Source organism: Chaetodon trifascialis, chromosome 12 (assembly GCF_039877785.1).
Source record: "Chaetodon trifascialis isolate fChaTrf1 chromosome 12, fChaTrf1.hap1, whole genome shotgun sequence".
NCBI classification, from domain to species: Eukaryota; Metazoa; Chordata; class Actinopteri; order Chaetodontiformes; family Chaetodontidae; genus Chaetodon; species Chaetodon trifascialis.
The window spans coordinates 6175384-6247472 of NC_092067.1; the positions used below are offsets into that span (position 1 = coordinate 6175384).

The 72089-nt window shown below is 41.9% G+C and overlaps 2 protein-coding genes across 2 annotated transcripts; one reads left to right on the forward strand and one right to left on the reverse strand.

The window, feature by feature from the left end:
* The first annotated feature begins 208 nt into the window (after window positions 1-208).
* cpap (centrosome assembly and centriole elongation protein) lies at window positions 209-10541 on the forward strand. The gene is made up of 18 exons (XM_070975946.1): window positions 209-592; window positions 1552-1678; window positions 1803-2021; window positions 2180-2324; window positions 2518-2611; window positions 2951-3760; window positions 4446-5304; window positions 5811-5937; window positions 6244-6409; window positions 6842-6973; window positions 7079-7213; window positions 7437-7536; window positions 7784-7947; window positions 8305-8394; window positions 8824-8964; window positions 9067-9151; window positions 9575-9695; window positions 10232-10541. The coding sequence occupies exons 1-18, from the start codon at window positions 209-211 to the stop codon at window positions 10422-10424; spliced, it is 4092 nt and encodes a 1363-aa protein (XP_070832047.1). The 3' UTR covers window positions 10425-10541.
* Window positions 10542-11756: 1215 nt separating this feature from the next.
* On the reverse strand, window positions 11757-35256 carry rnf17 (ring finger protein 17). The gene is made up of 37 exons (XM_070975509.1): window positions 35190-35256; window positions 31759-31871; window positions 30493-30590; window positions 29386-29473; window positions 27872-27961; window positions 27586-27689; window positions 27314-27482; window positions 27041-27117; window positions 26604-26678; window positions 26104-26363; window positions 25907-25993; window positions 25513-25671; window positions 24879-25050; window positions 24102-24243; window positions 23509-23696; window positions 23227-23356; window positions 22818-22980; window positions 21354-21469; window positions 20793-20910; window positions 20561-20678; window positions 19873-20133; window positions 19511-19658; window positions 19296-19408; window positions 18765-18855; window positions 18380-18501; window positions 17809-17995; window positions 17082-17193; window positions 16587-16750; window positions 16335-16454; window positions 15225-15305; window positions 14874-14996; window positions 14738-14791; window positions 14142-14252; window positions 13634-13757; window positions 13226-13361; window positions 12795-12981; window positions 11757-11852 (listed from the first exon to the last, which is right to left on the reverse strand). The coding sequence occupies exons 1-37, from the start codon at window positions 35254-35256 to the stop codon at window positions 11757-11759; spliced, it is 4764 nt and encodes a 1587-aa protein (XP_070831610.1).
* Window positions 35257-72089: the final 36833 nt, after the last annotated feature.

A 72089-nucleotide genomic window follows, 5' to 3' on the forward strand; every position in this document is an offset into this window, starting at 1 on the left:
TGCTGTGGTGTAACCGATGTCAGATAACAACTAGCTTACATATAAAAATAGCTAATGGTATTTCAACGCAAACCGGCTGCTATATATAGTTTTCTTGGATCTGGACATCGTCTATAGCGTGTTGGACGGTGTTTATTCACGGTGTGATTAACCTGTCACCGTAATCTGTTGTTCAAATCCCAGATTAGTGAGCCCTACCTGAGACATCATGTCATTTCCAGCCGGGCTTGAATACTCCCAAGTAGACTTTTTGGCCCGATGGATGCCAAGTAGTGCCAGAGCCGGTGTGATCCTCAACCCATGTCCGGACTTGGCTGGTTCTTTGCGGCACACATCTGTTGTCAGATCCCCGTCCCTGGAGCCAGACGACTCCTTTGCCTCCGACTTCGCCCCTCTGCCCGCCTCCGCAGACAGCAGCTGCCTCGGTGTGGATAGATTTGCCCGGTCACCTGGAGGAGAGAGGCCTGGGACTGACAGGCCAGTGAACGATCTGTCATCTGTACCTAAGAGAAATTCAGATGGAGAGCTGGACAGTGTGGATGAGATGGCAAACAAGTCACAGGATCTGTCGCTAATGATGAAGTTGGAACAGGTAAGGACATTATTGCATTTCACAATCTGGTTGTCAAAATGAACACTACGTCAAATGTCTCCCTGAATAATGTCTGAGATACCTGAGCATGGCATCTGAAATTGACAGCTATTCCCACTACTATGTAATATGATGGACATCTGCTTGACAGTTTAACTGCTGACACTTGGCAGTCTGTTAATGTGATATAGAAACAGTTAACATGATGTACAGTATTCTATGTATATTAGGAGAAGACCCTGTTGTTACAGTGGTCTTTAGTCGCAAGACTAAGGCAGAATGAGCACCTTAAGTATTTGGATGTACGTACACATTCAGCCGCTCAACACACCAAACCAAATGGAAATAGGCTTGCAACAACAAATTAATCACTAATGTTAGGACATCTGTTGATGTCCTGAAAATGTCAATTTGTGTAGACTTCACTGCTTATTACATCACTACTCCCTGTTTACTTAATACCCCTCACCTCAATTACACGCACTCCCACACACACTCTGTCTATTATTAGTATTTTTCCTCTAAGGCTATTTATTTCGATGAGGATTCAAATAGTGATTTTACAAACTCTTCCCGAGTCCATGTAGCGCTTGTGAACAACTGAGCCTTTCCAGGATGCCCCTTTCATACCCAATCATGATAGCATTACCTGTTACCAGTGAGCCTGTTTACCTGTGGAACGCTCCAAACAGGTGTTTTTGGGGCATTCCACATCATTCCCAGTCTTTAGCTGCTTCTGTCCCAACATGATGAAACGTGTTGCTGCATCAAATTCAGAATAAGCAGATATTTACAAAAATCAATGAAGCTGATGAGGTCAGACTTTATTTATATTGTCTTTGTACTGTTTTTAACTGATATCATGTCAAAAAGGATTGCCAAGCGATCACATTGTGTATGTTTTACACAGCGTATCAGCTTTTTTGGATTTGGGGTTATATAAAATTGTGTTTGTGTAGTTAAGAAAATGGCAGCAGCACATGCAGGAGCAGCTAAAGGCCCATCAGTTGGAGGAGCTGCTTCGCCTACAGGAGGAGCAGCAGAGGCTGTTGGGAATGATAACTGGGTCCCAGGACTGCACAGGAGGTAAAAAAAAGAGCTATATAAATTTTTTTTCACTGAAGATACAAAATATGCCGGTTGTTGTAGCTTCTTTATGTTTATATTTTCCTTCATACGCTGTGTGAAGTGACTGTAATGTACCTTACAGATCACACAGAGAGTTCAGGGCTGTCAGGAGCAGAGTTGGGGTCACTCCAGGGAGACTGTCATTACACAGAGACCCTACACAGCCCTGCCATTAAGGGCCATAGATTCACACAGGGCTCAACCTGTGGCCTCCGACAGGAGACGGGGCTCTCACCAGCAGGGAGACAGGAGCGGCTACAAAGAGGTCCAGACTGTGAGAGGGTGGATGATGAGGAAGAGGGTGAGGAAAATGTTTTTGAGCTCAAGGTGACAGAATTTGTACAGTGTATTTGATTGTAGAGTACCATAGCCAGCACAAGCCTCTGCTCACTTTCATCGTTTCATTGTTGACATGATTGTGGAGTCAAATCACTTAAGTATGAAATTGTTTTTTTACAGACATGTGGAATTCCACAGATGATGACCAGGAACAGATTGTCGATACTAGCCATTTTCATGAGCATGACAACAAGTTAATACCAAGAAATGGTGTGGCTTTGACTGAAGTTAACAGCAGAAGAGAAGATGACGTCTTCCATGACAGGTAATTACTATATTCCAGCATTGTACACAGTGTTAAAACAAGACTCTCATGAAGAGATAAACCAAGCAAGTATACAGCAGAAACCTGTCAGTGTGGCTCTTATGTTTGCTGTTTCGTATGAGTGTATTTCTCGACAATCTTGTCTGTATGCATACATTTGCCTCTGTGCGTCTGTGTGTGTGCCCCTTTACAGACCTATCGGGGGTCAGAAGAAGACGTTTGAGGAGTTGCTGGAGGAACAGCTGAGGCTGGAGGAGCAGAGGCTGAAGTCTGCCCAGCAACAGCAGGTCAGACAATATAACAAGGGCTTCCATACATATAGTAAAAGGTAAACTTGACTGCGTTCGAAGCAGAAGAGTTTTGTAAGCAAAGCTCTTAAGATTGCCAAGCATTTAATTATGAGCCATATACACATTTGATTTATTGTTTGATTTGCAGACTGTGGGTGACAGTCTCACTCCAGACTGACTGTTATTGCCTCATGGTAATGCAGTTGCAAAGAGAGTCTCTCCCTGCATTCAAGGAAGCTTTGTTATCATAGGCTTTAGAGTTTTGATAATACCAAATATTTTTTAATGCAACAAACATCCATGCTACATTCATGTTGTGTCCTCTCACCTTAATAGAGCCAAGATGGAGATGAAGTTGTACAAGCCCCTCCTAAGAGGGCCTTTCTGAAGCGAGGCGAGGGCCTCTCAAGATTCACCAATAATCGCAAAGCCTCGCTGCAAAAAATGGAGCTGAAGAAGGACCCCAAACCTCAACTCCAGGCTAGAGTAATCTGTCGCAGCAACTCAGAGCCTGCAGCTATCCAGAGAGGGAGCACGAATGGTGCCCAACGGCTTCCTGTCCAGCGTAAAACTGCCACACTCAACAAGGAAAACCAACTGAGGGGGTTCATTTCGCCACCCCAGGGCATCAGAGTTGAGAGTAAGACAGCACGGACGAAAGTGTTGGGTAGTCATCAAAGGCAGAACACACAAGGATCAGAGTCGATTCAAACTGACCCAGAGGGTAGACGAGCCAAACACCTGGGGCAAGTAAAGGAGCGGAATAATAGGAAAGTGGGTCTGTCAGCTCAGGCCTCAGGGAACCTGGGTCACAACACACAGCCAAACCCTGTAACCAAACAGGTGGGCACGGTAAGAGGGCCGGAGAGGGCTGAAAACGAGGCACCTGTGGAGAAAAGCTGTGGTTCAAGAGTGCAATTGGAAGAAGGAGGAACAGAAGAAGAAGAAGGAGGAGGAGGAGGAGGAGGAGGAGATGGAGGACGAGATGGGGTTCCACAGGATTCCTTTGAGTTGTCGTTCCAGGAGAAGCTCCAGCGCTGGGAGTGTGACCGGCAGTTGGAGAACATGGAGCTGGGAGAGTTTGAGCTGCTGGAGCAAGCAGCTGAGGAGCTGTCCTTCTCGTCCAACTCCTCCTTTGTCATGAAGGTGCTTTATTCAACTCACTATTGTTTTAAGTCAGGTAGATATTCGCTGTCGATCAATCCAAATGTAGCTTGATGTTTTTTCCTTGTGCCTGATTACATGACTTGTCTTGGATGTCTTGTCTAGTTGTTAAATTTTCTCTGCCCCAGTCTCTTTTAATTCAATCAGCATTCAATGTTCTTTTAAAGCGGCTATAATCAATCTGTTTATAATGACAAAGGGTCACATAAGTACTTGTAGGTGTTTTCTGGTAGACTGCAGAGCTGTATACATCTTTCAGCTCCTTGTTTTGTTTTCCAGTTTGCAGCTTTTCTTTGCTGAACCACTCCCACCGCTCTCATCAGCGTACTATATAGTACTATATACATAGTCACAGCTGCAGTTAACCAGCTCTGAAAACCCTCTCATGTCAATGTTGTTTGCAGCATGTTTCTGCTGCCCCCAAGTGGCCAAACATCCATTATTGTATTTTTCTATACAAGGATATTCTGTTAGTTGCAATATGGGGATTGCGGAAAACAACCGCTCGGGCTCGGATAAAGAGATCAGCAAAAATCAATTCAGCCAGCATTTAAAGTTTTGCAGTAGTTACACACTTGTGTGGATTTTTGTTCCCAGTATGCTCCCGTTATGTTTGACCTGTTGACTGTCCAACAGTGTGATTTTAGTCTCTGTTCTGTACTTGTAGGTTCTTCAGATGGACCAGCTGCAGGCTGCCAGGGGGCTTCACCCACGAAGACTCTCCTCCACCCCCATCAAGTCACCTCCCAGAGCTGCGCTTCGGAGGTGCAGTAGTGTTGGTAGTAGTAGTTGTGCATATGAAAACAGTTCCATGAACTCAGATGTTGAGGTGGTGAAGATAAGAGATGATACACTGAAGAACAAGGTCAGCATAGAGGATGAGGAGAAGCAGGACAGTGGGAGAGAAGAAGAGCACAACAACTCTGATGTTTCGTCCTGTAGCGGCTCTGAATCTGAAGACCAGGAAGTGGTGGTCAAACCGCCTTTGTTTCCCAGCGCTCTTTGCTTTCCTGCACAGTCTGACCCGCCTTATGACAAGCGGTCGTATCAGGACGAGGACAGTTTTAGGGATTCAGCCTCTGATGATCAACCTCCACAAGATGAAGATGGGCAGAGTGACAGCGTTCTCAGCAATGCTGATGAGTCCACTCTGATAGAGGACAAAGACGGGCAGCAGGGTAGAGTTGTGTTTGATGACAATGACACATGGAATGACTTGGAGGACACTGCATTTGGCACAACCAATGACAGTGGGGGGGTTTCCATGGCAACAGCCAAAGGAATCTCGCCTCCTGAGCAGTCTCTGTTGAGGAAAGTGGCAGTGAGCAAAGTTGTGGAGCTGGATAAGGGCACAGTCATTGGTTCAGCTAATCAGGAGCCAGAACCTCCTCCTCCTCCTCCTCCTGCCTCCCAGCTCATGACAAGGTTGTTTCCCTCATTGAAACCAAAGACCCAGAATGCACCTATCCCTCCTCCTCCTGCTGCTTCTGTTGCTCTTGAGTCCAAAACGGCCGACGTGGAGACAGGTGAGACAAACACTTGTAGTGTTTTAAATGTCTTCAGCTGTATCAGCATTTGTCCTCTCACTGTTCAGTGAGACAGGAAGCACATTTGTTCACTCATGAATTAGATTGCTATTGAAGGATGGAAATGTGTTGCAGCTTATCCTTATTTTCATTATCAATCAGTCTCATATTGAGGTATTGAATGGAACCTCAATACCACAAAAGTAAACTACCCCTATGTATGGACAGATGTTGACTGGCTGCCACTTTATTGTGCCATGTATGTACTTCTATTTAAGAAAAAAAAATAGCAGGAAACAACTATAGAGAGGTGTTTAGAGGCCTGAGGCCACATCTGTAAATCCTCAAAGGATTATGATAAGAGTCACTTTGCTGAATGGTGACTTTTGCCAAAGCAGAGAGGATGAAACAGACTTGAGGTTGTGTGTGTGTGTGTGTGTGTGTGTGTGTGTGTGTGTGTGTGTGTGTGTGTGTGTGTGTGTGTGTGTGTGTGTCCTCATTCACAGGTCAGCAGTCTAGACTGCTGAAGGAGAGACTGGTTGAGCTGGAGATTGAGATCGAGAGGTTTAAGAAGGAGAATGCTGCCCTCACCAAGCTTAGACAGGAGAACGAGAAAAACCAGGAAAAGCTCAGGTGAGAGATCGGACTGCTCTTAATGTTGTTTCAAAACACCTTCGCAAACAGCTCTCTCCTCTGAGTTAGTCTTTTTGATTTCCTGCATGATGCTGCTTTACAGTTGTTCTCTATTTTCCTTCATGCTGTTTTGTTAATCTTACTTGTGGCTGTATGATTGGGATTTCTGTGTTTATGGGAGGCGATTCTGTACAAACCAAAGTCAAAATGTTGATAAGTTCTGCAAGTTCTTCTTGTGGCAAATTCTATGACGTCTTGTCTCTCTTTGCCTGTGTGGTTTATGTCTACTTTGTGTTGTTTTTGAAGGAAAGAGCGTTTGGAGTTTGAGCAGATGAAAGCAGAGGAGCTGGCCAAGTTTGAAGAATACAAGAAAGAGGAGAACAGGAAGCTGCAGAAGGAGCGCAAACTGTTTGAGAAGCATGCGTCGGCTGCCAGAGCCATGCCTGACAAGAAGGAACGAGAGGAAATCCAGGTGACACACTGATGAGACTCGCACCATATCAGCACTTCACGTCAGTGGACAGATAAGTTGATTCTGCATGTGTCTTCTTTAAAAAAAATACTAATGTTGCTGCACATCAACACAGCTTTTTAAGAAAGAGATTTAAGTTTGAGATTGGAGACATTAAATCAGTGAGTTATTTAAAGTCAACATGTTACATCTCTGGGTTAAGGGTGAGTTCTACAGTATGCAGATCTAGGAAAGTGTGTGGCACATTTTTCCCTCTTCACATTTTTTTTCACTTTATTGTACTTGTGTAATTACATGCTGTTTCAAAATCAAAACTAATAATGGTCACAAAAAACGCGACTGACCTGTTCATCAACACAAGAACAAGATATTATGTGTGAAATCTGAAAATAGGTGAACTCCCCTCTCAGTGTGTGCTTTCCCTCCTGCCAGGCGATGAAGCAGCAGCTGAGCTCCGTGCAGGAGGAGCTGAGGAGGAGGGAGACTCGCTGGGCCTCCACACACAGCCGGCTGCGGCAACAGATCGACTCCCTCAGCCGGGAGAATGCCTGTCTCCATGACGAGGTACCTCCCTGACCTCTGACCCTTTGACCATACCATGCACATTTCTTTTTCTTTGCTGTTGTGTTTCTGAGTGTTTTTTTTTTTAACTTTCTCTTGTAATTCAAGATTCGTATGTTGGAAAAGCTCCGCCTCAGTTCCTGGAAGACAGACCTCAATACAGAGAAGAACAAAGAGAAGAAAGATGGACCCAAAATATTTGAAAACAATGTGTCATCTGTGACCAAAGGAGTGAAATTTGCTGTGAGCATGTTTATCCTATGTTTTATTGGTTATATGCATGTTGTCAGTCACACGTGATCACACATGACACTCTGTTCACGCCTTCATTTCTTGATTGGGCTGAACAAATCAGTGACCACGACATTGTGGGACAATTCCCATCAAATTGTATTTGTCTCATAGAAAGGCAGTGCCTTATGTAAAAAAGCCAAAAAAAAAAAAAGTCCTCTCTCTTGGTTTTCAGAGTCCTCTTGACTCCAGAGGAAGCAGCAGCAGCCCTCCACAGAGCAGCACTGCTACAGCCACTAGGAGGGGCTCCAGGGAGAGCGGGCAGGGGGCTCCAGGTATGGTTTCAACTCACAGAGACATTTCTACAGTTCTGTAAAGACCAGACGATTTCTGGCATGTGGCTCTGGGGTTGCAGCTGTTTACAGACCTGTAAAGGTGCTTTGTTTTGAGGATGAAATCAATCAAGTCTTGATGGAAATGTACAGTATTATGGATGTAATTCAAGCAGCAGATGGTTTTTAGAACTGATACATAGTAATCTGGATTAAATCCAACTGAGTGTTGTTTTGTGTCAATTGTCAGCAGGGATAAAGAGCAGCTTGAGGAAGCCAGCAGGGCCAGCCTCCTCTTCCTCAGCCTCCTCTTCCTCCTCATTGGCTGGCAAGAGGACAGAGGAGAGGTCAACACCTGCCAGCAACAGCCAGGACAAGCAGGCAAACCAAGAGCGCTCGCACAGCTGCTCTCCGGTGAGACGTTAACACTGGTCTCTCCTCTCCGGTATAACAAATCTGTATAACCACTGAAGCTGCTGCACATTAACTACAGATCCCAAAAGAAGATGACATACAACTGATTTTAAGCACTGACTGTCCATCAAATTTAGGATAGATTTTTAAAAATCTGCTCAAAGCTTATTCGTTTATACAATGGGGAAAAAGCAACATATTGTGCAGCTAGCTAGAGCTAATTTACAGCCCCTGATCCTGCTCAGAGACTGCTGACAGTGTGGTCAGTTCAGCCAGTCACAAGTCCATTGTTTCCAGAGCTCAGTCAATAGGCCTGTGTTTAATAAGTGTTGGTTTTTTGACATCTTCTCATTGTAGAAAAGAGATTCTCTGACAAAAGACCCAGACAGCAGTGAGGCTGAAGAGCCAGACTCAGCTCAGGAGGTTATCACACACCCTGATGGGAAGGTGAGACAGTGGAAAGGTGTGTCATTTTCACCACAATATGAAAACTCCACCAGGCAGGAGATGTTTTCCACACTCTGAGACTCCAATGACGAAAACTGCACAGCAGGAAGTGGCTGATTTTATCAGGTGACCTTCATTTGGATCTCAAAGGGAATGGCTGCCGATTTCAAAGACCAAAGACCACGTGTTAGTCCATCTGTCAGTAAGACCCCCCCCCCGTCGCTCTCATGTGTTCCTACTGAAGATGTGAATCTTTAAATATGGCTCACAAATGTAGAGCTCCTAACCAGCGTCAGCTCACCTGCCACAGTGAACAGATTTGACTACATTTTGTTGCTCCAGTATGGTTTATGATTTTCAGTTTGTTTGTTGTGTGTTATTGATGTTAAGTGTCAGCTGCTGATGTAGCTCTGCTTGTGATTCTTCCAGATAGAGAAGGTTCTGGCCAGTGGCGATCGCCTCATTGTCTTCCCCAACGGGACCAGAAAGGAGGTTTCAGCAGACGGACTGACAGTCAAAGTCACCTTTTTCAACGGAGACACCAAACAGATCACAGCGGACCAGAGAGTGGTGAGACGTTTAGGCTGAACATAAAAAGCCTGTTGGGCATGTCACCCACCCGTCCTTCTCTATGGGTGGCGCTCTTAACATCGCTCTGCTCTTTGTGCTCAGATCTACTACTACGCCGAAGCCCAGACGACACACATCACCTACCCAGACGGCATGGAAGTCCTGCATTTCCCCAACAACCAGACTGGTGAGAGCACATGATCACTCTATAGTGAGCCGTTAAGAGCATCATCACCCACAACTCCTGCGTAGTATACCTTTAATCTATGATAATGCAACAAGTATGCCACCACTGGATTTTTTTTTTTTTTTTTTGGATCAAGGTCTTTTTATTTAGGTTTTACAACCACCACTGGATTTTGACACAACTTCTATATGTTATCTTTTTTCATCCATTTGGCCGCTAATTGAAAAAATATTTTATATGCTTATTGGCTTCATTTCTAAGAGGGCTGCACTGAAAGTCAAGTTCAAAAAGCAAACAAAAATGCAATCGATGAGTTTTGGTAAAGTGAAAATTTGCCATGATCTCCACAAACTGCACCTCAGTGCCTGAAAGCAGCACGGTTATGATTACACTGTAATCCATCGCTTTGTATTTGTGCTGCAGAGAAGCATTTCCCAGATGGCCGAAAGGAAATCACCTTCCCAGACCAGACGGTCAAGAACCTGTTCCCCAGTGGCCGAGAGGAGAGCGTGCTGACAGACGGGACCATCATACAAGTCAACCCGTGAGTAAAGACCACAGCAGCGCAACCAGCAGTGATTACAGTAACCAAGAACATTTACTCAAATACTGTACTTAAGTACATTATTGAGGTACTTCCAACTTCTTTATACTGAAGATTTTACATAAAATCTGCTCAGCTTCTAAAAGACAGTGTTGTGTTAAACCACTGGGTTTGTCATGTTTCAGATGTCTGTGAGGTGTGAGCAGATATGTCACACATCAAAAGTAGAAGTGATGCTTCTGTATAATGGACACTGAAGTACATTTAGTTGATAATACTTTTGTACTTTTACTTCAGTTGGATTTTGAATGAAAGACTTGTAATGGAGTAGTTTTACCCTTATATTGGCACTAACAACTGTTTCCATTATCAGTTGACCTGGTGTGTATTTTCTCAGTCATTTTGTCTGGACAGTGTCAGAAAATAGAAGAAGAAAAACTGAAATTTCACAGGGATGAGCTGTTGTCTGCTTCAGCTGTTTGGTTCTGTTTTAAAGTCTCACATTACATGAAAACTAACAGTGCTGCCTGTCTCAGGGACGGCACCAAGGAGATCCATTTCAACACGGGCCAGAAGGAGATCCACACGGCCGACTACAAGAGGAGGGAGTATCCAGACGGTACCGTGAAGACCGTCTACACTGACGGCAGGCAGGAAACCCGCTACCCCACCGGACGGCTCAGGATCAAAGACAAAGAGGGCAATGTCATCGTGGACAATGGGGCGTAGAAGCACCATGTCTCAGACTTAGTGAGGCTAATCTCAGTACACCTCTGATTCCCAGAGACTTGCAAAAAGTCATCATGCTGCCAAAATCAGAGGCAAAGCTACAGCTGACAGTCCACAGTGTGAGTGTGAAGAAGTGAAAAGCCTTTTTAAGAGCTTTGTAATTCATAGTTAGAGCAACAAGTGATTTAGATATCCACAGGATACCTTTCAGACTCAGGTTTGTTTGAATGTTTCTACACGTGCGCACCTGTTCTGTCTGTTCTTGTGCACAAAGATGCACACAGGTTCTGATTACAGGTGGTGGTAATGCACCAAGAGATGCAGGGAAGAGTTCAAACACGGAAACATGGATGTAAACGATGCAGCTTCCAAACACTACAGAAAAACACCTCTGCTAATGTTTGATGAAGGAGGAAGGCAGTCAACATATTCAGTAGACTTCAAGGTCACACACACTAAGTTTTGCAAACAGGAACTTTGTAAGAAGACTCCACCTTTAATGTTTCGTATCAGAGGGTTTGCAGTGAAATCCCTTTAGTCTTAAAAAGTGTCTTTTTGGCTTCTGATCTCCCACCAGACTTCATTCACAGTCTGAATGTTTTAACAATGACTCCTTGTTTCCATTGTCAGTGAAGGACAGGGAGTGATGAATGGTGTGCAGCAGATCTGCATCAGTGTGGTGTGTGCAGTGTTTGTGCTTTTAAGTATTTGTTTACAACATTTTAATTTGTAAAAATGTTCAATACGTATTTATTTTCTTAGTTGACTGTATATTTTTTGTAAAATAAATTGTAACTTTTTTTTACACTTAAGAATCATTCACTTTGTTTTGATAACTGTTTAAACTTTAAGTGTTTATTTCCAAAGAAAACTGTGCAGAGAGGTTAGACAGCATTGGAACACTTCAGTGTGAACCTTCATACAGACGAGCCTGTCTCACATGAATCAAATGGGGAGAAAACAAAGCGCTCAGTCAACACAGCTTAAACACAAAACAGCCAAACTTCAAGCAAATCACTGGAAAGACTAAGACCTGCAGTCAAACAGCACAACACAATGAAATCAACAATTATTTTCATTATTTCTCAACAAGTATATTCGGTCCTGAGCCGTCCAGTCAACGCAAACTATGAGCAGAGACTGTTTTTCAAAGTGAGAAATCTGAGGACAAAGTAATATGTGACATTTAAACCTGACCTTCACAAATCAGTCAAATAACTGAAGTTCGGAGAGAGCCACATTTTAAAAAGCACTGTTGTTATGTTATTAGAAATAAAGCTGAAACCCTCCATGAACTGCACCTTCGGGTCGAGGAGGCTGTCGGTGTCTGCTTCACTCGAGCTCAGCCAGTCCTTGGCTCACCAGAGGCAGGTGGACCAACATGCCCTCCTCGTTGTACAGCAGCACTGTGAGCTCCGGTTCATGGGCCTGAACAGACGAAGAAGAAGAAGAGCAGTGAAAGACAAGAAGTCACGTATCATGCTCTGTCAAACATCTGTGAGACCAAACGGGCTCTCCAAAATTCAGACTAAAGTTGAGGTTTTTTTTTAAGTTGAGCCTTCTTTTAACTCCTGTTTATCAGGAGGCTTTGGGAAGATCGAGATCTCTTTTTCAAGAGACACCTTCAGAACACAAGACAGTCACAGTCAGACAACCATGCAACCGGCATGGAAAAACAACATAAATAATGGCAGACAACCGCAGCCATGAAACAAATTCAATGAACTACAGGCATTATAAAAATAAAGCTTCAAAATCTCCAAGTGGAACAAAGAGATCTGTCCTGAGGTCAGTTTATTCCTCTGGAGTACATGAGCTCAAACTAGTTCTGCCAAGATTAGTGTGGCATATCTGAGGACTGGCGGTTACTGGATTGTGTACTCTAGTTCCAAGATATAAATGAGACAAGATGTGAGAAAGTCTGAACAGTTTAGAGCTTTTTCTGTAAATATGAGAGGTCAGTGAGGGAGTCCATCCAAGGTTTTGCAACTGAGAGCTGCATCTGTACTTTCTACAGATCAACAGATGGTGATGATGTGCCAAGAAATGCAGCAATGTGCCAGCAAAGGCAGTGAAGAAGAAGACTGCAAGCTAGTGCATGGATAGAAACAACGCAGGCTTTAAACTTCACCCAAATGCTTTGTAATAATTTCACTGGAAAGAAATACATTTATGACGTTTGCTGGACCTTAAAGATACACAAGATGCATTTTTGGGTGCATGTAAATCTAACTTTTGTTTGTTTACTCCACAGGGTGCCTAAACAACTATCCCACCAGGTCCAATCCAAACGAAAATCAGTGAAACACAATGATGGCTTTTTCTTTTTGTTTCTTCTTTTTAAAAACAGTCCTGTTGTGCAGTTCTTACCACAACAGAGGCTGTGATGTCGCTGTGTAACAGGTCGATCATGTCCATCGCAGCCTTCACGCTCCACCTGGGGCTGTAGGGCAGCATGTCTTTCTGCCTGTTGACGCTTGGAGCCTTGAAGCCGGCTACTTTGACCTTGAGAGCCTGAAGTGGAAACCCCAGAAGCTTGGCTGGCATCTGACGTATCCTAACAGGAAGTGACAGTGAAGGTAAGCACAACAAATCAGCACAGTAACACATGACACTAAGCTGGGGGGTGCTAACTGGTGATGGCCAGAAAGGTGGCAGCTGTTCTTTGCTGAAAACAAAGCTATCAATGTGCGGCGCTCAGGCCTCCCCTCCCTCTGACCGCCTCATGCTTGGGGCCTTGGTTGGGTTGGTTAAGTCTAATTTGAACAAAGCTGCACTCCTGCAGTGTGTGTCGTTCGTACTTGCTGGTAGGCAGAGTGTCGTCAGAGCCAAAGTCGACGTGTTGGACCAGGATCGTGACAGGCTCCAGGCTGGTAAACTTGATCAGCTTGGACCGGTAGTAATTCCCGTCACTGTACTCTGCCAGACACGGACCGCCTGCAAAACACAAGCATGACAGTGATTTCTGAGATACACATGCATGTTAGCACAGGACCTAGTGTTAGGATGGCTGCAGAGGAAAGAGGGTCTGCTGAACAGTCCACAGCTTTATTTCATACTAGAAATGTTTTGATCCAAGTGAGATCCAGCTGCCACTGGAACATACAACTAAGTTTGTACATACATTTCCAATAAGTGTGTTACTTTCTGAAGACCAGCTCACCCTGATATCTTTAAAGCCTCTGGCAGTGAACACAGTCAAACATTACCTTGAGGGAAGCTGGTGAGTTGTGGCAGACTGTCAATGTTTGCATTGACTCTTCTCAGAGCCTCATCCAGAGTCTCTCCATCCACCTCTACATAAGCTGTTCCCTCCAAAGGCCACAGGAACAGCTGCAGGACAGACATGAAGACTGATCTCTTTGCAGCAAAAGCATTTATCAGTTCAAACATCAGTTCAGTTTCATTTAGTCAGAGTTAATGACCGACTATAGAAAACATCACTATGAATAATGTAAATATTTAGAGCAGTGTGTAATTTGTTGAGATGATCTCAGTGTTTGCAAAACTGTCTGTTAATTATCCTGACAGGCTGAAAAGTAACTACAGCTGTAGTTTAAAACAAGATGCCTGGACCTTATCATTCAAGCTTCAGTACTAAACAGACTCAAGGATCACAGACCCCATCAAATCACTTCAACAGTCCAGTTTACTCAAACTAATGCGTCATCATCACAATGTTTTATACATAATATTGTCCCTGTTGTCAGGAGCTACCTCATTGGGTGTCAACAGGTGCTTGACCCTGACTTGAAAGTGCTCTCCTTTCTGTGGCAGGTTTGGGAGGACAAAGGGTCCCAGCATCGGTTCCTCTGGGCCCCTCAGACCCTGAAGATACAGCAGCAGCAGCATCAGTCTTAAGTTCACTCACCGTGCAATGCCAAGACTCTCAACCTGAAATGTTCTGCTGTACTCCAGCAAAAAAAAAAAAAAAAAGATCCAAGTCTTCTTTTGGCTCTAGTTTGATCTTCAGAACGTGCTACATGTTCGACCTCCCTCACCAACTACTTGACCACTTCAGTTCTCTTTGACTGGCTGGGCAGAAAGCCTGTTTCCTGGAGAAGGTTGCTTATGGCGTTTTCTGTGTATGTGGAGGTCGATGACAGCAGTCAGACTCTGATGGTTTCTGTTACGTCCTCTGAATGAACAACTGTTCATAACCAACTCAGTCATGTATTTTGGGTAAACAATTATATGGGATGGTCTGCATCTATACATTTTTAATCACTGCTGTAAATATGGTTCAAATAAGTTGAAGTGAGTTGTGGCTGGTTTCAAAATCAATTCTCCACTCTTCATTCCTGCTACAATACCTCAGTGTCCATGTCCCAATCATCCAGGACGTCAGGAGACATCACTGAGAGTCCCTGCAAAGAAACAGATGTTGCTGAGTAAATTATAGCAGAACTCTTTTATCTTGGGAAAACACACACAAACACACACTCAGACCTTCTGTGCTGAGACAGTCCTGTCCATGGAGGCGTGTTCATGGTGACACAGGATCCTGCTGAGACTCTGTCCATCCAGGAAGACCTCAACTGTGAGGGGTCGCCTTGGGTCAGTTGGTAGCTCCTACCACACACACACACACACACACACACACACACACACACACACACACACACACACACACACACACACTCTATGGATCACCAGTTACTTCACTTGAGTAGTGGACCACTAAAACCACTATTCATCACTGTGTCCAGTAGTCGACCATGGACAGTAGCCAACGTGCCCAGATTTACAGCAGTTAATGTGGAAAACAACAACAACGCATGCATGTAAGTGTGATTCTACCATGACTTCTACATCCACAGAACGCTTCAGCAACAGCTCTCTCAGCAAGGACACCGCATCCGACTGCCACCGACCACCAACCTGAGTGCACAGATGAGATGAATACTGTAGCTTAATACCAGACACGTACAGGTCTCAGAAAGACACACTTCAACCTTTAAACTTCAAGTGGTGTGCCAGTGGTTTTGCATGTTTAAGCCAAATAACTTTTTACACCTTCTGCTACCAGGAGACGCCACACGGCAAATTTACCAGATTCTCTATCCTGTTTCTGTGTCTAACTTCCTGCCTGGCTCAAACCGATGCTGTACAGCAGTCGTTCTATAGAGAGTGTAACTGTCTTCGGAGCTCTTCATCATCATATTCACTTCACTACTTTTTGTCTGCTAACTAGTATGCAGGTCTTCATCTAATGATTGCGCACATCTTCAGCACAGAGGTGCTGTTGTGTTGCTAAAACTGTCTTCCCATGTGAAGTCAGCTACATCATTTTTGTGGACCATTCAATACACCTAACTGCCAAAATTCTGAAGTCTTTTACGTCTGAGTTTCCAAACATCATAGCTTATGAATGCAATGTTATGTGGCAGCTGAAAGGTGAAGCTTTATCTGGGATTTTTACACTATTAAAACTCTAAAATGAACTAGCATTAAAGAAAACCTCAGAGGCACGAGGTGTGTTATATTGTGATGCATCAGCCATGTTGAGCGACTTTCAAGTGTTGATGCAAGTTGATTTTGATGGCACACTGATAGCACAGTAACTCATGAGGCCTGGAAGGTCAGAAAAACTCTTCAAAGTGACAGCGTCACACAGAAATGTTACAGTAAATTGTAAGCAGAATAGATTTACTGGACTGATTGTGCAGAACCACTGGAATGGTTGAGATATCTCTTGTAATTGAACAGACATTTTTGCTGACTCTTCTTAACTCTGACCTTTTAAATAAGTGTGAATTCAAAGATAGAAATTAAATCACAAATCCTACAGTGGTCCACTGAAACAAAAAAACATGATCAGTTCTAAATCAATCTGTAAGATCTACATTTAAAGACTATATGCTCCATATCTCTGAAGAGCCAGAAGGTGACACACACACAGACTCTTACAGGGTTGATGCCACGCAGCTGGCAGGGCACACAGAGCTGTGGAACATCAGGACACAGCAGAATGGGGTACACATGGACCACTGGGATGATCTCCACCAGGCCATAGTCTACATATTGTACCTGACAACACACAAACATACACATTACCAAAAAAAGACCAACAACAACAACAAAAATTATGTAAGTGCTGTGTTAGGTAACACATATAAAATTACAAAGGGAAGGATTTTTTTTTGTGTGTGTCCTCCTGACCTTAACGTGTCCTCCCAGCACCTCCAGCAGCTGTCCTCGATGCCACAGCATATCAGGTCCAATGATAGCACAGCCCAGGACTGACTTCCAGGTGTAAGACTTCTGTCTAGGCAATGTCTTCATGCTCTGCTCAATATTCTCCCTGAGATTCTCCAGCTGACAGTCTGACACACACACACACACACACACACACACACACACACACACACACACACACACACACAAACTTACTGCAGGATGGTAGCTTCTGTCATGGCAAAGTAAAATTTTCTATAACATACTGTACACCTAAACCTGCAGTGGTTGCTTTTGTTTCACACACAGAGCAGTCCCTTCACCACACCACATGTTTTACACCACTGTATGATGGACAGATTATGTTTTCAGTCAAATTTGTGATTTCTATGATAAGCTTAAAGGTCAGAACAAACAAGTTTGTAGTGTTATAAGAAACAAGTTAACGTCAGCTTTAACTCAGTGTGCTCTTATGTGCACCTGCATCCTGTGTTCTGGCGTAAATGACACCGTCCTCTCCAACGGCAGTAACACTCATCTGGATGTGACCGGGGCATGGAAGCTTTGGGGGGTGGTACAAAGGAGTCTTCACCTGTATAGAGGCATGAGCACACACAAACACACACACACACACACACACACACACAGAATACAACCAGAACTATGGATAATATTTTTTTTTACTTATCTACACACAATTTTTAATATTTTACTTTCTATTCGCTACACGATGTCCCTAAAATGCTCATCTTTTACAAGAAAAGGCAGTGCAAATGGAATTCTTTGGTACTTTTCAGGAACAGTTAATTGCATTCAATTAATAAAATGCAGCAGAAAGCAAGCAGAAAAGGCTTAAGCCTTTATTAAAAAGAATTGACAGCTGGAGCAGACTTCAAGGTTTCCTGATATGTGGTGCATAATGACAGATTGCTGCTTCTCCATGTTTAGTTTTGCCTTTTGGGACAGTAAACAGATCAGTCCCTGATGGTCTGAGAGGTCTGGATGGTTAACAACTTATTACAGTAACTGTGATACAAGCTTCTTTTAGCTGTTGCACATGTGAATATTGTTCTGAACTTAGCTAAATGCTGAAACTGCCATACATCGTCACCAAGTTCGCTTTAGTGATTAGTTTTTGTGTTGTTGCATTTAGACTGCTGGAAAAAAAATGGTTTCTTGTGCAAAGAGTGTTCGTGTGTATTCTCACCTTTTCAGCAGACATAATGGTGCGTGGGGCTGGAGTTGGACGGGTTTGAGTGGAGGCGATGGAGGACAGGGGAGGGACAGGAACAAGACGAGGAGCTGGGTAAGTGTTTTTTTTGTCGCCATTAGTTTGTTTCTTGCTCACTGGAGATTGTGCTTCAGTTTCTTGGGGTATTGGAACGACAACATCTCTGCAAGACACACACATGTGCGTGCGCACGCACGCGCGCACACACACACACACACACACACACACACACACACACACACACACACACACACACACACACACACACACACACACACACACTGGCCGTTAAAGATGCAATAACATGGTTCTGAAAAATCATAAAAATCAGTCCCTTGCTATTGCAGAAGCACTTAGCACAAACAGTCCAACTGAAAGTTAGAATAATAGTAAATAAAAAAGATACATCAGAAAGAGAGACAGTCAGAATGTGTTATGTAGAGAAAACAAGAAAGGCTGCATGCAATACTCAAAACTTGTAAATCATAATAATCTCTCTCCCTCTCACACACACTTTCATGCATGGAGCACACATGCACACACAGACCTTTGATTTTTCTCCCTGAGTGCGAGGCCCTCAACGGCCAGAAATTCTGTTATGTTGACAAACTGTCCTATATCATTGCAGTAGAACAGTGTGACGGGTAATGGACGCTCATCTGTCAACTCCTAGACACCAGGAGAGGAGGGAGACACATGCTGAAAGAAGGTCATTACAGCAACAAAGAAAAGAGGTGCACAGTCGGGAGAAAAGACTAAAATAAGTGAACTAACTAAGTTAATTAACCACTAAATAATTAAACACACAGTGGAGCACCTGTGAAGTCACTGACTTAAAGAAATGATTCATCTGTATAAACCTAAGCAGCACATTTGAGCTAAAGGAATGGGAAAAAGAAATGGGGCATAAGGCGAGGACAGGAGAGAAAGACCTTGATGGTTATGTAAGCCTTGGCTCCAGTCAGGTAGTGGGAGATTAATTCGCAGGCTGTAGCTGTCCAGGTGGATCGGCCTCCTGCTGGCCTACAAGAGAGAATGGAGAGTGATGAAGAGGTCAAGGTGAGAAAAAGTGAACCATGAAAGAGTAAGAAAGAGGTGGAAAGCAGAGAACACACATTACACCCAAAACAAAATCCGAAAATTGTACAGCAGCTCTCATGAGAATGCAAGCACGTTCACACAACCTGAAACTCTCCACAGTCACTGAAGTATGTTAACACATTCAAAACTTTAGTTCCACACAATAAACATTTAGTACTACACACCAGCAACATGTACTCACATTCCTTAGAAATGACAGGGATAGTTAGACATTGTGACATACAGTACATCATGACTCTCAAATGTTCAAAATGCACTGTGAAATAAAGCTTAGATCAATTCTTTTTATATAAATACTACATGTGTCTCAGTGCACAAGTAAATACTGTGTCTGTGTGTGTGTGTGTTTGTGTTTGTGTGACCTGATGTCACTAAGACTGCACTCCACTGCCAGAGAGCCTGCCAAGGAGGTCGGCAGCGGCCGCAGGTTGCTGACGTGCAGCTTCACCTTGCTGCCATGGTCGCAGAGCATCACCTGGTAGCAGGCAGCAGAGACACAGGGACACAGGCACTGTGATTGATGATAGAAGACGACCGCTGCTTCCAGGCTGCTGTTTGGGAACAACAGTTTTTATACCTCTGTGATGTTGCTGGATGTGACGTCAGAGCAGATCTGTCCTCTCTCCCAAACCCCATTGAAGTGAGCAGCACAGTACATGCCTGCCTTCCACAGCACATCTTGGGGCTCCAGAAGTTCACACTCCTTCTTCACCTCCTCACACATCCTGAAAAACAGACGTTATAATCATAGCTCACTATGTGTTGGCAACATCATATGATGAGCAGCACCTTTTCTTGGTGGCTTTAATGCTGGTAAAAACAGTAAAACTGTGGTAGGAATGGTTCCCAGTAACCACTAGGTATTCTTCAGAACAGGATATTCCTGCACCAATATTTAGTTTACCTAAAGCATTTTTAAATCATGGTTTTGCTGCTGACCTTTCGAGCTGAGAGTCGAATTCGGTGAACTGGACATAGAAGCTGCTCGGTGAGTTGACATGGCTGACTCTGACTTTCAGGTCTTTGAGTTGGGCTGGGAGGTTGAGCAGAGGCTGAAACTCCAGCAGCTTCTTCTTCTGCTCTCTGGTGGTACTTTGGTCCGGGGCATCAACGGCACTCTTCGTGGCCACACCAAGCTCAAGTGGAGGATCCCATAAGGCAGACTCATCGACAGGGTGAGTGGCAACCTCCACCTCCAGTCTGCAGGAAGGGAGGGGGAATTGGAAGAGGAGGAGGGCAGTGAGAGAAGAACAACAGGTACAAAGGATGTAATGTAAGAAAAAAATTGAAAGAATAAAGATGACAATAAATAAAAATAAAAATAAAGAAGCATACGATGTGAAAATGACCTGAGCAGAAACTGAAAGAGAAGTAGAGATGACAGATTATGTTTCCATTCAAATAGTCATTTCTTTCCTCTCTTCAATAACTACTAAGCTGTGACTGCACCAAGTACAATATTGGCCCAAGACTCTTCAGATCAGACTGCAACAACATTGGTGCATATACAACATCCAAGTTCAACAACTATGTCTTCAGTGGTGTGGAAAAATACATTTTCAAGTCTTAGATTATATGACTTGTGTTATTTGACTTCGTTACAGAGGACACTCCAGACCAGTCTCACCCCCCTTTGAAGCAGGCCAGCTCCTCCTTGACCAGCAGCTCAGCTATGTTGGCTAGCGGCCTGTTCAGGCTGCTCGCAAACAGTCTGACAGGCAGAGGCTCAGTCTTGCAGGTGGTTCCTGGATGGACACAAGGAATAAAAATGGTGACAAAACACAAAATGGACATTGCTGACAAGTGGGGGCTCCACTCTCCTGTTTTTAAAGGAAAAAAAACCTAACCATGCACAGTACCTGTAGCCACAATAGTGACCAGTTTCTGTTGAGCCAGGCTGATGAATCTGTTGGTGCAGGCATCAGTCCAGGTCTCTCCATCCACAGGGATCACTTCCGACAAACAGCAGTGGATTGCCTTGACAGAAGAGCACACTCTCCCTGTTGACTTAACCCAGCACTCTTTGTATGGTGTAAAAATGTACCTATTATGCATATGATTTGCAAATGGAAATGTCAACATTTTAGTTTGATATCATGTATACAAGATTTTAGGGGGCTTTTTTTTTTTTTAAATGAGACCGGGATTGTAAAATTAGAGCTAAAAATGTCCTGACAAAGTAGTACAGGAACTAACCTCGTTCGATTTCAATGCCACTGAATTTGGTGGTATTGAATAGCAACATGTAGAGCAGCTAGCCATTTAATCAAGAAAAAAACAAACAAAGGCAGAAAAATACATTTTTTCCTTGAGGACAGGATGGTCAATTTCTGCCAATTTACAGCAAGTGTAGATTATGTTTTCTTTTTACTAAAAGGAAAAAACAAATATCAGTTGATCAATCAAAGCTGTGTCCTCACCATGGAAGGAGGGGCGAAGAATTCATCCTTGATCTTCCTCAAGTCACTAACCGGCAAGACGCTCTTATTGCCAAAGTCTACATAACATACCTCCACTTTCCTGCCCCCTGGATGACCTACACACACAAGCACACAAACACAGACACACACGCTACATCAGGGCAGCAGTGGCAATCATCCACAACACCCTGTCACAGTCTCAGTAACAAACCAGTTGAACATATAGCACCAGTCAAAAGTTTGGACAGACCTTTTAGTTAAGTTTTACTTTTTCTTTTGTTTTTATTATTTTCTACATTGTAGATTAACTGTAGATTTATGCAGTAACAGAAGATCTGCTACCCACACCACTGGCATGTTTCTCAACCAGCTTCAGGATGGAGATGCCTGGAAAGCTTTGCCAACAGGCTTGAAAGAGATCTTGTATATGCTGAGCACCTGTTGGCTGCTTTTCTGCCACTGTGGGTTAGGGTTAGCACAACTCTTGCTAAACAATCTCATTTGGGTTTGAGTCAGCTGATTGTGGAGGCCAGATCATCTGATGAAGCACACGTCAGCCTCTGCCTTAGTCAAACAACCTGGAGGTGCGTTCTGGGTCAATTTCCTGTTGATAAACAAATGATGGTCCCACGAAGCACAAACTAGATGGGATGGCAGAATGGTGTGGTAACCAAGCTGGTTCAGTGTGCCTTGAATTTTGTAAAAATCAAAAACTATGTGACCAGCAAAGCATCCCCACACCATCACACCTCCTCCGTGCCTCACGGCGGAGCCACACATGCAGATAGCATCCATTCACCTTCTCTGCGTCTCACAAAGACACAGCCACTGGAACCAAAAATGTCAAATTTTGACTCATCGGACCAAAGTACAGACGTCCACTGGTCTAATGTCCATTCCTTTTGTTTCTTGGCCCAAGCAGTTCTCCTCTTCTTGCTGATCTCCCTCAGTAGTGGTTTCCTTGCCTGATTCACGCAGTCCATACAGCTGATGTTGAGAAGTCCAAAAACAGCCCATTTACCATTTAGACATGTCTGTTACTTGAACTCTGAAGCATTTATGTGGGCTCTGAGGTGCCATTAACTGCAAATTCCAAGATCAGCTTATTACTGTATGTTCAGACAGTCTACGGCTCTGCTTTTAAAGTTAGTGTCATTACACCTAAATTTGATTCATGCATAGGTAAGTCAGCTGTTTGGGGCAAGTAAAGACAGTCCAGTGGCCAAATTTGTACAAATGATGTGAAGCAGAAGGCCTTTTGTTTCATTATCATGTTTTTCATACATATTAAAGAGACAGACAGAGGGAGAGAGACACTCCATGTGACATACATGCGAGTACACAGTCACTGCAGCAAACAAAGCCGTGTCCAGTGAGCATTACAATAAAACTTTCATGAACTGGATATACAGTACCCACTCCTCATTTGCTCAAACTGTGCCATGCACATACACATATCCTCACCTAGGACCTGAGCTCTGTACCAGAACTTGTCATCGTAGCGTGCAACATAGGCCTGTCCTATCACAGGGCAGTAGACGTTGAGGTCATCTTTTTGAACTGCTGATGTTGCGTTGTAACAATCCTGGAGCTTGGCGGTGAGCGACATGGACTCCACGTTATCAACCTGGTCGGGGTTGACAAAGTGAAAAGATGGGGAAATGAAGAAGAAAGAGACAGAAAAGAAAGAGAAATTTTGAATTATATTTTTTATGAAATTGTCTTGGTGAGATTGTCTTAAAATGGTAACCTTTAAAAATAACCAAGTTTTTATCTCTTGTTAATCTAAATGATATCCCTGTCATCTGACCCTCATTTAAGAATACTGTATATACAGTGCAGTGTGTGTGTTTTTGGGGTGGACATTTAGTACCAGCTGGATGTAGAAGTCAGAAGGGCTGTTGATGTGGGACACCACAGCATTGAGCTCTGTGTTTGTCTTGGGATAGACGGGAGGGTGGTACAGCTGGGGTCTACTGCCCAGCATCACTGGTGAATAAAACCTTTTGTGATAAGAGCACAGCCAAAGTTGGGCCACATCAGTACTAGCTCTTGATATTTACAAAGTCTGAATTCAATTTTGACTGAATTTCATTCGATTTCATTCTTGATAATTAATTAGCACATTTTTTCGTGGTAACTTGCACATGCATACCTGGCCACTTCAATGAAAACAAGGTACTCTCTGACAGAGATGGCCACATCACTGGACTGGTCTATGGGGGCCTTCCTCAGGTCCACCAACAAAAAGTCTCTGTCCTGACCCAAAGGCCGCATCTCCACTGCAGCAGAGTCAACCACACTGTGGAATTCAAACTGTGCCTCTTCACTCCAGCCCTTTGTCTGCACAGACACACACACAAAATATAGTCAAGTCACCTCTTTCTACTGCTGTGTTAGCTAATATAAATTGACAAATTCAAACAAATAAATACAAAAATTTGAAACAAAATTTTATAAAACAGAAAAGGTACTCTGTACCATCTGTCTTTCTCTTCTGATTGTTTGTCTACAACATCACTTTCAGGTACTGTAGCACAGTAATACAGGAAAGAAAAATGTATTTCCCACAAACAGCAGACAAAGTGGTAAATAACAGCAGTAAACTTGAAGCTGGGCAAGTCCTAACTTCTGTTCTGCTCATTTGTTTTCTCAAAGGTTGTGAAATTTGATATTATAGCTTTCATGTCCTTCTTCAGAAAAGGAAAATGTAACTAAAAACAGATTCTGTATCTATTTAAATCTTACCGGGTCATAGGGGACCAGGTCCTTGAGTGAACACCTGATGGCCTGGGGAGCAAAGTGACCTAGCTCCACATTCTCCGCTTCACCCACCTTCCTCAGGTGGGTGTTCACAGCCTTCATTGAAGACTCAGCTGTCCCCTCCTCACTGGACAAAGTGTCAGAGAAGAGTGGAGGATGTACTAGAATAATGCTGTGCAGCATGCCACTGAATAACGGTGAAAAATGCTTCACAATCAAGACATTCAAAATGGGCTGATTTATCATTTACGCTGCATGTACTATATATTTACGGGACACTTCTATGGGCATTGACAACAGACCAAGCAAAATACGGTTGTGGAATAATGTCTTTAAACTGAAACTACACTGAGATATTGAGATATTTTACTGATATGTTTTAATAACATATGTTTATATGTTTACATATATCTTTCATTCAGTACAAAAATCCTGTTGCAGCACATGTAGAACTGTGGATAACAAAAGAATCGCGGGACTCTCTATGCAGACATTCTGTTGCTTTTTACTTCTTCATCAGGTCTAAATTAGACAAGAAATTGGATGAACTGCGAGAATAACAAGAGTGACACTTAAAAACCTGTGATTTTGTTAAGAAGCAGGTAGTGATGGAGCAGTAAGGATACAGAGCTGGAGAGTTGACAGACTGAAAGCTAATTTGTTTCTGTGGCTTAAATGGCTTCTGTCCCTACCTGTGCAGCGCATTTCATTTTTCAACCTGAAACACTGATGGGTGCACCTTCTGTACATGTGTGTACTTACGTCTGTATGGTGATGCTTTTGGTGAGACCATAGTCAAGGAAGAAGACTTGGATACTGGCCAGCTGGTCGACTGGGCAGGCTTTCACAGCCTCCACGCATCCATTCTGCAAGATTTCAACCACACTGGCCCTGCACCAGAGTCCCTCCTTCCACTTAACAAAGATCACAGAGCCTGGACGGGGGCAGAGAAGCAAAGGCTGAATCACATGCCAGGGGAGAGGAGGAGTGGTGTGTGATGCATTCTCAATGTTATTCTGTGGGAAACTCAGACACAATGAAAGTGAAAACAAAGAAATACTGTTATCTGTTGATCTATTATCACAGAGAATAAAATACATTTTGCAATAATTAAATAAATTTACAACATAAAGCCAGCACCAATTAGCCAATTTCAATTAATCAACCAAGCAACCACAATAAACTTTGTATTTTGCTTAACATTAATTTAGTGAAAACTTTGCTTTTGACCTTTAACAATAACATTAACAGTAACTTTCACTGCTTAGATCAACACTGAAAACTAAATTTCTCCTTATGTCTCAATCATTTCGAGGATGGACACACACACACACACACACACACACACACACACACACACACACACACACACACACACACACTTCCAGTGACACACCAGTCTCCACAATGTCACTGGAAGTGAAGCGGCAACTATCTCTGTAACAGATGTGGTTGATCTTCTTGGAGAGAGTCTCGTTTTCCCTCTTCTCAGCCACATAGCGGACGTAGAAGTGACTTGGATTCACAATGTGGGTTACAATCACCCACTGGGCAACTGGAAGAGAGGAGCAATGAGAGAGGGAGGAAAAGTGGTAGTAGGGGTAAGAGGAGAGAAGGAGAGCAAGGACGAAAAGCAGGATGACAGGGAAGGTGCACAAGCGTAAGAAAGGACATGCTTATCGTCAAAAGGTCTTTATGCACAAACAAAACACGGGGCTATCTTATGAGGGTTGTTTTCAGTTATAGATACATAATATCAACCGAACTACATGATTACACAGTTGTCTTACCATTTCTCTTATTGACAAACTGATTTCTCCTTCTCCTGTGGACTCTCCATTTGTCATGAGCCAGCTCAGGGCCAGTGGGTGGGAGAGCTGGAGAAAAACACAATACATTTAAATGGGTTGGGCTGGATTTAACTGGATCAGCCATTATTTAAGTGAAATTAAAGCCAAACAGAAACAGGTGATGAAGCCACACACACCATGCTCTTGTTCTTCGTCTAAAAGCTCTTCAATAATTACATCTGGACTTCCAGGGTCTGAGGCCGAGCTGTTGCTTGGACAGGAGCTCTGTGGTGACAAACTGTTAGCTCTAGCGCTCTCCTGGTATTGTTTTTGTGGGGTGGGGGGCTTGTCACGACTGGGTGGGGTAGAGTTGCTGTTGCTTCCCGCTGCACATTGCCAGGAGGACTTTCTGGTGGAGTTGCCTGGCTGGTGGCCTTTGGATGGAGACTCAGACAAGCTAAAAAGGAGAAGCCAGAGGATGTTGTTTCAAAACACAAATGCCACAAGTTCAGCCACATAAAAGAATGCAATTTAAAAATGTTGACGCATAACACTTTATGCAATATTCTCAACAAAATTAGTTGGGTTGAGGTTCTTAAGTCCTGGGCTTGAAAAAAGATGTAGGGGCTTTTGGCAGTTTTCATCCCCAGACCCAAATCAATCCAAATGACATGCTGAAAGATATTGAAGGACTCACAGCTTTGGGTAGCTGACTTCCATCTTCAGAGACAATGACAGACTCTGGTTCAGACCTTCTGACTGGAAAACACAGCTAGAACACAGAGACACAACCATAACCACACCCAAATTCAAATTCAAAATCCAAAGTATAAGCCAAAGCTAACATTCATCAGGATCCCATGCTTCATGCAGTTCTACAGCACAAGAGGAGGGAAATAAACAGTGACAAGTACACAAATATGGCAAATGCCTTCTGTTTTGTCAATTATTTTGACATTTAACACAATCTGGTTACCAGCTACAGTAGCTGAAAAAACTGCTATATACAGTATATTGTACTTTATCATTTATTATGTATATTTATTGTTTGTGGCGCACACAGACTGTTGTAATGACGAATGAATGAATAGAACATAAAAAACTGAAACAAACAACTGGCTTAAACTGACAAACCTCATCCCAGAGCCCATAGTAACACACTTCATATTGAAGGACTTGTTATCCACAGGAGCCTGCAGCGTCCTCAGAACCTATCTCACACACACGCACACACACACGCATGCACACACACACACGCAGCATGATTTAGCAGCCACCGTATTTTAAGCAAGCTGCAGCAAGAGTTTACGGGCATGTACTTAGTGGTCATTCTATAGTATCTGATCACGCATTGTGTGCCCATTAGGAAGTATCTGCTGGGATGTCTAGAAGCCGAGCATTTCATACCTTATCCAGGGTGCAGTACTGCTCCAGGAAGGGGACGCGGCGGACTTCTCTGGCCATCTGCATGGCAATCTTCAGGGTTTTTATCCTTTCTTGGGCACAAAACACCTCCGCTTGGCTGGTGGAGAATTGTGCCCCCAGTTTCGTCAGCTGATTCAACTGCACATCCTTCCTGTTGACAAAGAAATCACAGGCATCAAGATAAATGTTGCTTTTCAGACTTTCTACAATAAGTATCTACAATTTAAGTAGATTTGGAGAGTTTATGCTCATACCACTTTTGAATAGCATGTAAAGCTTTGTCTGCAGCTTGCTTGATCTCCCACTCGAGCCGAGCTCTCTCGATCTTCACCTGTTTGGCCAGACCAGCTGTCAGAGTCTGCACAGATGAAACACAGACATGGAACACTCCAGCAACATACGCACAGATCAGTTTCAGAATTAATTTTTTTCCTTTCTGATGTGGAGAAATTCTGTCTTTTCCTGCTAGGAATTAAACAATGTCTACGCTTATGTTCTACAAGGAGCGTGCAGCGTTTCTGGATCTAGTGCAGCTTTCACCTCATGGATGAATTCCAGCCGGGCAAGATTTTCTGCAGCCTGGGCCAACGCCTCATCCACCATTTTCTCAATCTTGTTGATGTCAGCTGGCTGAATAAAATATAACATGAATTTAACACTTTCTCATCTGAACAATTATGGTCACTGTGCACTACAGTGAATTGAGTTTACACTAAGGTCAGATAACGAATGTCACCACACGGACATTCTCCAGCATGGGATACACTTCACTTACACTTTATCTCTTTAGGGAGTATCCCACATACCCTTTCCCCCAGATACATCCTCTAGCTCCTCTAGGAACCCAAGACACTAGATCTACCCCAGGGGTGGCTTCCCAGCATGACATGTCCAAAATATCTGCAATGTTATTCTTTGCAAGTGCTGAAAGCATATGACAACAAGGGAGGAGCAGCACATAGACTGTTTTGATGAATTAACCAGTCAAATTTAACAAAGCTGTGAATGACCTAAGAGACAAGGAAAGAAGGCCTCCTTTACTCCATCAAGAAGAAAACCAAGCTGGACATCCCGATCAAAATTTTGACCTACTTCCCTCAATGGTTGCAAGTTCGGGGTTCCACTTGCAAACCAGGAGTTTACAAAATGGGACAAACCCAAAATTGCGACTCATGCATGCAGAACTCTGCAAATCTATTCTCCAAGTCCAACATAAAAAACAGAATAATGCATGCAGAGCAGAATTAGGATGATTCCCGCTAACCATCAAAATCAAAAAGAGAGGATTTAAAATTTCTAATCACTGAAAAGAAAGTGATCCTAACATGCTCCATGGTAAAACCCTCACCGACAAAGAGACCCATCTAGAGACATGCCCCCTCAGCCAGCTGGTTCTGAGCCCAGAGAGAGGAAACCCACTGAACTAAACCAAATTATTAGAAGACAAAAAGTATTTGACACATTGGAAAGAACAGAAAAAAAAACAGATAAAAACAAGGAACAAGGAAATCTAAGGATATCCTTGATCTGATACAGACTTGGTGAGCACAGCCTGACAATCAAGAGCAGTTGTGAGTCACCACAAAGTCCTTCACAATTGGCTCTAGGTTTAACTTGTTCATTTTAGCATTTAGCCATACCCAGCAAGCACCTGGTAGTCATGTAATATTGTGAGTGTGTTTGAATTGGTTCACTTTGATCACCAAGTGGTGTATTAAATCAGTGACTAGTGAAGCTAGATGTGACCGATTTTTAACTCTGTCAAGGTACGATGATGCTAACCTAACATGCTAACAAAAATGATATTATCATTGATTTTATGACACAAAAAAGAACTTTGTCAACAGTACTGACAGTAAAAGTAATTTGCTGCTTCCACCCCTGCCAGTGTGTAGCTTAAGCTATGCCCCATTGCTAAAAACACATTTACAGTTGGCCAAAACAAGCTTCCTCTCTTTGTTTGTTTAGGGTTAATTGCATTTGTATGGAATTTTGGTACTAGTTCTCAATGCCCAACCCGACGAACATGACAACTACCAGCAACTCCAACATACCTGCTCCATATCCTCAGTATTGGCATTCATGTCTGTGGATGTTTGCAATTTGGTCCTTCTGTGATTCTTTGATCTGTCCCATCGGAGGCTTCAAGAGATTACAACAGTCAAGCAATGACCCATTCTCTTTCAAAAATCCACCATACAATCTGATTACACAAGAAGGTAATAAAAGTTCTTGAAAAGATTCCTTCCACTGCACGTGTTAGTAGTTCAGTTCAGTTCAGTTCAGTTCAGTTCTTTATTGTCCCCTCTGGGAAATTTGTTTTGCAGCAAGAGTTCACAGAAAAACATACAACAACACAAGAAGACGGGATGGGGCTGGGGGGGGGGGGCACATCACCCCCAACAACAACGAAATACCAACCATGAGATAAAAACAACATACTGGTTCAAGGGAATGGAAATTTCATATCTATCATATAGAATATATATATATATATGTATATGTATATATATATATGTATATGTATGTATATATATATATATATATATATATATATATATATATATATATATATATATATATATATATATATATATATATATATATATATATATATATATATATATATATATATATATGCAAGAGTGCCTAAGTGCAGATGTGCAAAAGTGCCATGATAGTGCAGGACTACAAACAAGGTGCTAGTTGCTATTGAGCATATCTATAGCACTTGGAACAAAAGAGGAATGAAGTCTTTTGGTCCTCCGAGCAGGTGCCCTGAAACGGCAACCTGAGGGCAGCAGCTCAAACTCCCCTTTAAGTGGGTGGTCCTGACAGGCCAGTACAGCATTATCCCTACTAAGGACCTGCCTGTTGTAAATGGCCAAAAGCGTATTCTGACTCCTCCCTGAAATTTTATTGGCACTTTTCACAAGACATTGAAGTCGATTTCTACAAGACAGATTAAGATTTCCAAACCAAGCAATAATACAGAAGGTTAGAACTGATTCAATGAAGCTCCTGTAAAAGAGCATCATCATCTCAGTGGAAACATTAAAGGAGTTCAATTTGAAAGGTCAATTTGTTGTCTAGAACAACACCCAGATATTTATATGTTTCAAGTAGTGTGGTTCAGTTTAATTTTCAGAACTGCATTTTACCTTTTCATCTTGTTCATTTTAGCCGTGTAGATGAGGCCAATGATTCTGCTATCTTCCTGAAGTTCATACACACCACCTTCAGGAATGGTCAGCTCAACCTGCAGAGAGTGGGCTTTTTTCAATGACATCACTACCACTTGAACATCTGCAGCCTTGAACTTCATGCAAATGACAAATTTGACTGGCAAGACGAGATTAAACCAATAGCTGGCTGGTAACCAATACGGCAACGAGCAAGGACAAGATTTGCATTTAATAAATAGTCCGATTATACAAGACACAGCCAAAATACAGAGCTATAAGATAATCAGAGTCTGCAGATGTGAGATGCAGAAGGCCACTAAAGCATTATGAAATGCTAAAGCAGCCTTAGAGGACCACAGCAGGGTTATACAGTGCAACATGTATGCACATGCATGTATTTGCACATGCTACAAACAACAAACAAAACGGTTTGTGTGATGAATGAAATCACCACAGTACTTGCTACAAACTGAACAGGTCAGAACCTGCAGTATGTTGGTGGTAGAGATCCATCTCACAAACCGAATGCTTAATCTGCTGTATTTATCTATGACAAGTTCAACCACATGACATGAACAAATGTTATCAATCAAAACCCCACACAAGCCTGCAAGATGAAATTTTTGGATTTTAGTTTTTAGTTGTTACTGCTACTTCCTATGTTTGTTTGTATAAATCACAAATAAGACAGCAAAAACACTTTGCTGATTTATACTGCATGATCAATATGATTTTAAAATAAATGTTATTTGTATGATGATACAAGATTCCGGAGATTTGTGCTGCTCATTTGAAATGTAATATATGGATGGCTTGTTCACTGTAGCAAGAGATGTTATGTCCCTGCAACTTACCACTATGGACAAATAATGAAAATATTTGTCTGATTTCCTGTTAAGGCTTGGATGGTGTTCTGTATCAATTGCAATACTTCAAGATGGTTACAGACATTTTATACTTGGGCTACAATTATCAACAGGCCAGCATTCAATATATAGCTTTGTGTGACACATTTTTGTCAAATTATGAATTCAAGCCAATTCAATTCAGTTTTATTTATATAGTGCAGAGGTTGTCTCAGGACACTTTCCAAATAGAGCTGGTACAGACCATACCCTTTATCTACAGAGACCCAACAATTCCCTCACGAGCAAGCACGTGACGAATGCTACGAGGAAAAACTTCCTTTTAACAGGCAGAACCAGTCTCTAGTTAGTAGAGAAAGAGCACTGGAAATTTTACCTCACACTCCGGACATTTAATCACACTGTTACGGTGAATGGACAGCAGGCAAGATGTGCAGTAGATGTGGCCACATAAGAGCACACGAGGGAGGTTTCCGTCAACTTCATTCTCTGAAAAAAAAAAAAGAGAAATCAAAAAGAAACACACAATAAAGACAAGCAGGAATAATGCAGTGTCAGTGTAAACAATGAATGTAAATGATGAATGTAAGATCCTATATTTCCAGACATGCAAACCTTGGGAAAATATGTTGAGTATCACAACAGTGTAACACTCACATGCTTTCACACCACTTGGCTTTGCACATTGTCATTTCCCCACTAACTCATATGTGTGCTTACAAAAATAGAAACAATTTGTTCTTTATATTGTAACACTATGTTTTCACTTTCAAGTATTTACAGAAAGTAATACTGTAATGAAAAAAAGTTGTGATATAAAACACTATCAATTGTATGTAAAACCCAAGTTTCTGTTCAGGACATCTATTTCATTTTAGAATTAAACAATTAAATCAGCTTATATAGGCATTAATGCTGTCAAAAATATTGCATTATTAACGCGTAAATGCAAATCAATTTTAACAGCGTCATTTTTTTTTATCGCGAGATGCTAGTGACCTAGTGAACTTGTAGTTTTTTATAGGCTGTGGCCACTGCTAGTAACGTTAGAAAAACTACAGGATCCGATTGTAAACTGGAAACAAAACAATAGACACGCCCCACACACGTGTTTGGTCTTGCCTGCTCGCTAGCTGTGAAAGAGTAGGCTACCGGTTTGTGTGGATGTCAAGCGCGAAACGCGGGAATGGATGCGAACAAGATTCTGAATGGAAAGTTTAGTTTCAAAAGTTGCCAGATGGGTCGACTGACAAGACCAAAGTTATCTGTATGTATGGTCGGTGTGAACTAAATTATCACCTCAGCACATCCAGTCTGAAATACCACTTGATGGCCAAACACACGGCTAATGCGAATTCGCCGCCACCTCCTTGTCAAAACCAGATGACAATGGATGGCTTTCGACAAAGGCGTATGGATACTGCAACTAAGAACAAGCTTACTGCAGCCATAGCCAAGTAATGTTCATTCTTTCTGGATAGAAATAAGAGGCTGCGTTGATCAGCCTCTGGTGAATAAATAGAAGAGCATTATAGTCTGACTGCTTGTATGTTCAAAGGAAACTTAAGAAAGGAAAGTTTAAGCCATGGTTTAACTGCACTATAGGCTGAGTCCTAGTTTACAATGATGTGCACTTTGTAACTTAATCTTGTATCACCCTGTTTTGATCCATTAGAAAGGGCTGTTGAAGGGGCTTTTTTGTAACCAAGTATTTATTTTTTTTGTCATCTGTTTAATGATATTATGTGAGATTTTGCTTCAAATGTGAATGACTGCTCAAAGTGAGAATGTTAGTGTGAAATATAACACTACACATTGTTTTCAATAAAAAACATATTATTAAAATGATAATTAATGGGACATTTAGAATAGATAAAAATGTGCTATTAATTTGCAATTAATTGCGAGTTAACTATGACATTCATGAGATTAATCGCGATTAAATATTTTAAACGATTGACAGCACTAATAGGCATACATCATATAGGCCTATCAAAAAAACCCATTCACTTTCAGCACTTCAGCATAATGAGCTCTGTAAAGTTTGCCAGGAGTTTGATAAATGGATCATACTTTGGGCTCTAAGTCATACTGCTGTCCACCGTCTGTGAGTGAGGAGCTCAGGCCTGCACTCGTCCAACAGGCAGCGACACAGAGCGCCGGCAGAGAGGCGTTATGCAGCCAGGACACAACAACCCAAGTGGTATGAATGACCTTGATAATGACCCCACAGATGTTAACTCACTGGTTAACAAAACTACATCCATAATATTCCCATATGTGACCATTTTCTCAGAGTGTGCCAGTTAAAATTTTGAATGGTTGGATTTATGCATCGCCCTGCAGAGTCAGAGAGCACCAGCTGTTCTAGACACAGCAGTTCCAGACCTACAGTTTTAGCTCCAGGGTTAACACTTTTGTCGACTGTGCTCTTTTTAAAATGTCATTTGGTGAGTTTTTAATAATAGGGTTGATCAGGAGACTGTGCTGACTTTGTCACATTTTGTGCGGCCTCGGCTACTGTTGTGACTCAAACTGTTGTGGTCTGGGTAGACTAATGTGCTGTTTTAGCACATCTTATTTGATGTAGTAGTTGTGGGTGCTCTGCCTGTCAAACGTGCATGAGCCTCTCCTGGTTGTAACCACATTGGTCTCACTGCCTACTATACTTGCTGTTTTTTCACTCGGATCCACCTGCTGCAGTCTGTTGTTTCTCTTTCTCTCTCTCTCCCCTCCATCTGTGTACGTGTGAGTTTTTGTGTGTGAGGAGTACAATGCAAAGTAATAGCAAACGTCAACATCTGTTGGTAATTTTGAGTGTGAAAAAAGGAGTCAGTGCAATCATCTGGTTGTTCACTGCATGGTATTTTTAGCTGACTGGGCTTGGTTCTACGTGTATGTATTCACATTGATTTGACATTGATTGATTGTAACTTGGAACTTAACATAGGGTATCTGGATAGCTTCAGCATCCATCCATCCATCCATCCATCCATCCATCCATCCATCCATCCATCCATTTTCTATACAGCCTATCCCTTTCGGGGTTGCGGGGGGCTGGAGCCTATCCCAGCTGTCAGCGGGCGAGAGGCGGGGTACACCCTGGACTAGTCGCCCGTCGATCACAGTAGCTTCAGCATGAACTCATGAATTTTATCAAAAGTAATGATTACAGGTTACATCTGGCTGAAAAACTTGAGTGTTAGAGTTCAATAACAGGGCTTTTCTATCTGCATCTCCTGCAAACGCTGATAGTTTAAAAAAACACGACAGGACAGCAGCAGTGGGGCAGGCTAACATGAAAAACCCCGTTTATGAAACGTTTGAGAGACCAGCATTCGTCAGTCATTTGAATCTGAACATAAACATCCAATTTGTTGTTGCTCTACATCTTTGTGTGGTTAATTTAGAAATAAAAACACATATCTACCAATCAACTTGGGAGACACTTGACACTTTGAGCCACTCTTGATTGGTGCTACAATTTCAGTTTTCCTAGCTTAAGTTTAATTGACATGACCACCATGTCGCAGACGAAAGAACATTTACAGACCTTAGAAAAATAACCGGATTGTATTCTTAAATTCAAAACGCTTAAGTGAGGTGGGTTCAGGTAATTTGACAAACTTTAAGACTCCCTTTGACCAGCCAGCACACATGCCAGTTAAATTAGCTAACATAACCTCAGCTGGTGCCACTTGCTAGCTAGCAAACGGTGCTCGTTTAGCTAAAGATAACGTAATTTATCGTAAAACACGGTATAACCGTGGGTTCAACTGTATAAAAAAAGGGATGTACATATCCTACCAGGCAGAGTGAATGCCTCTCCACACAACTTGCAGACCACAGCGCTGGGGTTGTCGCCTCTGTCCATCATTATAACTCGTTTATGAAACTGAACTTAGTGTCAAACGACGAAGGCGCAGGCCGTCGACTTTGTCACGTGACCACGTAGGTGCGTTCAGAGCGCAAAAGGAGTTCTTGACATTAAGAATAATTACCTGATTAACAGGTTAGCCATTTCCTTTGTGTTTTTATATAACTTGGGAAATTATATCAGAAAAATATTCGCCCTGTAGATGGTCTTGTAAACTTAGCTTTACCGAAATGCTAGCGCGCTGCAATAGCAACTAACCTTCTGATAACAGAGACCAAACCTAAACGTAGAAAATTTAGCAATTACATCTACTTTTATATAATTGATGGCGTTGTGTAAGATCCAGTTTAAAATCTATTCAATATAATACATTTGGAGCATGACCAGTAGTGTCGATGCTTTGGCTCATGGATGGCTCAGACGAGAGGCTGAGAAGTACTGGACTACACTAACTAGTGTATATTGTAATATCGTTGTAAGTATCCAGCAGCTTTCAGGGGTATCAGTAAGCTTGGCCTCCAAAAACCATCATTCTTACTGAAAGTGTCAAATTGTTAGACTAATGAATAAAATGAGAAGCAGGTAGACATGTTTGAATGTGTTTATTGCAATACAAATACTGATCTGATCTACAGAATAAATACAAACATGAAAAAATAAAAAATAACCCACCAGACCCTCATTTTACTCATCCATGATCTGCTCAAATCATACTTAACACAGTTCAAATCTGCTTTATTGTTTTAAGGTTTGTATGTTGAGTGTTATTCAAATAATTTGTAGGACAACCCCCCAAAATAGCAGTGATATGATTTTGTCAAATGATAACTATTGCCTATTTGAGAATCCTAATTATGTAGTCTTTGCTGTGACCACCTGGGGGCGCCAAAGACTGAGGCAGACACATAGGCCATAGGTGAGCTGATGAGTTTAAAAGACCAAGTGGAGACATGTACCTTAAAGCTCCTCAGATGGGCAAATGGTTCATTTATGTTCTTTTTGGATAGATACTATTTAAGACCTCTTGCATCACATTTCACCCTACTGAACATCTCCACTTGTTGGATATACCAGTCTGACATCCCTTTGTCTTTGGATTTCAGGGTCAAGCATGACAGATGATGGTGTATGTATAGTTTGGAAGTTGTTTATATATACATGAAAGCTCATTTAGTAACAACATGTTTCTGATGTGCCTGAATGTATCAATTGCAGCTACAGTATGAGATTGCATTATTTTATTTCATACCATGTTTTTAGCCTCTTGTATCTTCTTTATTGTTTTGCTATTTATCACCTTTAATCACTTTACTCTAACACAATATACATCCCTCTTGTTTGTTGCTTTGTGTGATATATTCTTTTGTTTCCTTCTGAACCAATTAAAAGCCTCCACAGCAGACCTAACGGCAGCATGTCGGTCCTCTCTTCCGTCCAAGCGCAGCTGCCAGCAGCACTGCTGCCTGAGGACAATGGCCAGCCACCCAGCGAAGCAGCAGTAACCTGGAGTGACAGCAAGTGGAGAGCACAGAGGCACAGACATCAGATGGTAAAGGTAAATCATCTTGCATGCAACATGGTCAAAACTTTAACCTTCAGAGAGTGTTCAGCCAGATCCCTGGAGGGGGGGAAAGAAAGTGCAGTGCATCAAGGGGATCTTTCCATTTAGAGCTGGCAGGATGCAGCCCAAAGAACAGCTTGAAATACATGTGTTTTAACAGTACAGCTCCCACCTCTGGATAAGTGTCCAAATGAATACAGATCCTGGTGTTGAGCTGAAGTGAATGTAGACCACCTTGGTGTAGGGTGTCGAAAGGCCTACAGGTATAAAATGCACCTGTCTGCTAATAGGAGGCAGGAAAACATCCAAGATCAGTTAACACACTGGCCTAAGGATGTTCAACACTTCAAATGTATCTGTCCCTACAGCCTCTTCTTTTTTTTTCTTTTTTTTTTGTTAATTAAGGAAAACAATACATCACTTGATACAGCACAATGACTAATGTTACCAATAACGCTCATAAGTAGAGAAGTAGTGTAAAAATCTCAATACACAAACACACAGAATAAGAGAAGGTACTCTCTGTTAATAGTCTGTCGCCATATATGTTTAATGTATAGAATCTTCAAACTTAAGAGTCAACATGACATTGAGACAATACATTTCCCTTTAAAGTCTGTAAAAAGAAACCTGTTGAGCAAAAAAGTACTAATATCATTATTATGTATTATTTTTCCGATTGTATTTGCAATACTATAGTTTTTCCTATGTAAACTGACAATATAATTTGATAAAACAGGCCAAAGTAAAAATGAAAAGATCTTTTTGCCCGTTTCATTTTACAGGCGTCAAAAATGTACTCAATGAAAAACAATCAATAAAGTTGTGGATGCATTTCCTCTTTTTCTCCTTGTCTGTGAACGCGGTTTGTAAACTTTACAGCAAACAAAAGAATATTTTCTCCGTCCTGCCTCCTGGCTGAATTCCAGAAGATGGGGAGAGTGTGGAGTTATGTATGAATGTGATGGGGGCACTGAAGGAATCTGACCATTGGACTTCACCAGGGTAGGATGATCATAGACAGACTGGAAGGGGGGCAGGGTCTGTGTGTGTGTGTGTGTGTGTGTGTGTGTGTGTGTGTGTGTGTGTGTGTGTGTGTGTGTGTATACCAGGGTGGGGGGTAGTAGACGTGTTTACTATGGGTAATGAACCAATCAGCTTGCTGCCCAGGGGTGGATGTGGGGGTGCCTGTTAGGAGAATGGGGGTTGCCCCCCATCTTCCCTCTTCCCAAATGTGGGTCACTTCCCATCCTCGGGTGATTTCCCTTGTGTTTCCGTTGGAACAATAACCCTTCTGCACCCCCCAAAACCCTTATCAAATCACTTACTCATTAATGATGCTCTTAATTAAGCCATGCTGTCTTGTTAGCTGTTTCCTAATGTCTCGCAAAGGTCGTGTACAAACCATCCGTCCGCTTCATTGTTCTTATCCATCTATTTCTTGAATCACTCATTGTGGGTCATTGCCTGTGACAGGAGATGATGTCTATAGGAAGCTGTCTATTTGTGTGTATCTCAAAGGTGATACTAGAAAAACAACCTGCCTCCTATTCCCTCGATTCTTCTCTATAGTTTACAGAGTAGGAGTGTAGGATGAAGACAGGAGAGCTGAATTCATTGGATTGAAGTCAGAATCTTTTGGGAACCCTCAGAAAGCAGTCAGATGAACTGTAAGGCACATTAACAATACAATTTAAAAGGAGATTGTTAACCTTGATGCTACTTGAGCAAACATAGAGATTTTTTTTTCCCTGAAGAAGCATCATGGATTTTTCCACAATTCTTTCCAACCTTTTATCATCCTTTAAATCTATAAAGAAGCCCCACTGACCCACTGGCTTTGTGAGCATATTGTGGTAACAACCTCTTCCCTCTTTTCAGGTTGGGTCCTGAATGTCTGGAAAAAAACAACGAAAAAAACAAGGAAAGGTCAGCAGACATGCAAGGAGAGGCAGGAGACTCATGGATTGGCTTTAAGTGGTTGCCCCCCCACAGGCCACTTGGTCACAGCATGAAGAGAGCAGGGTGATGGCAAATGACATTCGCTTTATACGTTCCCTAATCTCTTTGTCTGGTCAAAGAAAGACCTGCCATCGCACAAAGAATCATACTCCACCAGTGAGAGAAGTGCTTTCAGTAAAAAGCTGTTTAACAGCTGGCTGTTAGGCAAGTCAATCTCATTCTTTTAATCTGATACACATTGTTCTACACATTTATTATATATATATGTTTTTCTGCTTTACACCTCTGAAGTCAATTTTTGTTTATGATTGGCGGATATCTGCCTGAGAGTGGTAGTTATAATTAGATCCAGGTCAGCTGACACAAACACACAGGACTGCTCTTTTTGACGTGGAGTGTCCACATCAATACACATGATGCACAATGATGTTCATACTGGGGGTGGGGGATGGTTCATATTTGCTCACAGTGAGCTCAAAATGGACCCATTATATTAAGAGGTTACAGATTTCCAATGGACATTCTCGAGTTATTTGTTATGGCTTGGGGCCTTTTCAGTTGCACCTTTTTGAGGTCCTACTGTAGCGAGGATAAAGCCTGTCCAAACACACTTTCACTTTCCTGTCATCCTTTTCTAGATAACAGTACAATTTTTGGCTCTGGAACTACAGATATGCGCTGAATGACCAGAAAAGTAGAAATATCTGTATGCTACAATGCAATTCAATAGCCCTGCAATAAATACCACTTTCCTAACTAAACTATTTAAGATATTCACATTTGAAACCACTACTTCAATTGTTTGTATGTTGACTCAACTCCATATGGTACTGTTAGAGGCTCCCAGTTTAAATAGCCCAGTTCTCTATCACTGCTAAAGCCAAATTTATGTTTGATGCAAAGGGTTAATGGGAGTCCCAGCACAGATACTGACGGGATACGTTATGGGTTTGAATTTGTAGTGTCATGTGTCTGCATTGTTTTATCACTGATTATGAGACCACTTTTATTCATGAGCAGGGGCCATGGTGAACATCGGCTTTGCAGTGGAAATGGTTTTGTTAGGGGTGTGTTACTGAGAAGACGATAACTGAGCCTTTCGTCAACTTGCCTCATGTTGTCTTCAATCTTTGGAGTCTACAGCAGCAGCAGCAGTTTATAGAAAAGCCAACCATAAGACAAACAATCACATTTGTTGTAGTCCCCATGTGTTACCTCCACCTCCTTGACCTGGGGAGCATGTCAACTATGGTGCAGATACACACATAGCATCTAGAGATGCTATGTGTGTATCCATGGCTATGCTGTAACACCTTATTACACAATCGTAAATGAGCCTTCATCCTTCATGGATAATATCTGTGATAAGTTTCATCTGGACCTACCAGGCTTTAGCACCAACCAATATGAGTCACTAGTGCAGCAACAAGGAGATGATCCCCCACAGAGAAACATGACCAGTTGTGTTCTTTGGAATACAAAACCAGTTTCAAAAAACTACCAGCAGGAATCCAATCAGTCTGATTCTCACTCTGAGAACTGTCTCTGATGTGCTGGGCAAGAGCTAAAACCCTCCACTGCCAGATGGGTGAAATTAAAGGAAAAAAACTGGAGAAACATAATGAATGGTTCCACAAACTACTTGAGGGGACACTGAAAGGTTGGAGTCCGATATTTATGGGACTCACATGGGCTTTGCACTCACCAGATTTCAACTTAACTGAAGACCTGTTGGACATGTTGGACTTTTTTCTTCTCTTCTCTAAAACCCAGCACTCTCTCCATCTGTTATTTTTCTGGTCACTCAGTGTACATCAAAATCCTATGCCAAACTGGTGCCAGCGGCATACATCCGATCTGAAAAGAGGGCACCAGGCCACAGCAGCTCCAACAAGCCCTTATTAAAAACAGTCCAAAGTCAGGGGTACTGCCTGTGAACCCTTTGTGCCCTTAGTCTCCCTCCCTCCGCTCCTTTCTCACATCCACTCATACCTGCATTCACATGTGCTTGAGGACTTCCACTTACTCACACTTGGAATGCTTCCTTGCACACTCAACCCCTCATTCCTCAGGCTCAAAGGCATAGTTTGAAGGCGTAGGTGGCAGCGGCGTTGGAGGCCATGAAACCAGTGGTCGGGAGTGACTTGAAAAGCCGGCGCATTTGTAAGACCAACCTTGCCGCCTCTGCGACCTAATACCCGTCCAACATCACACGGATCCACATCAAGGGGAAGGATTGGGCAAGGGTGGGAGAGAGCGGGAGATCAGACCAATCAGGCAGCTCGTTAGCCCGACTCACTACTCACTCTGTCGCTGAGCATTTCATGACCTGTCCATCCTAAACACGATCAGCACACCACCGCTGCCACTCGGCCCTTTACACCAGAGGCCGCTGCCTTTGGAAAAGCAGGTTGTTATGAATGTTGTGTGACTTCAGAGGGGTTGAGTCTAAAGGGCGTGGAGACTGGGTGATTTGGGGGGGTTGAGGGGGGGAGGGTGTTTTAATAGTAAGCCGAAAGCAGTCTATGTTGCAATTATCTCACTTTGCTGCACTTACAGAATGCTTGACCTGCTTCTCAGCATTGATATGGCACATTTCTCAGGGCGAGGCGAGGGTCGGCACAGAGGGTTCAGATCTATGTGGGAGTATGTGTGTGAAAGAGAAATACTTTTGACTGTGTGTGTGAGAAAGGACATGTATAAGTGTGATAGTGTTTGTGTGTGCGTGCGTGTCTTTTTTTTTTTACCTGTCATCTGCCCTGTGGTGGGACTGAGGTCGTGAGAGCCTCGGCCTTCCTGGGTGGGCGATAGGAGGGGTGAAGAGGTTGGAAAGAAGGCAAAGTTAGTGTTGGCTGATTTACCTTATCACAAGACCCAAATACTAAAAAAAAAAAGAAAAAAGAGAGAGAGAAAAACCCACCCCATTCTTAAGAAGTAGGACAAAATACACTCTCATATAGGACATTGCAAAGAAACAAAACCATATTGCACAGTGATTTTTTTTTTTTTTTTTTCTGGCCCAAACTAGCCCTTTAAGTACCAGAAGAAGAGGAAAATGTCAATGGGTCATTCAAAGATCCTCTGGCCTGCTGTGCAGACAGAGTTTAACCAGGTTATTATTTGTCATTGGGATACTTGCTGGGGCTGCTAGTTATGGCTCTGTTGGTTGTAACTAAAACCCCCCCTCATTAAGTCCTTTGAGTTTTCAAACTTTCTTCTCTTATAAATGCCCTATTCCTGCCAGCAGTGCCACACTAATTTGTCAACTGCAGCAATTAAGAATATTCTCAAGAGAAAGCAACATAATACCTGTGATGGACATGGGTATTATGTTCACTTTGAGACACAAAATTAAAACATCTCTCCGCTCTGTAGAGCAGCATGTCTATTTCCACTCAGGCGTTGCCATCCAACCGTTGGTGCTGCTGACAGATTTCTGTCTGTGACATCTGTCAGGAGACAGGACTCGGCTGGGATGCATTTTGCCATTAGGTCTTTGACACACACCACTATCCCACCTTCATTATTCCTGCATGAATCAGATGGAGGAACAGCTGCTCGGGTGACTCAGCTGGAATTATTTACATTACAGAAAAGCTTTGGTGAGAGTCAAACTCAGACTTCTCGCACCAAAGTATTACTTTGTTGTTTAGCTGCAATATGACTTTGTTTTATGTGCATGTTTGATTTTAATCTTCCTGGACCCTGGGAAGACGAGCGATCACTTTGTGGAAGGTAATGGGGATCCACAAATGCTCAATGAATCACATTCTTCATGTTCACATTAGTTTTTAATATAAATATAACCTAATTAAAACATCCAAATGATTTATTAGATGATTCATAGCAGGACTAGAGATCCAGCAATACTGCAGAGAAGAGGTATCCTGAATGTATACTCCCACTAAGATCAACATAAATGAGAAAAAGAAGGATAAGCCTTTCCCTTAAGGCCAAACAAATACATCATAAATTTGGGACAGATTTTCAAGCTTAGCTCCCAACTGTCCAAATATTGTTCCATATTTTCAGGAGGTGAAAAATTGATTTAAATGAGAAAGCCAGATATCGAATGAAGCCCCCATCTTATGTGTACGGCTGGCCTTTGATTACTGGAATTCAAAAATGGAGACAAGCCCGCTGCTTTCACCGTAGCTACAGAAAATGCTGTCTATAAAAAAACGAGTGATGAATACTCCCACACATCATAATCTTGAATCAACCACACGTTCACCTACCTATCCTGGGGCAGAAAATGCACACCTGGCCTTGTTGGCAGGTATCAGCTGTTACTATTTCTTTCCCTGTGAAGTGGTGAGCTGCTTCAAAGCTCTGCTTGGAAATGTCAAAAGGTTGACAGGTGCACGAGTAGAGGCTGTTAAAACCGCTATTTGTCTCTCAAGATCTGTTTCGCTGTTGTGCTAAATAGTCTGGGATTTACAGTAAACACTCACACATGCTGTACAGTGACACGCACACCTGATCCAGAGGCAGCTGTGTGACAGTTTTAGCCAGGACTGAGGAGACAAATGAAAGGAAAGTTGGCGTTGCACATGAGAAGCAAGTCCAAAGGCTCAAGAGAGAAGCTGCTCTTTTCTGGCTTCCATGCAGGCAACATGAATTATACTGCATGCAGGGGGAATCGTGCTGGAGGCCTCTCAGCACTGAACCTTCATCTTCATAGATTAATAACTTGGGTTTCCTATCATAACTTCATGGTGACACCTGCAAATACTGTTTGGCGAAGACTACCAAAACATTCAAACATTTAACATTTTTGATTTGGGAGATGATAATGTTACTACCAGCTTCTTGCCATGTCTATTACATTAGAAGAAAATAAATGTATGTCTTTCTGGGACAGTCCAAGTCACTTCTTCATGGCAAATATCAAGTCAAGATGAAAGACTTCATGTCTCTGAATGCTCAAAGCTTTTCCTTCAAAGCCGTGTTAATATTTTGTTCTACAGAGCAAAAGACAGCCAGGAGTACAATTCTGACGGTGTCAGCAAACACTTTCTCACAAAGCGACCTCTGCTGATGACCCAGGCCGACATTGGTCAACATGCCATTGTTTGTTGTTTTGTTTTGTTTTGCTTGCTGCATTTTTAAAACATAGAGGTGGTGCAGACGAATGAAGCGACTTGACGTCTCAGTTTTTGTGCACGTGATTCACCAGACATTAAAGGAGAATGAGTCATTCTGGACAAAGATTGTTGATGTTGAGTATTTCCTCGTGGTGCGCTAGCTGCCTGATCTGTGTGTGTGCTGAAAAAGAATGTGATGTTTGTGCACAGCCCTAGCTCTGCAAATGGGAGACAAACAAATATGCTCAGACCGAGCCACGTGACCCTATTCCAGCCAATCAGCAACAGGTGGCTTTTCAAGGCAGTGTGGAAATAGGAGGGGTGAGAGGGACGGTAAATCTGGCATGCTAGCTAACGTGTAATCACCCTGTGAAGGAGAATTGTCAATATCAGCAATCTTCCTCCAGAATGACTCTCCCCACCTGTAACTGTACAATCTGATATGGCTCAAAATTGTGATTGTACAGGCTAGCACAAATTGTGACCAAGATTTTATCGGAAAAACATCTCGCACGGTAACATGTGATGAACCTGCAAGATCACTTTCGTCACACATTGTATAGGGGCCTCATAGAAGTCAAGACCAGGTCAAGCCTCATGTCCTCATTCCTGTGACTTAAGTCTGTCAAGTCTAGTTGGATGATGCGTGCTTAAAATATTTCTTAACACTTTCTATGAAGGTCATCTGTGCACATTGGGAAGACATTGAAATGGACTTATAAAGCTTTACAAAACTCTTTTTTGTAAAATAAAATTGTTCATAATCAATGTATGAAAACTTATGATAAGGTTTATAAAGTCTTATAAGTGGTGGACATAATGTATTGTAGGTTGCATTCATAATGCCTTATACCTCTATGCCAAAGAAGAATCATTACGCTGCTCTAACATAAAACACAAGTGATTATAAATTCTATGTTTCTGAAATGGAAAACTATCTTATAAACATCAATGTGTTCTGTGCAAATGACTGCAGTATGCAAAGATCATCCAAACAAATTTTTTCCTGCACAAGTAAATCATTAAGATATCCTCAGCTTAAATAAAATTTCCATGTCATTAGATATTAATGCGTCTGAATAAAATGAGTTTGTGTTTAGATTGGCTGGCTTAGAGCCATAGTGTGAATATTTTTGCATACGGTTGTCTATACCGTCCTGGCTGAAGTAACTGTAGGATTCAGTGACACAATAAAGATCAGGTGAGATCAGGTGTCGTGATGCAGGTTTCCTAGAATGGGAGGTTTGTTTCCAAAAAAATTCTAACTAAGACGTATACCTGCACCAACACACGCACAAACATCTGCACCTGTGGTTCAGTGGAATTCTGTTGTTCTGTCCTGTCATCTCAAACATCCTTTTGTTTGTCAGCCCTCCTCCTCCTCTCCCCTCTCCCCTTTGGCAGACAGTGAGTCTCTGTTATCGCCCTTCTCTCTCTCTCTGTCTCTCTCACTCTGTGTGTCACTGGAGACAGACAATGACAGCAATGCCATCAGCTGCCAAACCCACAGTCATAATTACACCCATAACAGAGAGCCGGACCGCCCTCTTGTCAGTCAGAGCCACAATAAACCGTGACAGTGACCTTAGAGGAACACCTGGGTGAATGTCTCAGAGGTGACGAAAGGGTAATGCGGTGGTGAAGTGTGGCGCCGTGCCACGAGCACACTCATGGCCCTGTAATCTGGGGAAGCTGGAGGAAATGACTGACAGAATGACTTCCTGAAATGTTAGATTTGCAGTTGCGCAGTCATAAATAGTGTTGTCTCCCCTCCCAAAGCCAAACTGTGTAAGACAGCAGCCACAGCCTGGACAGTATGAGAGCATTCAGAGACCATTGTTTTAGACGCTAATGTTTCTAAAAACATTGGTAATTGTTTCAAAGTGCCTTGTATCAGCGGTGGGAAACACATGCAATAACTACACATGTTTCTTAGACCAACTTTTTCTGCATTTTGGAATAGCAACAAAACAAATGTATGATTTGTCACAGAGCAAAGTGTCTCCTCCAAATCTCCTCTCATGATCTCAGAATCATAAGACATCTCAAGACTGACAGCCGATTCTTCATATGTTGCACTGATCTGTCACTCACTTGCTGCTTCAGCAGTAGAGGTGCTCCCAGTACTTACACAGGAATGTATAGCATGTAAAGTACTGTGAGGCAATTTGTAGCGTGGATGTCACAAACCTGGATCAGTCACCAGTGTTGTCAGAGTTAAACATTATGGCATCTTTTTCTTTCTTTTCTTGTTCATTCTCCTCTTAACCTTTTTTGTCATTAACTTGTAACATAATTACAAAAGCTGAGCCATAGATGTGTGTCTCTTGTTTCCGTGTTCGACATGACTGACAGCATTTTTTCTTAAAAATACTTAATGGTTCTGTTGGTCATAATAACATACCCACGTCAGTCCAACAGGGCAGGAACCTTGAGCAGTCAGGTGATCAGACAGCTTTTAAACAAACTGACCTTTTAATCTAAAACACCTTATTTGGAGGCTGAGAGTATAACCAACAATGTTGCTAATAATCCCAAACTACACAGAACACAACTATTGCAAATACAGTCAGAGTTGGATCAGGAAGACGGTCTGTGCATTACGCTTACAACTGACTTTTAGAATAATGATTTTTACATTTTCCTTTCTCTTCCAAGAAAGTTTGACTAACCTGGAGGTATAAAACCTGCCTGATTGAATGACTCGTGTTTTCTCTTCTATTTTTAGCAAAGTTACTGCTATCCCACATTTCAGCAATTACTTTGGTCAGCACAGTGTAATTAGAACTGATGGCTAGAGCAACAAAAATAAAACCCCTGCTATATTAAACCATAGTTTTTCTTACTTTATCCAGCAAGTCTCACTGAGATAACAATCTCTAGAGAAACCTGAGAACAAATTACCTACGTAGACACAAGACCAGCTAAAGCAGTCAGCGCACGCAGACACACTTATTAAAATAATCACTTCAAACTTCCAGCTGTTCATTCCAGCAGGAAGGTGGACAGCTCCAGAGAGTAGTCTGTGCCAGCTCAGCACTGATATGAGGTACGTTTAAACTAATCTATGCTGTGACCTGTTATCATGCTTATTAGCCTTTAAATTCAAGCAAGGAGGTTAAATGTCTTGTATGTATGTAGCTTGGATGTTTAAGTTTTCTAAAGTAAAAACACAGGAGCGTTTTCCAGATGTCAGTGATATTCTTCTGACCTTTTTCATATGTAACAGTGGTTTAATGGTGTTGGCAGCAGCTGAGCATACAGGATATCTCCATTATTGCATTATTTAATACAGGAAATGTGTTTTTTCTTTAATAGTATTCACATTTATTATATTTATTAGCTATTTTCTTTCAGTTCCTCTCACCTTGGTTTATCTTCCCTCTGCCTGCTGCACCAGCCCTCACGTTCACACTCACGTTTCTCTTCCAAGTGTTCTCTGCATCTCCTTTCTTTTCTTTTCCATCTTTTTTCCTTTGCCTGTGATTTCTCAAGGCTCCCAGTTGACCTTCCTGCCCCCTCTGCTCTCTGCCAGTCACGTTTCATATGTTCCCATAAATGGGCCTTCACTTCCCACTGGCACTGGCGTAATCGTGAACATAGCTAAAACCACCGCACTCGACGTCCCCCCATGTTAATTTCAGTGTGCAGTTCTTGGGTTGCCAGCTTCAGGCTCTGCACTTGTTTCTAACATCAACATTAGCTGCATTAGGGCTGAAGCACACAGGCGAGGAGGCACATTGCTTCACTGCGTGACAACAACGCAGGCACTGACGCACACGTGCACATACACACATAGTCAAGCATGTGTGTGCTTGTATATTTGACTCAGAGGGATGGATGTCAGTATAATGAAAAGATCAACACCAGGATACACGACGGGGTAAACAGACACGGCTGTCTGTTTGATAAAATGCCTGTCAGGCCACATGTCAGTCAATCCTCACTCATTCACATCATGCTGAGAACGCAGGAGTTAGTCACATGAAAAGAAGTGGATCTGGAAAAATGTGGACACCGCTAAATGAATACTTAAAGGAATACACTGAAATTCTAGATTTTGAGAATCAGACACGTGTCAAAGTGTCACTACAGAAACAACTATCCACTGCCTGTCTGGATGCCCCAAACTAGATTCCCAATGCTCACATTTTCTCTCAGATGAGTAAACAGCTTCAGTTTGTCACTCATACTTTTAGCCATTTGTGTTTATCATTCAGAGCAACAAATTTAGTTGTGTGTGAGAAAAATGTGCCTTTAGCCATATTTTGGCCAAAATATGAATGTTTGAAATACACTGAGAATAACAAGGTACAGCAGAGAAGTGGATTATTGTTGATAGTGTTTTGCAGGGAAAATCGCAGGAATGAAAGGCAACATAGGTTCATTAAACAGAGGGAGAAGATTAATAAAAAATAAAGAGAGGCATTATTCCTCTTTTTCCTGTGACTCCAATTCGCATTTCTTGCTCTTGTTAATGAAAGTTAATGGCAACAGTCAGATGGTGTTCAAGTCCTTATCCATTCCTTGTGATAATCTGACACTAATAAGGCCTAATGATAACAAAATCCATCACCTTCTGTATAAACTTTCATTGCTCTCATGTTACACAGGCCTCACGCTGCATATAAACCTTTTAAAGAAATGGCCTTGTGCCTTAGAAAGTCATTTGTGACTCACTGAGTTTGTCATAAAGTTAAACTAAGCACGGTTTACTTAATAATGCCTCTTGATGAACACAGTTATTGAATTTGCACACATTAGGGAGCCTTGATAGCAGAGCTGTGTTATTTTTGGATTAATGGAGTCCAGCGTGCAGAATCAGCTGGAATTCTTGCATTAGTTAATCCATTATGAATTTTCCTTTATGCTCCTCCAGAGCCTTCACTGTCTATTAGCCTGAGAATAAGCATGAGCCGGTCAGATTGAGCCCACACCCTCCCTGTTTACACTGACACTAATGACTTGTCCTGTGCTGCAGCCCCGCCACAGCCATCCACACATGGAAATAATTCTATCTATGCACAACACAAAGACCGCCTGCTGGATCGCCCCACCAGCATCATCCTGTAAATCAATCTGTTACTAAGGCAACAGGTGGTGCTGGAGACATCCACACTTTAACCAGAAGCAGGAGTTGATTATAAGTGGACAGTCACTGAAAAGAGAATGCATATGCCAAGGAGACCCTTAGAGAAACACAGTAAGGATGACATCAGTGTCCACACGTGCACACGATCTAGAAATAGAGACCTCGTGTTTGGCTTGGCTTGTCTGTAATTGCTATTATTGGGCTTTTGTTAAAAGCCTGTGTCAAAATGTGAGATGTTGCAGATATTGCACATGCCAGGAAGGCTGTTTAGAGAAAGATTTAATGAGTCAAAGGTATTAATGCGTACTGAGGCACTTTAGGCTCATTCCTGTCAAATTAACATTGCAACATCACTGGACTGGCTCAGCATATTTGCTCAGCAAAGACAACAGGAGAAAAAATAGCCTTGGAAAAACACTGCACTTGCTATCATAAAATCTCCCTCGCACTCTGTTAAGGTTGTCGCTGTTTGAACCGTACTGTAAATATTTGAGCATAGTGTGGGTTTTTCCTGGTGTGTCTTTACTTTGCTTTACTGTGTGGAACGAGGAGCCACATGAGGATCTTGCCTGTGTAATGTAACGTCAGATTTTCGTACCGTCTCGCTAAATCTAGGTCAGCGCCGAATGAACAGAACCCGTTTCAGAGTGTAAGACAAACACTTTGCCCCAATCAGTGCCTTGCACGACCACATTCCTCAATGCCAGAGCCCTCACGTTCCTGTAATCCCCCATTTTCAACCTCAAGATGACAATAAAACCCCAAACTGTAATTCACCCAAGCGTGCCCAGCATATTTTACATGCCTTGTGAAATACGGTCAAAATGGTACGTGACTTCTCCTTTCCACCCTTCATTGTTTGGAAGATCTTTGCTGTTTGTGTACAGTAATGATGCAATCATGACTAGTGCGTGCTGCACATTCAGGAATTTTACACACAAAAGGAGTTGACTTTGGTTTTAAGCTCTGTTGATAATAAACGCCAAGAAGTAGGTCTGACTGTTGATAGCACAGGATTACAACACACCTGATCAACAGGAAAACAATAGACATTCCTGAGCTGAACCTCATTGGCGTTTAATGCTTAACTCCACTGTAAATAGAAAGATATAGATCGGTCTGAAAGGGGATTCCGTCGAATCACGGCACCGTGCTGGAGAAAGAGTAGAGCCTTGTGATGTTGAGGCAAGTTGACGGTGTAGCCACAGGATGTAGGCCTTGAGATGAGCTGGAAATAGATTTCTGACGTGGACAACTCATCCTGCAGGGTTGGTAGGTACGGCTGCCCAAACTTTGGGGGGAGAAGATGTGGAGTTGTGGGTGGACGGATCAGTGGACCGGCACAGATTGCTTCCGGGCGTTTCCGAGTGCCAGTGTCCAGACGGATGATGATTAACTGAGGATGACTGGTGCTGGCTGGAACCGACCTGAGATCAAATCAGGTCTTGTCAAAAACAGAATCTGAGTACCTTTTCCTCTGCTCTGTCCTTGCTGCTTCCCTCTTGTACTCCTTTCTTCTTTGACAGCTTGCTCCTTCCCTTGACCTCCATTCCTTCCCACCTTCCCACCATCATTTTCAGGTCCCCCCGTCTCTTTCCTTCTGCTGTTTTTCAGAGTTTTCTGCCTTCCTTTCTCTAGTTTGTCCTTCATCTTTCTCATTCCCTCACTTTCACTGTCTTATTTTTCTTCTTTTCCGTTTCTGTTGTGTTTTGCACGCTTTCTACCATCCACGCCCTTTTTTTTCCCCATCCACAAGCCCCTCTTTCTGCCTTATAAAGAAACAGACCCCCTTGTTCCATAAAAACCAACCAAAAGCCACTGGTGTCGAGCATGACTTCTGTTTTAAAGCAAAACCTGACAGTTTCCAGCATGTCCTTGTTCCATTACCTTCACATGGTCTGTTCTGACCGCTGGCATCCTCCCATTCAAAAAGCCACTGAGTGTGTGAGCCCAGCATGCAACAAAGCAAGGCAAGGCAGCTTGATTTGTATAGCACATTTCATACAGGGTGGTTCAAAATGCTTTACATGAGTGAGTAAGACAGCCTCAACAGAGCCAACAAATGAACAACCTGAAACTGGTGAAACTAAGAGAAAAAAAAACACTCTGTCCATCATATTCTCTATCAACATGTTGTTTTTCATGGCTGCTGGCTGCACGTTCCATCAAACTAAAATATTTTAGATGTCTTATGTTGTATTTTTAAACACATAAAATTCAACTGACACATGTTAAACATTAACAGAGCCTCTTGCATGGCTTTTGAATTTTAGTCTTGTTTTGAGATCAGCCAACACAGTCTCACAGCAGTTTGTGAAATAATCAGAAAAGGAATCTCTAGGATTTGTAGAAGTACAATAAGAAAATTTGCAACTTCCTGCCACACTTTCAAAATAAAGCTTGCTGAGAAACATTTCTGGTGGCGGTCTCACATTGGTCAGGTTTAGGCACCAAAACTACTTGGTTAGGTTTAGGAAAACATTATGGTTTGGATGTAAAATAAGGACTTACAACAATCACATGGGAATGGAACCCAGGTCTCCTGTGTGAAAGTCCTGCCATCCACCTCAGTCGCCTCTCACTCTTTATACTATGTTTCTCCTTATTTGTTTGCTGAGTCATGACAAAGGGAGAAGGGAAATGGAACTAAAATTTTAAATGTTGTGTTGGTTTGCTGATTGCTGAGCAGCAATGTTGTGAGGAAAGAACAAAGAAAAAAAGCGAACTTCCCTCCTGGTTATTATAACTGGAGTATATGACTGCATATGCCTGCCGGCAACTTCTGATGAGTGATGATGCACGCCTGTCTCTGTCATGCTCCTGAGGGGAAAGCAAAGCTCAGGGATGTGCACGGGCACAAGACCAAACCTGAGGTTCTGCGTTGTTGGTCAAAGGGGAAAAAAAATGGTGTCATTGACTTGACCTTTTAGATCATGGGCAGAAGAGGATGGATGAGCTGCAGATTTCTCACACTGATTCTTTACTTTGCTGAAAGTGTGCAAATATTTAAGGGTATCATTTGCAGCCAGTGAATCAAAGTTAGCTTTATTTCTTATTACTTTCATTTTAATGACTATTTAATTTTGTTTCATTTTTGTACATTTAATGTCACAATTTATCTCAAAAGATAAAAACTTCAACGGGAGCCATGATCAGCACTATCATATTAGACTTTCTCTCTGGCACAACGGAAAATTTTCTGTTTGAAATTTTCAACCTGGAACATATTAATAGATGGATCAGAGTCTGGTGTCACGATTTGTTTGAAAATCAAGGCTGCAGTTACATTTTTTCTGTACTGTGAGAACAATAAGAGAACCTTGCCTCATTCATCTGTGACAGTATCGTTTTGGTACCATGGCAACGTGAGCAGGAACCATGGAAGACATATATTTATATATGTGTGTGTGTGTGTGTGTGTGTGTATAAGATGCATGTATGTATACAGGCATTTAAGGACAACAGTTCCATTTGTGTTCCAGTTTGTACACTTTGGCATCACTTTCAGTTCATATCAGTGCTGATCACATCACAGAGTAAACATGAACAGGCCACAGCTTTATTCTGTGTGATTGTACAGCTTCAAAGACATTTCTATGCAAACACTAGGTCCTCCAGGAAAAGGAGTGTGCACTGGATCACATGCTGACATCTGAGTATATGAATGATGAATTTAACTTTTTTGTTATGGATATAAACACAGCTGGATATTTTGTAGTAGAAGTTATTATAGTTCATTTCTAATGATCTGGCTTGAAAGGGTCATGTGGTTAGGATAGACAGTTTGGGAAAAACACCTGCAGTTAGGTAATACGTAGAATCCCAGAAGATCAGACATCCTTTTTAGGGGTAGTTATATAATTGCTAAACACGGCAATGACCTGTGTGTGCTCTCAAGTATCCAGTCCCATGAGGGCAAAGTTTTAGAAGTGGTAGTCAAACTGCCCAGCACTTAAAGTTATGTAATACTTATCACCTGCAGACAATTGCATTTTAAATAATAGATAATCTGTATGTATCTTTGACATCGTGAATGTTGCTTATATTATTTTGGTTGAGATAGCGGATTATCTCGTCCTCCTCTGCATTACTGCCAACTGATATTTTTATTTGTGCGATTTTTACTCATGAAAAAAATGAAAAAATAAAGAAGAGCACTAAATGAACAGTAGATAAACTCCACAAATCCATGGGTGGCGTCTGGTATGATCACTTGACAGATGAATCTCTTACTTAAAGATGTGTTTCCGTTGACGAGGCTTCTTGGCCTCAGGTTCCCTCTCAGGAAGATGGATTGTTATGAATTGTTTTTGTCATCACAGTAAAATTATTAAAAATGAAAAGTAACCTACATTGTCCACATCAGGCAGCCAGACTCTCACTGAGTGTCAGCTCAAAGCAAAAAGCTTTCCAGTTCAAGTCAAACAGCCTGTTGAAAGCTTTCTGTGTGTGGTTTATCTGTTTTTTTTATTCATTTCTTTTTTTTTCAGTGATGGAGGAAGGTGTAACACATACTGTGAGCATATTCCTATTACCAGAAATATAGTGGTGTAATGCATTAGATATTTCAGCCCGCTGAAAGCTACCTGACTGCATTACACATAAACCTTTAGCATAATTATGCTACAACACCTTGACTTGAAACATTTTATTAAAAAAAAAATGACTGACTGATGTCTTTGCCCTTTTGTTGCTTCCGCTGTCAGAATGTGCTGAATGTGCTGAAAGGAGGACACGCAGCAGTAAAGTGATCGCACCCTGTGTTACCTCCCTCCAGGACAACACATTCTGCATGGAAGGGAAGAGGAGTCAGAACGAAATGCATAATGTAATAACATTGCAGTTTTAGGAAAGAAAGAAATACTTAATGGAATTTCTTTTTTGACAACACACCGAGGACAGATGTTGGCATCAGTGGAGGCTTGTCTCATATCTGCTGTCCATCTGGCTGTGTGAGCAGAGAGAAACAAGAATTCAAATGCAGGTGATGAATAAGACACCACATTAACATCCCTCCATTTTCTATGCCGCTTATCCCTTTCGGGGTCGCGGGGGGGGGGGGCCGGAGCCTATCTCGGCTGTCGATGGGCGGGAGGCGGGGTACACCCTGGACCAGTTGCCAGCCGATCACTGGGCACAAGCACACAACCACACACTGACACTCACACCTTGGGGCAATTTAGAGTCACCAATCAACCTAATGAGCATGTTTTTGGTCTGTGGGAGGAAACCGGAGTACCCGGGGAAAACCCACGCATGCACACAGAAAGGCCCGACTGGGGAATCAAACCGGCGACCTTCTTGCTGTGAGGCACGCGCACTACCTGCTGTGCCACCGTGCAGCCCCCACATTAAAATGTATAATAATGTGTCTTGTAATTTCTCTGGACTACTCCTGTGCTATGGTTGGCTGCTTCTCGTGATTCCTTATTCACAACCACAATCCCTGCTCACCACCGGACATCAGCATGGCCAAGAAAGCCACACAGGTGCTGAATGCCCAGGCCCTGCTGTCATTTTCTACCCCCTCCCTCCCTTTCAGTAGATGCTCCAACCCTGTCATCCAAAAACAACCATTCTCTCCGTCCTCGTCCTCTTACACTCTCTCCCTCCATGCTCCGAGCCCCTCTGTGGTTGCTGAGTGAATTCTGTCTGTGTTTGAATGAGCTCACTGGAAAAGGATGTGCCACAGCTCCACATCGTCTTTCATCTTCCCGCCTGGACAGAGACTTGGGCAGCACACGCTGATGCTTTCAAACAAAACAAGTTGGATGTCCACTATGTCCACGCAGCAGAATTGTGGTGCAGCTTTTGAAGCTTTGTTTTCAGTCCATGCTGAAAAGAAAGATGTTATAATGTAAGGAAAGACTGGAATACTGCACAGAGGAAGCTGAAAAAGTAGACAAAGTACAATACAAAGCACCTCAAAAGCTTCCTGATTTTTATTTGTACATATACTGCATGCTGGTCCCTGGTCAGCTTAAAGCTTAAGTCTATCTTCACACTTCTCCTTGTCCTTCAGACAGTAGCTACAATTTTATGAAAACTGCATGGGAAGTCTTTTGAGGATCAAATTCTCATGACCAATATCCCTGAAAAGTAAAGTTGAAAAGATACATAACCAACTACGCATAGTGCGCAACTGCTCCTGTGCCCCATACTCTAAATGTTCCACGTTCACTGCAGTAGGTTTTGCTAACTTGACCAATTCCAGTGTGTCTGGGGAGCTGGACTAAAGTACAGCATCAACTAAGATGGGTCCTGCTTTACTAGGGGCCATGTTTTGCTACAAGTTACTTGTAGCCTACCCAATGCACAGGCAGGGTGAGGAGTGAGTATGGGTTAATCCAACCATGGGCTGCAGCTGGAGACAATTCTATCTTCCACAGAATCTGATTATTTAGCAACAATTTGTATTTCTTTAATACCTCAAGATGCCAAGTTCAGGTGTCTTTGAACAAATTTAGCACACAATGATCTGTCAAACATTTGGTAACATTTTCCCCTCAGTTCTTCTTAGAAATGTAACCAGAGTGCAGCAGCCTTATCAAAGAATCTGGTCTCTCTGATTGTTGTGAACACACAGGGATGATCCTGACACAATTGCTGTAGAGATATTTACAAAGCTGCCTCACTGAGGCTTTCATTTTCAGGTTGGGCTACTGCAGAGTTATTCCTGGTTGCCAGCACATGACAGGAGTTGTATTGGAGATGAGAGCCAAAAAGCTCTCCTGGCTGAGCAGTGAACACACTAAAGTCCATCTGCTACTGGAGCACTGAGCCACTGGGCTGCCAACTGCATGCATTTATACACTTTAATGCTAATGTGCAGCCAAAAGCAGAGATTCCCTAAAATTCTCATTTGAGAACATTTAGGTCCCGTTAGTCTCCTCTGTAGGTTGGCTTGCACCACTTCTGGACACAGCCAATGTTTTACAATCTATTGTATTAATTAGCGGTTAAATTAAAATCATGCTCCTCCACGAAGAGCTCTCACGAGTCCCTGGGAGTCCTCGTACCAAGTTTGGAAACAGTAGATCAAGAGGTTACAGAAAATGGCCCTTTGAGCACTCCAAATCCCCAGACTGGCTGGGAAAATCTATGCATAGAAAGTAAGTTGGGAACTGTATACTGTAGCTGCTCAGTGGCAAGCTGTCAGGAGTGACTGGTGAAAAGAGAACATGCACATGTTTAATGATGACATAAGGAAAAGTTGAGAAGCTTAGTTTCTCCTAAGAGGTTAGCCACTGTTTTACTCCTGCAAAAGGAACCTTTGAATATGTCATAATATCTTATTTTAGGATGAATGAATCTCTAACATAAATAAGCCTGTTGATCACCATTTGCATTAGCTTGCATAGACTTTTTTTTTAGGCTTTTGTCTGAAGGAAGCTGGTTGTGATTTATCTTAGTGAGGTATCTATTCTCTTTTAAGCTCAAGTTTAAATAAAGTGGATCACTTGCTTGTCACACTCAAATCACCATCACGAATAATTAATGTTTCAGAGAAACACTGATTTGAATCGAGTTTTTCAGTGGCTTAAAAACAAGACAACAGAAAGATAACAAGGCAAATGTCGTTTGTTACTCTGATTAGAAACATTGGCTTCACTGCACAAACATATCTAAGTAAATCTGACAATCATATTTATGTGATAATCCGTGATAATTCAATGAATCTGAGTCTGAGTCATCTTCTGCTTCTCGAACCAGAATCTGAGACACAAGGCATTGTCAGTCTATTAGAGTTATAATCCCACTTTTATCCACTGACATTTTTGTCACGTGCCAAGCCTTTGAAAATTTCAAGCTTCCTACTTCTTGCCTCCAGGGCTTTACAATAAAACAGTTTGGGCTTTTTCCTCTCTCGTAATAGTTGTAACATGTATGCCCAGGAGGCCACTGCTGAGTGGATAGTGTGCTTGTTAAAGCAAATTATGAAATGCATCCCTGTAATTACCTTCAGTATTTAGGTTAAACTGTGAAAGGTACACCGACAATTACCTGCAAGATTGAGGTTAAAACATGATATATAGCAGTTTACCATAGAATTTGGGTCAAACTGTGAAATATATCCCTGTAATTAACTTCAAATGTATCAGTTAGTTAAAGGGGCAAAAATGGTTTATTTCCCATGCACCAGCCTCTGTGTCAAGCTGACCAAACCAAGCATTTTACAACAGCTCTGTTTGCAGACACATGTATGTAAGCACTGGTGTCTGTTATTGTACTGTCAGCAACAGTAAAACCTGTGCAAAGGTACATAAGAGATGCGCACATCTGAAAGAGAAAAATGCAGTGAGTGGGGTCATTTGTATTAAAAGCCAATAATAATAATATATTTTTTTTTATTTCTTCCTAAAATGTATGTATATGAAAACTACCATATCAATGTTAAAAAATGTGTCATTGTCATTGGTGCTGGCTGATTACTGATTTGGACAGCACTGGGTAAACTAATCAATGAATGGTCAGAATTTCTGAACAACCTGACTGTCCCGCCTCATAAATTAGAGACAGTTTGTGCTGAATTAATGTCACTTTATTGAAAGAACTTGTCATTTTCTATAAGAATATCAAGGGTTTGTACAGTAAACAGTCTAGATAGATAGATAGATTCGTTTCATTTCATTTATTTCATTTATTTCTTGGAGACCTCCCCTCACCTTAGCTTTACCCACCACATACCTCAGCCTAAGCCTGACCTTTACCAAAAAACCAACCCCACAACGTGGCTGTGTCTTCATAATATAATTTCATCACACATACACTCAGCTCTACTCATATAACACATCTAAATCAGACATGCTGCACCACACATTGTGTTGCATGAGCCTGATTATCATAATTGCCTGTGCTGTACTGTATTTATTGGATTATGTTCTATACTGCTGCACTTTTCTGTGCTTGTACTGGCACATTTTGCGCATCATGTAGCCCTTTGTTCCTGTCGAATGTTTTTGTTATTGTTGCACCAGTGAAAGAATTACAGTAAATGTCATCCCACTTTTTACCTATATGTGGATGTTTGACAATAAAAGTCTACTTGACTTGATTAGACCTGACATACTGCAGCTTCCAAATAAAGCCGAATGTACCAGTGAAGCTGGGTGGGCCTGTGAAGACAAAAACAACAAGCAGCAGACACTGTGGCTCGAGGGCAAATATCGGATCATGTAGATGTTAGTTACTGTGAACCGACGCTATTTTCAAGCCAAACAGACAGAGAAGCGAGAAGAAAAAAACAGAAGAGAGGGGGATGAAGAGGGTGAGGAATACTATGGGATGCAATTTGCTGCAAAATGTGTGCAGGTCATTATAGTCTGTGGGGCTGCACATGTAAACATGGATCATAATAATCATAAGGATTTTAGAATTTTATGAAAGAAGAAAGAATGATATATAAATTATATTTTTAGACTATATATTTAATGAAAACAAAGTTGTCCTTTCCCTCTACTCCAGATTTCCCTGGTTGACCACTGCTTTATGGGCCCAAAGGCGAGCTGTTATGAAATCAATGCTGATTGAAGTTACACAAGAGTCATGGGAGTGCATCGGAGGTGTTTGGGCATCTCATGACCATTTGTGATGAGAGGTCAGAGGTGTCAGGCGAGCTTGTTTGTTTTGGGACGAGACTGTCCTGACCCTCATTCCCTCCAACATCTCTTGAGGGGAAAGCCAAGGTTATTAAATAAGGCAACCTGGCCTCATGGTGAAAGGGGAGGGGGGCTTTGTAGCCTGGCTGTCATACAGTACAGGCTGCTGTGAGAAGTATGTGCACAAGAACTCTGCGTCTCTGGATCTGCCTCATTAATGATGCACTCTATTGAAATGTTTTATCTTTACCAGCAAGTGCAAACTAAGTGAAAACTGTGGGACTCATCAGTGTTTTATTGTTGGGAAAGTGTTATTTGAATTTAACTAGCTAATGAAAGAAGAAAACGAAAGAAAGAAAGTTGAATATAAGGCCTTTTGTGTCTCCAGACTGAGCTACGCAATAAATTGCCTCAAGTGATGTAATTTGAGTCAGCATCAGATATTAATCCTTACCATTAATCTTTACCCAGATTAGATGCTGAGGGTTCACCACAGCTATTTGCTTACAGACAAGGAAACTCGGTCCAGACCCGTCATACTCAGTTGTTATGTGTGTGTCTGTATATTTAGAAGTGTGTGCGTACATACGTGCAACCTTCTGACCACCAACCAAGTTGTACCCAGTGATTCTAGTGTGCTGACATCGTTACTACACCATTAGCATTTAAATCACCTGTATCGAAATTTCCATGTAAACAGTTTTAGAAGCAACCACTAAGTAGTTTGAGTCTGAACGACTCTCTCACTGCTTTATAAACCTCTACTGCAGTTACATTGTTAATTTACAGTACATTATAATTAAAGCTGATGTATCACACTTGAATATTATTCTAAGCCTGTAAACCTTTTAAACATCTTAATGTGAAGTCCACTTTAGTAAACACAGAGAGATGTCTTATAAACACTGTAGACATACTCCATCTCAACAAAGTGTGTGGCAGAGCTGCAACTAATCATTCATTTCATTTATTTATTTATTTTGTTCAATTAATCCATCATTGTTGTTGTATTCAATGTATAGTGATGAAAAAAGCAGCAAACTATGGTGAAAGACTTCTATAAAAAATTGTATTAAAACCACGGAATGAGGTGTGTACTGAGGCTAGCCTGGTTTCTAATGCAAACACATGGAGGGAATGTAAATGGCAAATAATTACCAAATTCTTCAGAACACCAGAAATAACTTCCAAAATGGGTCCAACACATCTCAGTTCATGTTGTGGAACACACGCTGCCAATCACACCCATACATTCTGGCTATGTGCTAAATTCAGTGTGTTTTGGAGAGAGGTCTTTGATGCTCTCAAAGTGGTTTTCTGAAAGGATATTCCACAAGACCCCACACTAGCTCTGCTGGGAGTAATACCTGACAGACTGGATGGCCTAAAAATACCTTGTAAAACTATTTTTTATGGCAGCCTTGAAGTGTACAACCATTTGATGGCTTAAACCAGATCCTCCCACTTACAATATGTGCATCCAGAAAGAATGGGAGCTTTATCAGATGGAGCAAATTACTGTCATGGCTTTGTTAATACAGTGAGGCTCATTAGTCTATGGCGCTCAGCCCTCCTATTCAGCTCTTTCACACCTCCTATGTATGCTCATGACATAGCCCACTGTTACGACTAGCGTCGTGTTTTGGGATTTGTCTCTTTGCTCCCTGCTCTCTGTGTGTCCTTTTTGTTTTTAATACTAATTAGCCTGTGCCATTGCCCGGCGGTGATTGGAGGAGCGTACCTGTCCTCGTTCCTGATTGGTCGCGCCAGGGTCCACCGGATATATAAAGAGCCAAGATGGCAGTCGCTGGTGGGCAGCAGGCAGCAGACCTCATCTACCTCATCTCCCAACAGACCACATATTTTTTTATTAATGTTTGGAGTAGCTTTTGTTGAGAAGTAGGGTGGGACTGCCAGTTTGGTTGATAGTGTTTTCTCCTGTTTAGTTAGTTAGGAAGGTAAGATTTAGTTATTTGTTTTTCTATAATTTATTAGGTTAGTTATTTATTTTTTAGATATGATTGTTTTGTTTGTTATTTTGGCATTAGTCCCTCCTGAAGTTTGACTAAGCATATTATTTACCATCCTTTAGTTCTTGTAAATAAAATCTATCATTTCTTTATTCGTTCAACCATTTGTCCATGTGGATCCTTGGGTCTTGGGGAAGATGGGGCCTTTTTCATGTTGTGTCTCAGACACCCCTAGACTGGGCATAACACCACATATAAGGCATATCTTCTCCTACTAATATCATTTTCTTTCCTCTGGCTGGGTGGCTTTACGCATGCATATTTTGGAGTGGTTGTTTATGAAATATTATTTATTTCAGAACTCGAGCTACAGGAACACTTCTCTGTATAATGCAACATAGTTCAATAACACCACAAACTACATCCTGCAAAATGATCATCACCTCTCGAAAAGAGTTTCAACAGCAACTGAGCATTAAAACTTTCATAAAGGTAGGATTTATGACAGCACTGTTGTATTAGACTGTACACTCTTACAGATACATCAGAGTGCACCTACAACAGGCTGAAGTGGGATAAAAAGCTCAATAAGCTATTTAGAAAGGCCAGCTCAGTCATTAGAGGAGTTGAGCTGGTCTTTGTGGAGGTGGTGATGGAGAAGAAGATCCTGAACAATGTCTACCTCCTCCATGACATGCTGGTATAGAAGAGAAGCATGTTCAGCCAAACGCTTATTCCCTCAATATGTTCCACCAGGCAGCACAGGCGATCAGTCCTGCCATGGCCATCAAACTGTACACCTCTTCCCTGCTTTGTTGCAGTATGGACTTCAGTGGAGTGGGAGGATGCTGAGGTGTCACTGGACTCACTTGTTTCTTGTTTCTGCAGAGAAAAATCAAGTTGTCATGAACATCTGGCTGCACTGCAGATATAAAACTACTTCACTTGGTTCATAAGTAATGTAGCTGACACATGCAGATTGAGAAATTACTTGAATCTCATCTCTCACTGGTGATTAAGCGTAAACAGTTATGTAAAAGTTTCATTTGTATTTTATGTATACTGAAACTTAAATATACAGGTAGTATACAATAACATGCAGCTTTGTCTTATTGATTAGCAGGGGTGTAAACATGGATACAACAGCAGCAGGAAGAAATCAAATAATAATTATTTCTACTCTCAGGTGTGCAAATTCAACATTTTCCATCTTGCACCATTTCTGCCTACCAGCGCTTTCAGGTCATGGTTGGAGGCCAGATCTCCTCCAGCTCCACTGACTATGAGGTGCAGGCTATCCTGGGGAGTGGCACCTTTGGCGTGGTCACCCAATGCAGGAAGGTAATCACCACTGAAACGGTGGCTCTAAAAATCTGCATTGAGGAGGCAAAGGAAGAGGTGCAGCATAAATGATGTGTATCAACATTTCGCTTGTATAATAATTCATTAACACATTGCATTCACATCAGATCTCTAATAACTCATACATTCAGGAGGTAATGCTGAAAAAGATGAAAGAGCTGGACTCAGACAAGTTTAATATCATCTCTTGGAAAGACTCCTTCAATGACAAGGGACATTTTTGTCTTGAGTTGGAGAAGCTCATCATAAGTCTCCATGGCTCCCTGCAGCAGAGCCTTTTCCAGTCTAACCAAGCAGTTTTTCCATGCAGGAATTAGCCGGCCCTGTGGAGATTTCAGGTGACATTATTTGGTCATCATCTAGTTGCGGTTATATTAACATGTTTGTCTCTTTGTTTTACTCTGTCACTGCATTTGGAACAAATGAGCCCACTCAAACACTCACCAGATGAAGTGAAAAACGCCTCCTGTAACCTCTACACCATTGCCAGCCCAAGCCAGCTGGAGCAGGTGGGATGTCTCTTTAACAGAGCAAATCCCCCTCAGAAACCTTCAGATTTTCTTACCATTTTCTTTTGTCTTCCAGTGTGAAGAAATGGCCATATTTTTACTCAGCTGTCTCAGTTGTAACCTGACACCCTCGTGGTTTAGATCATATGATAAAAAACAGGTAACAGTTTGTCTTGTTTGATGATCTTTTAAGATCAAGAACGTTCTGTTTTTTATGCCTTTGCAGTGAAGCGCCAACGCCAGTGATCTCCTGTATTTACACATAATCACATTATCCTGTCAGTTATGGTATGATGAAACGTGTGTGTGACCGCCTGAATGGCAGCTAGATGGGGGGAGAGTTTTCTCAATAAATTCTAAAAATGTTATTACATTTTATCTCAGTGGCTTATGTTATTGAGGCAATTGCTCCCACTGAGGTAAAGGCAGTCCTTGAGATGAAAAAACAAAACAAAAACAAACACCATGGAGAAAAGAACGTGCTTGCAAAAAAGAGAGTGTTGATAGCAGGGGGCAACAAACACATCTTCACTTTCATTATGTCACGTGTAAAGACAGACTTTGCACTTATAGTTTAGGCCAGAGGTTGTCCTTCTTTGACATAATTGGCAAAAACAATAATAAAACATGTAATAAAATGTTTTCATCCGCATGGCTTCAGATCACTTTACAGTGGTGAGAGATAAATGTAGAGAGAGAATATTTCTCTCAACATTACACAAGTACGTTGAGCGAGTCCTTCGATCCACAAATGTAGATTTTTCCAGCACGCAGTGTAAATATTGGAAACACATCTGAAAATGTTCTTTACATCCTGAATATACTTTATGCATTCATTCAAATGATGATTGACAAAACAGAGACTGAGAGGTGTTTGTGTGTGGATAGTAAAATGATCGTGATTTCTGCTTTTTGTGTTTATTTTTAATGGATATGCTGTATATCTCCAGAGCAGCCACTCAGTTTTGAGGAGCTGAATACAGAATATTTGGCATTTTTACTTGATGAACGAGTTAAATGATTCATTGCTGATCAAAGTAATAGATAGCTGGCAAATTTTATGTCAATCGGCTGATTGATTAAGCAGCTAATCGTTAAAAAGCACTAGTGTTCAGGATTTTTATTGATCTTTTACCACTCAAATGATGGATTCATTCATTTAGTTTCCATTTTATTTTTATTCTACACGTAGCATTTCATGAGCTTAAAGTATGGAACCATTTCTTTTTACCCTTTTCAAGCCGCAATGAAAGAGCGAGTGTATGGCCTTGGCAACTGTGTGTGTGTGTGTGTGTGTGTGTGTGTGTGTGTGTGTGTGTGTGTGTGTGTGTGTGTGTGTGTATGTGTGTGTGTGTGAGAGAGAGAGAGATAAAGGCATTGGAAGATCACGTTGCTGCACATGTGTGTTTCTTCAAAGGCTAAAGTACTCCATGTTTGTTTGCACAAAACATGCTCCAATTAATTGTTCAGTAATTACTGGCTTCCTTATGTGCATTGTCTCTCGGTGTGGGTACAGTATCTGTCATGCTTTGGACCGGGATGACCGGTCAGCACCGACAGCAACAACACAGCAGAGAGGACAACATGTTTGTATGTGTGTGTGTGTGTGTTTATTTTACAGCACATCAGAGCTACTGTACATATACACATCAAACTCAAAGCTTGTTAACACAGAACATGCTGTACTCAGGTTATGGGAACTGGGACAATTACACTGTTCCTCCATTCACTCTTACTGAAGCAGAACACCACATGTTGTTGGGTTGCTGAAGTTATGTAACATAACGTCAGGCATGTGGTGGACAAGGGTTAGGGTTAAATTTGAGGTTAGGCTCTTCCAAATTTGTTTTCAGTCACTATGGCGAGTTTAGTATTACAGCCGATATATTCAAGGTTTCGCATAGCGGATTCTATTTTGCATCGATATTCAACATCTTTTAAGGAACAAGGTCACCCAAATTAAAAAAAGAGATTTTTCCACTTAGTCCTTGCTGCAGTAGTTTTGATTTCAGTTTTGACAGAAGTACATGTGACAGTAATGCTGAGGCGTCCTCATGCATTTCCATTTAATCCAAAGCAATGTGGAGTCCTGTCCCGACCTTTGACAACAATGTCCATAGACCATACAGGGTAACCAGGATGTAGTTTCTGGAAAAAGATGCTGAGTGTAAACAAAGTTGCATTTTTTAAAATACACATCTCAAAACACTAGAAACCACTTGTAAGTGGGAAAATATGTGTTGTATTTTGGGTGTACAAACCTGTTTCATTTCATTACACTGACACACAAACTACAAGCTACTGAAATCACTTCAGAAGACCTAGCCTTTCTTTAAAGGGGAAGTTAAGAGTGTTTGATATGCGTTACTCATCGAGGCTGTCATATAATCACTGCAGCTCTGAAAAACAAACTCACAAGGTGTCCTTGTCAGGGTGAGATCCAGCTCAACTGCTTCTTTTCAGATGCACTGCAGTGAAGTATGACAGCATGATCGTGCACTGGAAACACACGGCAGACCACTTCTCCTGTTGTTGATGGTTTGAAAGCTTTAACGTGTTGTGTTGTGGCTTAAAATGTCTCTGTTAGCTTATTAAAACACCCGTAACCGCTCAGCAAACAATTCACATTTCTGTGTCAGTCGGTCATTTAATTCTTCAAGTGATAATGAAGCCCTTTGCTTTGCAGAGCGATTCAGTGAATGGGTTTAATTTTCAACAGATTTCTCGATTCTTTGAACTCAAATGAGTGGTGGCTGAGGTTTCGCTCTGCAGGGCATTGAGGAAATGTGAAACATCATTGACCCAAATAGATGCCACATCCACCATCTGGTTATAGACTCCACAAACACAAACAGCAAGAACCAGTTAACTCAGCTCTCTGATGCTCTGTCAATCCCTCTTCTTCAGCTCTCAGTTTGCTTCTCATTTGCTTTGTGTATCATTCATAGTATCTGCTCATAGCATGGATACTGCTAGACTATGATATCAGTCATAGTACATGTGACTGTAAGTGTGAACACAAAAGGATTTATATATTTTTTCTGTGCATGGAGATTAAATATTTATCATAGGATTTGTAATTATAACTGCAGTAAATCACATGGATAGTGAGAGAGAGACAGACAGAGAGAGGGCGATTAATGTGATTTCATCTCAATGGTTTAAATATAAAAAACACGTTGCACGAAGAGTTTACATCTATCTTGGCATACAAATATTTTTTGACTCTGGAAACTGCAGTTCTTTTTTCCATCTCAGTTTTTTCAACCATGATGCAGCAGAAAGACAAAAGAGAAGAGAAAGGAGATATTTCAACTGCTCACACTGAACAACCAGTGACGCTGTGTGTGTTGGCTCACATACTGTCCTTCACCTTCACTGAAGGACAGAAAACAGCTGTCACACATTTCTTTTTGAAGTTACTCACATTTGCAGACAATAGACTCTTTTTACATGCTGACTTGTCAAAGTGGGAAAAACACAGGCGGAATGAATAACATTAATGATGACTCCATTCCATTAAGTGTCCCAGTAAACCATGACAGTGAGCGAGCGTGTACAATACCAGAGGCCTGGAGCAGGGTCATCTAAGTGGAATGTAGCCACTGTGGTGGGTTGAGGAGTGGGGGCTCTGTTTCCTGTGCTTCCTTTTTTGGTAGAGGCTGGGCGTGGTTCTCCAGGTGGCTGGGAGCTGGCTCCTACTCAGCTGGGACTCATCATAATCAGCACAATGTAAAGACTGTGGGCCGCAGACTCCTCACCAGATTGTTATGCTGCTCAGTGGTATTGTTGGCCAGTCACTAGTGTTTGTTATCGTCAAGTGTTAGTGTCTCCACTGTCTCATCCTCTGTGTCTTTTTCCTCTGTTTTGGATGAGTTCACCAGCATGGATCTCCAGCTCCAGCGTTCCTGCCACCATGCCACCCAGACTCTTGCCCCCACAGCCTCGAGCCTCCAACCCTCTACCCGCCCACCACCTTGCTTCACCTGTGCCTCCATCACCATGTGGCCGCCACCCCACCTGAGCTCTGTGCGTTCCAGCATATCTTGGAACTGCTCACCGTCTCAGTACCTCGTGCCTCACCTGCTGTTCTCAGCACTTCCCAGCTACAAGTTTCCTCATTTGCTCATTCATTAAATTCCTATTTACCCTTACTCCCGTCTGCGTGTCTGCTATTGAGTCTGACCTGAAACATGACAGCCATTCTACTAGTAATTCCAACTGCTGCTTTGACATGTCAAATTGCTGTGAAAAGGGTGAATACATGATTTAAAACACACTTTTCAGTTCAGAAAAAATTGTATTTTGTGGCAAAATAATGGATATGATTGTTATTTATAATGTAAAATATTCTCTAAGGTGTGAGTAGTGCAGTATAGTATTTTGGATATTTGTCATGCTGCCAGCAGCAATTGGTGCAAAAATGTATTAAAAAATTGACCGATCAGGTGCAGAATTTGGAGTAGTATTAAAATAAACATTGAAATGCTACAATGGCAAAATACTCATCGCAGGTAGAGGTCCTGCGTTCAAAGGGTTAATGAAAAATGCATTCTTGTATCAAAAGTAAACATGCTTATTCTGAGGACTCCACGGGTCTGACACCGTATTACACTGCTGGAGATTTAAACCTGGTACAACAGCGTACTGTACTGCAGCTGTTGGGTGGAAGTATTATATCTGCAGTTTTGGAGACGATCTTGTTTTCAGGTCAGTTTAAGGATTGCATGTTCTTGAGGTGTTTGAGCCACAACGGCCGGTCGACGGCCGCGCTTTGCAGTGAAGCAGCCACTATTTTGTATCTGTCCCATTTGCCCTGAGGTTTATTTTTGCAGCTGAATTGGTTGCATGTTAGCTGTGTTTTCAGGTCAAACCCAGACAACCTGCAGCACTCACCTACACCTGAGGAATGAATATGACCACAGACTCTCACACACACCCCTTCATCCAGCTCCGGTGGCAGTGAAGCTTTGTAAACAACTTTTTGTATCTTTCTGTGCAAGCATGCAGGTTAGTGTGAGAAGTCTGTTTATGTTGGCTGAGCCCACTCTTGATCTTACACGACTTCAATGTAAGCCTCATTTATGTACTTTCTGTAAGCAGCTCTCTCTAAATGAGTGGTTTTCAACCTTTGTGGCTTGGGAACCCGTTATGATACGGTATGCTTTGGGCCTCATAGGCACCGGGACTGCACTGCACCAGTGAATCCTAAATAAATCCATTATGAAGTTTATGTGGGATGTCTTTCTAAGGTCTTAGTAGCTACTAGCTAATTTCAAATGAGTGATTTACAAAACCAGGTTGCACTGGTGAAACTTTGGTAATGTGTAAATTGGTTGCTAGAAATCCTGTGATGCACCATCCAATCAAAAAACAATTAACAGGAAACAGGACATGTGCTGTAACATAAATTCAAAAAGATGCACAAAGCCTGTGTCAGAAATCGTTAACATACTGTATTTAATGAAGTTTTTAGGAGGCTGTGCTTCTTTCCGGTTATGCAACAATGCAAAAGACAAAGAGAGAGACGAGCCCCCAGTTTGCCTGACCTGGATCTGAGGCCATGACAAGAGAGAGACAGATACTGGTTGACAGCAAATGAATGACTAATTTAGTTTAACAAAGGGCACAATGTTAACATAAGGCAAACAATGAGGAGCGGCAATCAGAATAGTCAATAGTGATGGTGTGTGTATGTGTGTGGCTGAGTGACAAGTGTTAGGAAGTGATGTTGGATAATCATAAATCAAAGAAAATGCATGTGAGAGAGGAGCTCCGCTCGGACTGAAGAGGGGTGGGGATTTACAGCTAAGGGGCACGTGGCCCAGGTGCATTCAAGTACCTACAGGTCACTGCTACATTATAAATATACAACATGTAGAAAAGGTAAACAAGCCAGAAGGCCAGAGGACTGTCAGGCCTCAGTGCAGGCCAGTCAAGTTCTTTCACACTGAACTGCCACAGTTGTTTCTATAGACCTGACTTTGTGCTTTGTTCCTGTTGAAACAGGAAAGGGTTTTCATCAAACTGTTGCACAAACCTGGACGCACACTATTGTCTAAAATATCATTCTATGTTTTAGCAGTAAGACTTAATTAATTGCAACTACAGTCAAACCTCTTTCACATTGGACAAAAAAGTCACTAACACCTACAAGCATGTGGCTGTTGTCTTTTGGGAAAGGCTACAATTGGCATTCATTCAGTCAAATGACTCTTTCAAACTCATACATTAAAAAGGATTTAACCCTCATCCATCCATAGAAAACCAGTGACATAGTCAAGCAGATCACAGGAACGTAGCTGTTGTACGCCCAGCACCAGTGTCCATGGCTCTCCTCCACAGGTCTCATAAACCCAAAGACTGTCTTTTGTTTCTCAAGCCTTTTATAATAACATTACACAACATGGGAAACATATAACACATGCCAGGTTGTGGCAGCTTTTATTACAACAACTGACCTTATGATCTATGCTCATAATAACTTTAACACTAACACATTAGAGCCACCGGGCTATACTTGAAATCCATGTTTGATCCAGAGTATCTTCTCTGTTGTGGAAACAGACACTTTACTGGCAAGTGATGTAATGATAAGTTGCCTTTTCTGAGCTTTAGTTCAGTGCGGGGGCAGTGTGTTGCAACATAGAGCAGTCGGTTGTCTTTGTGAAAGCAAAGGTTTAAATAGTGTCTTTGTGTTCTGAATGAAGAAATCATAGAGCATTTTAAGATGAAACCAACAACCTCAGAGTTAGCAACCAACACACTGCTCTAGGCTGAAAATGGCAAGATACTCTAAACTTAATCTGGTTGGTAACAGTACGAATGTAAACACGCTAGCAGCTGTTACCTTTTTATTTTTTTATGTTTTTTTTTTTACAGCGACTTTTTTCATTTCAAATTCCGCTTAAACAAGTTCCCATATGACACGGCAAGGGCTCTGTCACTGCATCCTGGGCTCTGTGCTGCCCAGGATGACTGTGACTGGTTTAAGAAACACAAACAAACTAGAGTGTTTTTCCTCTATACGAGAACAAAAATATGTGGAACCAGACCTCTCTTCAGACCTGGCACAGCACTGTGGAGAAAGGTCTGGCTATGCAAGACTAATAATATCTAAACCAAATAATACCAAAAACATTGATTTTAGGATTAACTGTGACAGTGATTAAGTTTCAGTTTTAATAAGATGCAGCAAGCACCAAGTTCCTAGTACATCCAGGGCTCCTGATCTCATCTTTCTATCTCCTGACTCTGTTGTCTTGTCTGTTGACAGACTGGGTTGAGCTTAGAGCTGGCTGATGCAGCTTTGTGTCCTCAATGAATTTATTTATTTATTTTTGGCAAATTAGACACATCTCAAAAACACACAAAAGTTGAATCTAATGACAAAAATGTAATGACGTGTATCATCTTTGGTGTTGAGGGGATGCTGTCAGATGCAAGATAGGAGGAGGTTTAAACGCTCAGCTAACCCCTCTCCCACAGGGCCCAGCTTCAGCCGCTGAGCCCCGGCCTTTAGATTTCATTTAGCAAAGGAAGGAAAAGTATCTTGATATGTCCGCGCCTGGCCGAGGGCTTCTCTCAGCTGCCACTTCCAAGGTGGACGGTTGTGTAATGGCAGGATGTACGTCTCAGCGCCGTTCAGCCAACTATGGTAGGGTTTCTTGGAGGGCACGGGGGTTTATGTAACTGCGATGTGAAAAAGGGCATGGGAGGATATTGTACCCTGACATCTGTGTCTATCTTTGGATGTTGAGAGCTCTGGTTGAGACAACGACAGACAGAGGAGGCACAGTGAGATGTGTGGGGAACATCTGCTGGTCACAGTCCAATTAGGCTGAATGGGAAAATGATAGCAGGGTAGGCTGCCACTGTCACACACACACACACACACACACACACACACACACACACACACACACACACACACACACACACACACACACACACACACCAATGCTGAATTTGAATGTGACTGCACTGATTGTGGCCCATTAGGTTTGATGTTCACCATAATGGTATACACAATTCAAATGTCAGGGGTTAGTGTGAAGTGGGATCATGAATTCTCTGAATTCCAGAAACTGTCCTGTTTACTCATATTTATTACATGAAGAACTCTTAAAGGTGTGTTTCAGTCCAAATGTGGGTCACACAAGGGTAAAATTGACACTTTTTTCACACGAAATGGCTGATTGAGAATCTTTTCCTAGACTTGAGGCTGCTTTTGCCCAGATTGGCAAACACTTAATTCTATTTACATAATATCAAAATAAGTTGCTGTGGTTTTCATATGATCTGTCTCACAGACTGTCAGTGTCATAAAAACACTCTTCCCCATGACTAGTCACTGCACTGAGAGCTCAGCACAAGCATCTGGTAAACCTCTGCTTTGTTATGGACTTCTTAAAATGAGTAATATATCTTTGTTCAGGGTGCTGTTAAAGTATGACATGCCACAGACCCAGGCATGACTTGTTTTAATTTTCATTCACTTATTAGTGTTTTATGACCAAAGTACTTTGCAGAACATGCACACTCACTGATGTGACGTAGGTGACGCACGTCTTGTCATTCATGTTTCTGACAATCTATCCACAGTCTGAAGGGACTCTCGTGTTTAAAAACAGGAGCACCTTCAACTTGCAATTGAAGAAATTTAAGAAATATCTGCATATAGTGTGTGGAATCAGGACCAAGTATAAAAAATACCCATAAACGTGCTGTTTAAACAAAAGGGAACAGAACAGTCGTTTAGTTCCTGCTGTTGACACTTGGCTGCATCCTCTGTTGGCCCTCCATGCACACACAGACGCATGCACATATCCCTCACACACACACACACACACACACACACACACACACACACACACACACACACACACACACACACACACACACACACACACACACACACACTGTAATAATGCAGGGAGGAATGCTTTGACGTCACAGCTCTGCTAATGTTATGTTATATTTGTTAAATACATGCTGTCGGCTGAGGGAACCTCTTTGTCACTCTGGAAAAGTGGACAGTTTTCACAGTGAAGGCCTGGAGCTCAGAACAAGCTTTTCCTATTAATCACCACAGAACCAAACGTTCTAACACAAACACTGCCAGAGCAGCAAATATGTGTGTTCACTGGTTTCTGAGACAGATCATAGAGTTGTTCTGGCCATCGCTTTGGAAATTAATGCTGATGTGGCTTTTGTTGTTGATAAGCTGCAGAGGAAACAAGCTAATACATTCAGTGACTTCGTTTATTTCTCAACACATACTTTACAGACTCCATTGTACAATTCCATTATGCAATCTTCTCCATTGTTTTCAGATTAATGGTGCGGCTTATACAGTAGTAACCTTTTTCTCCAGTTTTTAATACAACTGCACATCAGTCATCTTACTTAACTGATGTTAACTTCCTGTTATTTTTGAGGTTTGCCACCTATTGACAGAACTGTAATTGCTACTACACATTATTTCATCAAGTTTGTTCCATCAACTTGCTTCAGGTGGTCGGAAAGGAAAATAAAAACAAAAGACTGTTTGTGAAGTATGCATTTCAGTTTGATTAATAACTGGAAATGATCCTCTAAGAACACCAGTTTGTGTGTATGAAATTTTTTCAGATTTTTTTCGTTTCTGCTGATCATTCGCTTTCAGGTTTCATCTTGCACAGATGTC

Coding starts and splice junctions, on each gene's coding strand:
- cpap (XM_070975946.1), top strand. CDS start 209: ATGTCATTTCCAGCCGGGCTTGAATACTCCCAAGTAGACTTTTTGGCC. Junction 593..1,551: donor TAATGATGAAGTTGGAACAG/GTAAGGACATTA, acceptor GTGTTTGTGTAG/TTAAGAAAATGGCAGCAGCA. Junction 9,696..10,231: donor ACCATCATACAAGTCAACCC/GTGAGTAAAGAC, acceptor TGCCTGTCTCAG/GGACGGCACCAAGGAGATCC.
- rnf17 (XM_070975509.1), bottom strand. CDS start 35,256: ATGGACAGAGGCGACAACCCCAGCGCTGTGGTCTGCAAGTTGTGTGGA. Junction 25,994..26,103: donor AGACGAAGAACAAGAGCATG/GTGTGTGTGGCT, acceptor GTTTTTCTCCAG/CTCTCCCACCCACTGGCCCT. Junction 25,672..25,906: donor GTTTGTCAATAAGAGAAATG/GTAAGACAACTG, acceptor CCTCTCTTCCAG/TTGCCCAGTGGGTGATTGTA.